At 39.7% G+C, this 72,089-nt stretch overlaps 1 protein-coding gene and 2 long non-coding RNA genes across 4 annotated transcripts; 1 reads left to right on the top strand and 2 right to left on the bottom strand.

The window, feature by feature from the left end:
• Window positions 1-5,523: 5,523 nt before the first annotated feature.
• Window positions 5,524-6,657, bottom strand: LOC135094419 (KRAB-A domain-containing protein 2-like). The gene has a single exon (XM_063994495.1). It carries the CDS (start codon window positions 6,655-6,657, stop codon window positions 5,524-5,526), a length of 1,134 nt encoding a protein of 377 aa, XP_063850565.1.
• A 24,194-nt stretch (window positions 6,658-30,851) lies between these two features.
• LOC135094379 (uncharacterized) lies at window positions 30,852-52,038 on the top strand. Its single transcript, XR_010263773.1, has 5 exons — window positions 30,852-31,244; window positions 31,360-31,457; window positions 44,627-44,903; window positions 47,121-47,321; window positions 50,851-52,038. It is a non-coding gene; the product is annotated as an uncharacterized LOC135094379 (long non-coding RNA).
• LOC135094380 (uncharacterized) lies at window positions 47,151-61,170 on the bottom strand. 2 transcript variants are annotated; one of them, XR_010263774.1, is made up of 3 exons: window positions 60,894-61,170; window positions 59,642-59,834; window positions 47,151-47,284 (listed from the first exon to the last, which is right to left on the bottom strand). It is a non-coding gene; the product is annotated as an uncharacterized LOC135094380 (long non-coding RNA). The 2 variants fall into 2 exon arrangements; XR_010263775.1 differs by having other exon boundaries at window positions 60,898-61,170.
• Window positions 61,171-72,089: the final 10,919 nt, after the last annotated feature.

Genomic DNA, 72,089 nt, shown 5'->3' with positions numbered 1-72,089 from the left:
TTGGACGATTCTGGGCTTGTTCCTCTCTCTCCTCCACCCTCTGACTACTTCATGCCACGTATTAAAATTCTTCGCAATGATGTGCCCTCGCTGGCCTAAACCCTCGGAATGCTTATGGACCTGATGGGTTCCCTCCTATTGTTCTCCGAAACTGTGCCTCCGTGCTTGCACCTTGCCTAGTCAAACTCTTTCAGCTCTGTCTGTCAACATCTACCTTTCCTTCTTAATGGAAGTTTGCCTACATTCAACTAGTTCCTAAAAATGGTGACCGTTCTAATCCCTCAAACTACCGTCCTATTGCTTTAATTTCCTGTCTATCTAAAGTTTTTGAATCTATCCTCAACAGGAAGATTCTTGAACATCTATCACTTCACAACCTTCTATCTGATTGCCAGTATGGGTTCCGTCAAGGCCACTCTACTGGTGATCCTCTGGCTTTCCTTACTGAGTCTTGGTCATCCTTTTTTAGAGATTTTGGTGAAACTTTTGCTGTTGCCTTGGACATATCAAAAGCTTTTGATAGAGTCTGGCACAAAGCTTTGATTTCCAAACTACCCTCCTACGGTTTCTATCCTTCTCTTTGTAACTTCATCTCAAGTTTCCTTTCTGACCGTTCTATTGCTGCTGTGGTAGACGGTCACTGTTCTTCTCCTAAATCTATTAACAGTGGTGTTCCTCAGGGTTCTATCCTGTCACCCACTCTTCTTATCATTCATTAATGATCTTCTAAACCAAAGTTCTTGTCCTATCCACTCCTACGCTGATGATACCACCCTGCACTTTTCCACGTCTTTTCATAGACGTCCAACCCTTCAGGAGGTAAACATATCATGCAGGGAAGCCACAGAACGCTTGAATTCTGATCTTTCTATAATTTCTGATTGGGGCAAAGCAAATTTGGTATTGTTCAATGCCTCAAAAACTCAATTCCTCCATCTATCAACTCAACACAACCTTCCAGACAACTATCCCCTCTTCTTCAATGACACTCAACTGTCCCCCTCTTCTACACTGAACATCCTCGGTCTGTCCTTTACTTATAATCTGAATTGGAAACTTCACATCTCATCTCTAGCTAAAACAGCTTCTATGAAGTTAGGTGTTCTGAGACATCTCCGCCAGTTTTTCTCACCCCCGCAGCTGCCAACTCTGTACAAGGGCCTTATTTGTCCATGTATGGAGTATGCTTCACATGTCTGTGGGGGTTCCACTCATACTGCTCTTCTAGACAGGGTGGAATCAAAAGCTTTTCGTCTCATCAACTCTTCTCCTCTAACTGACTGTCTTCAGCCTCTCTCTCACTGCCGCAATGTTGCATATCTTGCTGTCTTCTACCGCTATTTTCATGCTAACTGCTCCTCTGATATTGCTAACTGCATGCCTCTCCTCCTTCCGCGGCCTCGCTGCACAAGACTTTCTTCTTTCTCTCACCCCTATTCTGTCCACCTCTCTAACGCAAGAGTTAACCAGTATTCTCAATCATTCATCCCTTTCTCTGGTAAACTCTGGAACTCCCTGCCTGCTTCTGTATTTCCACCTCCCTATGACTTGAATTCCTTCAAGAGGGAGGTTTCAAGACACTTATTCATTAATTTTTGACCACTGCTTTGACCCTTTTATGGGACTGGCATTTCAGTGGGCATTTTTTTATTCTGGAACTCCCTGCCTGCTTCTGTATTTCCACCTCCCTATGACTTGAATTCCTTCAAGAGGGAGGTTTCAAGACACTTATTCATTAATTTTTGACCACTGCTTTGACCCTTTTATGGGACTGGCATTTCAGTGGGCATTTTTTTATTAGATTTTTGTTGCCCTTGGCCAGTATCCTTCCTACATAAAAAAAAATAAAAATTAAGTAATCAACATCAGAAGAGTAGTTGCCATAACAGTGGTAGAAGATAGGAAGGCATGCAACACTGCGGCGATGAGAAAGAGCCTGAAGACAGTCATTTAAATGAGAGGAGTTGATAAGGCAAAAAACTTTTGATTCCATCCTGTCTAAAAGAGCGGTATTAGTGGAGCTTCCCATACATGTAAAAGCATACTCCATACATGGATGGATAAGGCCCTTGTACAGAGTTTGCAGCTTTGGGAGGGGGAATGAAATAACTGGCGGAAATGACTCAGAACGCCTAATTTCATAAAAGGAGTTATAGCATGAGATGAGATTTGAAATCTTAAGTTTAGATCATAAGTAAAGGACAGACTGTGGATGTTCATTGTAGGCACGCTTGACATTCTAGACCTTTTCTTAACCTGTAATCCACTTGCTTATGCTGTTTGTTACCCTATCTTCTCCATGGAGTTCCTCTGATCACAATCACATATCTGTATCTTATCCTAGCTCTCAGTCCTTTTTCAGGATCCCCCAAAACGGAGGTGCCTCTGGCGTTTTGCGTCTCGTAACTGGGGTGACCTGAGGAGGTATTATTTTCATTTTTCTTGAAATGACTACTGCTTCCATGTCAGAGACCCGTCTCCACTTGCTGAGGGCATAACAGAGGTGATAGCTTCTGTCATGGAGGCGTACATTCCTCACTCTTTCTCTCGACCTAAACCATCCAAATTTTTGTTTAACACAGCCTCTTCTCGTGTTATATATATAATAGAGAGGTAGCCAACGAAAGGTACTTGAGCCTTCCATCACCTGAATCTGAAGCTTTATATTTCTGCCCGGTATCATGCCAAGTCTGTTCTCCAATTAGCCAAAACTTAATAGAAATTGCCAAAATCTTTCAAAATCTAATTTCCCTCATGATTTCTAGCAACTAGCGAAAACATCTCCAATAACTTTATTTCTTCATCTTTCCCTTTTTTTTACCAACCTGTTGGCATCACTGTCATACCATCTATTTTCAAAGCTGAACTCTTCGCTCAAACCTTTGCTAAAATCTCTGTCTTGGATGATTCAGGTTTTGTTCCTCCCTCTCCACCACCTTCTGACTACTTCATGCTGCCCATTAAGACCCTTCGAAGTGATGGTTTCCATGCCCTTGCTGCCCTAAATTCTCGGAAGGCATATGGACCTGAAACTGTGCCTCCGTGCTTGCACCTTGCCTAGTCGGAGTCTTTCAACTCTTATTATCAACATCTACCTCTCTTTCTTGGTGGAAGTTTGCCTACATTCAGCTTGTTCCCAAATAGGGTGACTTCTAATCCCTTAAACTACCGTCCTTTTGCTTTAATTTTTTGCCTATCTTGAGTTTTTAATCTAATTTTCAACAGGAAGATTGATAAACATCTATCACTTCACAACCTCTATCTGATCGCCAATATGGATTCCATCAAGGCCGCTCTACTGGTGATCTTCTGAGTTTCGTTACTGAGTCTTGGTCTTCTTTTAGAGACTTCGGTGAAAGTTTTGATGTTGCCTTAGACATATCAAAAGCTTTTGATAGAGTCCGACACAAAGCTATGATTTCTAAACTACCCTATTATAGCTTCTATCCTTATCTTTGTAATTTCATCTCAGGTTTCCTTTCTGACCGTTGTATTGCTGCTGTGGTAGTCGGCCACTGTTCTCCTAAATCTATTGATAGTGGTGTTCCTCAGGGTTCTGTCCTGTCATTCACTCTCTTCCGATTATTCATCAATGATCTCCTAAACCAAATTCCTTGTCCTATTCACTCCTACACTGATGATAGCACCCTGCACTTTTCAACGTCTTTTCGTTGACGTGCTACACTTCAGGATGTAAACAGTTCACGCAGAGAAGCCAGAACACTCCTGACCTCGGGTGTTTCTAAAATTTGGGTGTTTCTAAAATTCTAAAGATTGGGGCAGAGCAACCTTAGTATTGTTCAATGCTTCAAAAACTTATTTCCTGCATGTATCAACTCAACGGAACCTTCCAGACAACTGTACCCTTTTATTTAAATCGGTGCGTAGAGGATAGGAAGGAACAAGCCATGAATCATCCAAGGTGGAGTTTTCAGGAAAAGTTTGAGCGAGGAATTCAGCTTTAGAAATAGATGAGATGGCAGTTTAAAAAAGGCAGGGAAAGTTGAAGAAGTAAAGATATTGGAGATTTTTTTGGCTAGGTGTTAGAAATAGTGCGAGAACAGGCTGTGTTAAAGCAGTGTTTGGAAGGTTTGGGTCAAGAGAAAGAGTGAGGAATGTACGCCTCCATGCCAGACACTATCACTTCTGTTATGCGCTCGGCACACAGAGACGGGTCTCTGACACGGAAGCAGTAATCCATGGAAAATCAGCGTAATACCTCCTCAAATCCCCCAATTAGCAGAGGCAGAACGCAAGAGATCTGCTCAGACCTCCTCAGAACCACACAATAATACTCCCAATTAAGTGTATTTTCCTTATGGAATTAGTTTACAAGTCACCCTACTGACTTTCTGGCAGACAAACATAATCATATTCTCCACGATCCACCATTCGTATCGAACTAACCTTGGTTAAGAAACAGTGCATCGAGATTAGCTCTTGAAGATGACCATCGTCCCACACGCTGGACTCCTGCATTTCCCTGCTTGCAGTACAGACATCGGCGATGGATCGTCACTCGATGCTTCCACCCTAAAAATGTAATAACTGTAAGATAAGAGTGTTAAGATGGAAAGAGTAGACAACCAAGACATGGCAAACACAAACGAGCGGAGTTAAAGTCCCTCTCACTCATTCACAGTTACAGTCATAATCACCCTGATCACTCCCGATATACGAGATAGCCAAATCACCAACAAGATCGACGATGATTTTAAAATCGGCGGCACCTATGGTGTAGCCCAGCGTTTAACGGTTGGTGAGCTGACGTTAAACCGACGACCATGTACAATTCTATTTCTATGACCGTCAGCTGATGTATGACTTTCATGATTCAGCCGCTGGTAGACACTCGGTAGAACGGCTGTAGACCGGTAGGTTACCGTTGTACATTGTGGGACATAATACGTAAACACCAACCCATCTGTTTTTGATATTTTTTTTTTGTATTTGATACCACCATTGCTTTCTCCAGTCTTCAATGTCAGGTAGAAATGCTGAGCTTAAACGTGGAGAGATAACCAATTTTGTTAATGCTTTTGTACCTTTTTGAAAAAGAATATATTGATTGAATGACCAAAAACTGTAAACGTCACAACATCGTGGGCATAATTAAAACTGTAGGTTAAGATATTCATATTCAAAAACAAAATTGTGGTATGGTATATATATATATATATATATATATATATATATATATATATATATATATATATATATATATATATATATATATATATATATTATATATATATTATATATATATATATAATTATATATACTCGTATATATATTATATATATATTATATATATATATATATATATATATATATATATATATATATATATATATATATATATATATATATATATATATATATATATATATATATATATATATATATATATATATATATATATATATATATATATATATATATATATATATATATATATATATATATATATATATATATATATATATATATATATATATATATATATATATATAATACAAATCACTAAAAATGCGAGTTGACATCAATTTCTTGCTCATCCTCGTTAATTTCGGCTGCGATTGGTTCTTGGTCTGTACTTTCTGTTTCAGGATTGTTGGTATCAGTTTCTCTTTCTTGAAGCAAGGTTACAAGGTCTTGTTCAGACTGCAGGGAACTAATGATTTCTTGTGGAAGTGATGTTGATGTCAGTCCGACTCTGGCATTCACACCAAACATTGCAGCATATGGACTTCTCTTGATCCCTGCGTGATAGGCAGAATTCTTGGAGAATTGAACAAATTTTATGCCCGTTGCCCAGTCAATTGAGTTGTTGTCAGCCATCCAAGCAACATGCATGTCCTTTATGTCACCATTTGCTCTCTCCACAGAGCCTTGACTCTGTGGGTGTCTTGGCTTACCATGAACGATGGATAATTCAGGCCACATGGAACACACTTCAGTAATGATCTGAGCAGTAAACTCAGAACCATTGTCTGATTGAAGAATTACAGGAGCCCCCAAGATAAGAAAAATATCAGCTAGTTGGAATGCTACTTCAGCTGCACGCTTTGATTTGAGTGGACGCAGAACGCAAAACTTTGTTAAGTGGTCTTGGTAAACCATAATCCATTTGTAAGTTCTACACGACATAGACTGCATGCCAATAAGATCTACCTGCCCACGTGATGAAAATTCACTACTCAGAATAGGTTTAACCACAACTCCCTTTGTCATTGGTCGCTTTCTCTTTTTCTGGCATTCCTGACACAACGATGTGAATAGTTCAACTGTATCCCGCTGAATATTGGCGTATTTCACTTGGAGTTCTTTAGTCATTCTATCTCGACCACCGTGCCCAGTTGCAACATGGGCCCTCTTAACAATGTCATAAGTGTCTTCAATGGAGACATAGTACACCGGTGTTTCATCTGGGGTTTGTCGTTTCTTAATAAGTTTCTCAACATCACCACACTGTAGCACTTCATATTTACTCAGAAGGTAGTATTGACGGCGACTCTTAGTGTTCTTCCTTTCACTAGTTGTACGAATGTCCTCAATAATTTGGAAATATTCTTCTTTCGGAATGAGATATTTGCGACACTTCTCATACCTAGAATATAATTCTTCACGAAATTTTAACTCTATGCTTTCAGACATCTTGTGAAGGAACTGGCTTCAACTGGAATGAGCAAAGAGACTCGGAGCTGAGTGTTTAGTGTGTGCTCTCAATGTGGCTGAACTGAACTGACTGATTAGTATTGGTGGGTGTATCACTGTCAATGACGTCATGGCTGTCAATGGACGTCAAACCGCTAGTTCACATCGTCAAACCACTAGTTCACATTTTGCCTAATTCAAAACAGCCATATAGTGTAACAAGCATGACAATAATTCAGTCGTTTCATGAAATGGCTATAATTTTCAGTCATTTCGTGAACTGACTGGCCTTCACAGGCAATACATGTAATGACTAAGAATTTCAGTCATTTCGCGAAATGACTGATTTCACAGTTTGACTGTAACATATATATATATATATATATATATATATATATATATATATATATATATATATATATATATATATATATATATATATATATATATATATATATATATATATATATATATACCTTTTTTTTCGGTAACGTATTTCACCGAAAGATGGAGGCAGTGTTTTAGTATTGCATTATACTGTTCCTCTGCTCCTGCGTCTTCCAGAAGTTGGTCCCACTTTGTGGCACGTAAGTTACGTTGTAGGGACTGCCAACATACTTTATCACAAAATAAGTTTAAACGATTAAAGGTTATAGTGTCAGGCTGAACCTTTTCGTGTTTACGTTTATCATCAGGTTCCTAGACAATGGTTGTAGTTATTGTTATGATTTTGTGCTTATAATTTTTCGCTGGTAACATGGTATTCATGGATTAGGTGGTTATCATTTGTAAGGAGCAAATCAAGAATGTTGTTTTCTCTTGTAGGAATTCTGTTATATTGTGTTTAGTAGTATTCCTCTGGGAATGAGAGCAAGGCTTTTACCTAACTTCTTATTTCAGTTGAGCCATCTGAGACGATCTCGACATCCTAGTTTATCAATGGGAAATTAAAGTCCCCTGTCACTATTATGGTGAGAGGAGTTGGTAATTTTTCTATCAACGCTATTATCTCCATGAAGGGTTCCATAAAGTTTTCAGTACAGCATCCTGTTGGACGATATATAGTGATAAACATAAGATCCAGGGTCCCAACATGAAGTATTTGAACATCAATGAAGGAGTTTGATATTGACAGGCGTTCTCATAAAAGGACCAATTGACTTATTAATATAAGTAATAATTCTTCCCTTTGGTTTATTTCGTCCTCTATCAGTACGAATGGATGTGTATTTTATTTGAATTTCAAAAGCCTTGATATTTTCCTTGAGGTGGGATCCCGTGAGGGCAAATTTGAGGGCATCTTCGTGATGTGCGCGTTCTGAAAGTAGTGTTAATTTAGACGGGATTAATCTATACGGGATTAGGCCCTCTCTGTTACCAATGATTATTTTGTTTAGTAATTTAGAGGGACCACGAGTTGTGTTACTCCGCGCAGTGGTGAGAAGCGCCACATTTGGGTATGGTCTCTTTGCCACAGAATCATTCGAGCTAACTGGCTCATCTGAAGCTGTAATTGTTGTATCTGAGCAAGAACAGAATTTTTATTTTCCTGTTTTAAGATGTTTATTCACTGCGGTTGAGGCTACTGGGGTGATATATCTGGCGGGATGGGTTGGCTGTTACCCATATTATGTGTCGTATTGTGCGCCATATGGCGTGAATAGCGGGTTCAGGTTTCGAATGGGGAACGAGACATCGATAAACCGTGGTCCAGTCTCCGTTTGGTAGCATCAAGTGCCCTTCATATGGAATCGGTTGCACTTCAGGTTTAGAGGTTCTCTTTTCCTTTCAGAGCCTCTACATAACTGCGGGTGAAAATATTTACACTCACTACTATGTGTACAGCCCTTCTGTGGATCCCTTCATTACGTCTTAAATTTGATATAAACCGTAGGGTGGGCGAAGCGACAATGTCGACCTCTGCAGCCATATTTATATCTGCTTTGTCTATAGAAGTAGGATACCTTGTTTTTTTTGTTTTTTTCATCACCCTTTCCTCCCCGTGTTGTCAAAGTTGTTTCGATGATTTCGTCGTGGGTGTTTCCAACTGGCTCGTTTGTGTGCTCTCGCTCGTCATCATCCTTAGGTGTTTGAAGCAATGATTGATTGTGTTCAGCAATGATTTGATTGTGTTCAGCGTTCCATGGAGCTTGAGTACCAATTTCATGTTCATTTTCTCTGCCAAAAAGATCAAACACTTTATCATATTTCTCATCAAAATCGTCACCGAAAAATTCACAAAAGCAAGCGGAGACTGGCCACTGGAGTCTCTGAGCAGCGTTCCTGCACATGGGCATATGCCCACGGAAGAACAGCAAAACATATTATCGTGTATTGACTTCTCGTAGTGAAAAGGTTCAGTATGTAATACTTCGGTAGGCCTGAGCATGTGACATGAGGATGACCCTTACACTTTGAGCACTTCAGATATTCGAAAAGAAATTCGAAAAGAGTTTGGAACACACGACACATTTCCGGTGGTGGAAAATCTCCATTTCCCATTTCAATTTTGCTTCCTAAGGTCGGCTACTGACTTCTCTTTTTTTTTTTTTTTTGTTAATGTTTTCTCACAACGATCCACTGTCTTTCATCAGCAAACCGTTTTAAGTTATTTTATTATTTTAGGTGTTCACCGATAGAGATTTGCGGAGCGACGAGGAGCACTTCCACTTTCCACTGCGGTCAACCACACACGGTCATGGTATTACCATCGATCAGGCCAATTGTCTGCTATCAGATCGGTAATGACCGTGACCAAAACTATGAATGCTTGAGAGTAGCTTGAAAGTGCAAATAACCGAAGTATTCAGAAGGGAAAATAGATAAATACTGATAGATAAATAGACTGACTTGATTTAAGGCGACGCAATATCGCTGTCATATGTATGGCGCCACAGCAAAATGTTAAAAGCAACTCAGATGGTAGGTTAAAATATTCATATTAAAAATAAAATTGTAGTATGATAAAAACATATTAAAAATTTGAATGCGTAAAAGGAAATTGGATTAAGCAGCGAAAATTTACGTGCTACAAAAGAGAGTGTATTAATTAAAGCAAGGGATGCTGACCCGACTGGTCCAGAACAGCACCCCTGGCGTTGTTAGTTTCGTACTCAAGGCCCTTACCTTCCCGGATATCTGGCATTGTTTGTTATATGCCCAAGACACTGACACCACTGACACAGGCCTAGGACACGCGTTGTTTGTTATATCTTTCCCACTTGCCTCCTGTTTACATCGGTGCAAGAGTAAAGCTCTACCTAATTCTGTTACTAATAATATAATTTGGATTGATAATATTTAAAAGGAAGTTTTTATTTAATCAAAAGACCAGCTTTCTCCACAAACACAAGTCCCCTCATGTCCCGGTGAGCGAAATCGGGAAAATTCCATCTTCACCGCAACGCTGGAAGAGGTATCACTCCCGCAGCCCCACCAGACTGGGATATTCCACTAGAAAGTGTCGCATTGTAAAGGGGAACTTCTCAGTCATCACAGTATGGTTGTTTTTTTTCCCTGGACACAAGGTAACCATGTATGAAACGCGTGTGACCGATCCGGAGACTGGGTACTGCAGTCTCTGAGCGGCGTTCAGTCATCTTGTTATATTTTCGGATATCAATTGTTTTATTGTTTACATTTTATTTATTTATTTATTTTTTATTCAGGGAGTTTATTAGTTTATCTCTTTTGTCTCTTGAAAATTTTCATCATCATTCTTATGTTATTTTATGAGATCCTTGGTGGCTTGAAAGTTTAGCGCTTTCTTGGATACCTTCCCTTCTGCTTTTCGTGATGGTTCGAAAGCTATTGTGGTTAATGCTAATCTAAACTTGCTGTGTCTTTCTCATCTACTGCCTTAGAGTGTTTGCCCTGCATTTTATTCATAAATTCATTCGAATATTATTTCAGTGTTGAAATATATTGCTTTTTTTATTCTAAATTCTAAGGAATATCTCGTTCAAACACTTACGTGCACAAATACCATGCTGTTCCATTAATCTTCATTACTTGTGTCTCCCCTGATTACTGATATTGCCTTTACATACACCCCATTATAATCAAGTGTGTGTAATTTCTTCCCACTCTTTACTGTGGAGCAGTACTCTGACAACAGCCTAGAGACAATCACCTCAGGAAGTGACATATATAAATCAAGACAAATTATCTTTGGACAGAATCGACCGCTGACACTCAAGCGAGGCGAAACACCTGTGAGCTTCCCGCACTGATAACCCGATGGTGAATTATTGCTTCCTGTGAAGATTTGTGACGCTGCTGCATGTGAAGTAACGTCACACATTCCTTCCCTGAATGTAGAACAACGACACACATATTCCTCACTTGAATGTGGAGTAACACATACGTTCCTTAGTTAAATGTGAAACAACGACGTCTATATATTCGACATTTACATGCGTAGCAGCGACACGCACAAGTTCCTTACTTAAATGTGGAGTTGACACACGCAGCACTGGCAAATCCATCCTTATATCGTCTGGTTTCATGAAATATTATACTGTGTGTACTTCAGTAGTAAATGTAATTAAGAAAAAAAAACATTGATAACATGTTTCCGAGCCAAATAACATCAGGATTGCCTCAAAGCCCACATACTTTGATTGCAAAGTGAAAAAAATACTGATAAATAAATAGATAAAACATAGAGAAAGAAAAAAACCTATCGAACGTGTATGAGATTATTGTTATTTACGAGTTTTCTACAACTCAGGTAAACATTCTCTCCTGCTTATGATGGCACTCTGTCTTTTCCTTTTCCGTTGGGCTCCTCCGATCACAATCTCGCATTTGTATTTTGTCCTATCGCTGCAGTTCTTCCCAAGAATCTTCAAAACGGAGGTTCCTCTGGTGATTTACCTCTGCTAATTGGGGGGACCTGAGGAGGTATTATTCTGATTTTCCATGGAATGACAACTGCTTCCGTGTCAGACACTCGTCTCTGTGTCCTGAGGTGATAGTATCTGCATGGAGACGCACATTCCTCTTTTTCTCTCGTCCTAAACCTCCTGAACCTTGGTTTAGCACAGCCTGCTCTCGTGCTATACATCAATGATAGTCAACGAGGTTGGTTGACACATGGTTCACACAAGGGTGCATGAATTTCTTTTCAAATGGTCCCCGGAAATAATGGATACATGGAGGATTACATGACTTAGCCAGTGTGTGTGTTCAAATGGTCCCCGGAAATAATGGATACATGGAGGTTACATGACTTAGCCAGTGTGTTCAAATGGTCCCCGGAAATAATGCGCTGTACAAAAAGAAAAAAAAAAAAAGAGAAGAAAAAAAAAGATAAGAAAGAAAGAAACTGGCGTGTCATGTTAAAACTTAATTTAAATTGAGATTAAAATATTACAAATTCATATGTTACATTACTTACATTATTATTGTCACGCAACTCGCGCCTCACGTGCTTGATATGAAGAATTTTGTTTCGCTATGTACTTGTCACCTATATGACAACTATTTAGGACCGATTAGCTGTTTTTTTATTTTTATAATTAAGATTTTAATCACATTTCTCTATTTTCAGTCTTAAAAATACATAAAAACGTGAAATATTATTATTATTATTGTTATTATTATTATTATTTTCTTTCTTTTTGTAATTGATCGTCCTACGCGCGAGGGTACATGAATTTCTATAAAGGGTGCATGAAGTTAGTCTATACATGATAGAGAGGCGGTACCAAACGATAACTCAGCCTTCCATTATATGAATATCATGCGGTTATATTAATGCCTCCAAATTGCGAAAAACTCCGTCATCAATAGAAAATGTCAAAATCTATAACTAACTCCCCATGTAATTTGTGGGACCTCACCAAAAACAAATCCAACAATTTTCATCTTTTCCTCCTGTATTTCAACCTGATGACATTACTGTCATCTCGTCTATCTCCACAGCTTAACGTATTGGCCAAACCTTTGCTAAAAACTCAATCTTGGATGATTCAGGGCTTGTTTTTTCCTCAGAACAACCCTCCTATTATTTCATGCTTCCTATTAAGATCTTTCGGAATGTTGTATATTCATGCCCTCGTTGACCTTAACCTTTGGAAGACTTATACACGTAATGGGGTCCCTCTTCTTGTTCTCCGAAAGTATGCCTCCGTGCTTGCACTCTACCGGCTCTGACTGCTAACATCAACCTTTCCTTCATGCTGGAGGTTTGCCTACAATTCAACTTGCCCCTAAAGTGGATGACCGCTCTAGTCCCTCATACTACCGTCATATTGCTTTAATTTCTTGCCTGTTTAAAGATTTTGAATATATTGTTAACATGAAAATTCTTAAACATGTCACTTCACAGTCTCTGATCGGCAGTATGTGTTCAGTCGTGACCACTCTACTGGTGACCTTTTGGGTTTTACTACAGAGATTTGATCATCCTTTTTTTAGGGAATTTGGTGAAATTTTTGCGGTTGCCTTAGACATTATCAAAAGCATTTGATAAAGGCAATAACATAACGCTTTACTTTCCAAACTATCCTCCTACGGCTTCTATCCTTCTCTCTTGTAACTTTATCTCAAATATCCTTTCTGACCATTTTATTGTGCTTGTGGTAAATAGTCACTTTTTCTCGTATTATCTCGTATTAAAGATCTTCTAACCCAAACATCCTATTCTGATGATACTACTCTGCACTTTACCACGTCTTTTCGTAAACGTCCAACCCTTCAGGAATCAAACAATTCACGCACGGAAGCCACAGAACGCCTGGTTTATGATATCTAATTTCTTATGTGGATAGCTGTGTTGAGTTGATATTGAATATATATATATATATATATATATATATATATATATATATATATATATATATATATATATATATATATATATATATATATATATATATATATATATATATATATATATATATATATATATATATATATATATATATATATTCAATATCAACTCAACACAGCTATCCACATAAGTGCTTCTTCTTCCTCAACGACATTTAGCAGTTCCCTTCTATCCTATTGAAGATCCATGGGATCTCTTATACTATATACATCTCTCCTATACTAAAAATCTAAACTGAAAGCTTCACATTTCATCTGTAGCTAAAACATTTTTTATTAAGTTATGCGTTCTCAGTCGTCTCCACCAGTTTTCTCACCTCTCAAGCTGCTAACTCTGTACTGGGACCTTATCCGTGCATGTATGGAGTACAATTCAGATATATTGGGAGGGGTCAGGTTGGCTTTCACTTAAACAGCTCTTCTAGAAAGGGTCGAATCAAAAGCCTTTCATCTTATCAACTCTTCTTTAACTGACTGTCTTCAGTCTCTCTCTTACTGCCGCAGTGATGCATCTCCTTACTAACTACATGTCTCTCCTGCTTCGGCGGCCTCGCGGCACAAAATATTTCACTTACTTTCAACCTTATTCTGTCCACTTCTCTAATGCAAGAATTAAGCAGTATTATCAGCTATTCGTGCCTTTTTCTATTAAAGTCTGGAACTCCCTGCCTGCTTCTCTATTTCCTTCTTCCCATGACTTGAATTCTTTTAAGGAGGTTTCAATTCACTAATCCTTCAATTTTGCGTAATACTTTTAATTATTTTTGGGAGATTGGCGTATCAGTGGAACTTTTATTCGTTATGTATATATATATATATATATATATATATATATATATATATATATATATATATATATATATATATATATATATATATATATATATATATATATATATATATATATATATATATATATATATAAATATTATATATTTATTTATTTATTATATATTTATTTATTTATTTATTTATTTATTTATATATATATATATATATATATATATATATATATATATATATATATATATATATATATATATATATATATATATATATATATATATATATATATATATATATATATATATATATATATATATATATATATATATATATATATATATATATATATATATATATATATATATATATATATATATATATATATATATATATATATTATATATTTATTTATTTATTATATATTTATTTATTTATTATATATATATAATATATATATATATATATATATATATATATATATATATATATATATATATATATATATATATATATATATATATATATATATATATATATATATATATATATATATATATATATACATATATATATATATATATATATATATATATATATATATATATATATATATATATATATATATATATATATATATATATATATATATATATATATATATATACCACCTGCAGTTAATAAGCCCCAAGTTATTTATGTGGTGACTTGGGGAGGCGAGCAGAGATAAAGGCAACCGTGAGAGGGGGCAGGATTTGTGGTAGTAACACCACATTCACAGTTTTAGAATCATATTTTCCATTAATGCTCCCTGTGGAGGTTAAGAAGCATACTAGTGCACCCAATGAATTAACGCTGGACAGGAAACGTAATGTGTGGTGCATGTGGCCTCACTCATACTTTATTTTTTCTTAAGTATTCCTTCTTTCCTGTGATGTTCGATATTGCTGATTTGCTGCCCATGTGGGTCCTTGTGCGGAATGACTGATTATGTCCATTGTTAACAGACGTGCAATTATGAAATCAATTCTGAATTGCTGGAGCTTTTTAGAGTAATCCCACGGTTGTTTTATTCCAAATTCCATGATTGTTGTTGTGCATGCATTGTCATCACGTACATCCGGATAATTGCAATGTTTTATGTATTTATTTTTTCTCACTTCTCCGCACAACACTCAGGCAACTTATAGTCAGGACTGAACGAACATTAAAAACACCTTTTAGCTTGTGTTATTATTAGAGCTCAAATGGTGCATGGCTCTTACTCAGTACTGGCGACTGTTCACACTAAAACCTTTTGGCTTTCATAGTTTGTTTATTATTAATAGCCTTTTTTTTTTCCTTAATCAAGTATACGTATAGCAATATTTTACTTTTCGAAATATTGGAGAAACGTTATAGTTGCAAGACACCTCTCACACTAATGTTGTTAGTAACAGGTTCTAATGATGATCACTATTTATTGGGATTGGCAATGGTCTAATCAACATTTGTAAAACTCAAAAGTGTTTCAAAGTTTGGTTTAACACAAAAGACAAGGAATTTATGCCGACTATAAATGATTTTTTTACAGATGTTTATGCCACTTTATACCACGAGTAAGATGTATAAAGCAAGTACAAAGTGGCAAACATTTAAACCAAAGAAGAAAATCGTTTAGGAGGGAATTGACGCATTGCACTTTCTTTAGTTTAAAAGATGGCTGCTTTGTGCACCCTTCTGCAGCACCTTGTTTTCGAAATTTTTTATGATGGAATCTGGCTCTACTTGCACAAATCTACAACCAGCTTTCGTGTGAAGATGTTGCTTGTAAACTATCCCTTTTCCGATCTCCCACATCAGCAATCTCACGTTTTAAAGCATGCATTCATTTCTAGCTCATCACGTCTCCATTTCCTCAGGTAACGTTCATACTTGCAGTCTAGGTTCTTATTTCCTCCTGTGCCAATCCGATTGTATTTTTTTTCTCAGAAGTATTGGAGAAGAATTTAAGGTTATTTTTTCTTCTTTTTTGACTTAATGGTTTGCGACATAATAGAACAATGATGTTGCAGGAACACCACCAGGATCGTGCTAAGTAATCCTACACTACAATAAGCTTTTCTTCTTTAACGAAAGCTGTATCGTAACTTAAAAAAAAACGAAACGTATTTAACTTTTTTTTTCAGCACAGATCCTGCCTTTTGGTCTCTTGTGTATGGAAATATTTTTTACGAGAGATAATGGAATGCGCTGAAAAGGAGTCCATATGCCTATTACCAGTACACCTTACCGGGTGCTTAACTCACTAGCCAGAATATTTCATAAGAAAAGTTCGCTAAACTCCGTGTTACGTGATGGCTTACAATGTTTGAACAAAATTGATGGCCATATCTTTTGGGTGCATTCTTTGAATGAACGGCAACAATGTTTGAATATACGTAATGACTGTAGTATTTGAATAAATAACTACTCTTCAAGCAGGCCAAATGGCAATATTTATATATATATATATATATATATATATATATATATATATATATATATATATATATATATATATATATATATATATATATATATATATATATATATATATATATAAGAAGGACACTGGCCAAGGGCAACAAAAATAAAATAAAAAAAAATGCCCACTGAAATGCCAGTGCCATAAAAGGGTCAAAGCAGTGGTCAAAAATTGATGCATAAGTGTCTTGAAACCTCCCTCTTGAAGGAATTCAAGTCATAGGAAGGTGGAAATACAGAAGCAGAGAGGGAGTTCCAGAGTTTACCAGAGAAAGGGATGAATGATTGAGAATACTGTTTAACTCTTGAGTTAGAGAGGTGGACAGAATAGGGGTGAGAGAAAGAAGAAAGTCTTGTGCAGCGAGGCCGCGGAAGGAGGAGAGGCATGCAGTTAGCAAGATCAGAAGAACAGTTATCATGAAAATAGCGGTAGAAGACAGCTAGAGATGCAACATTGTGGCGGTGAGAGAGAGGCTGAAGACAGTCAGTTAGAGGAGAGGGATTGATGAGACGAAAAGCTTTTGATTCCACCCAGTCTAGAAGAGCAGTACGAGTAGAACCCCCCCAGACATGTGAAGCATACTTCATACATGGACGGATAAGGCCCTTGTACAGAGTTAGCATCTTGGGGGTCACCTAACTTCATAGAAGCTGTTTTAGCTGGACACCTAACTTCATAGAAGCTGTTTTAGCTAGAGATGAGATGTGAAGTTTCCAGTTCAGATTATAAGTAAAGGACAGACCAAGAATGTTCAGTGTAGAAGAGTGTAGTTGAGTGTCACTGAAGAAGAGGGGATAGTTGTCTGAAAGGTTGTGTCGAGTTGATAGATGGAGGAATTGAGTTTTTGAGGCATTGAACAATACCAAGTTTGCTCAACCCCAATCAGAAATTTTAGACTCCTCAGAAGTCAAGCGTTCTGTGGCTTCCCTGCGTGAAATGTTTACCTCCTGAAGGGTTGGACGTCTATGAAAAGACGTGGAAAAGTGCAGGGTGGTATCATCAGCGTAGGAGTGGATAGGACAAGAAGTTTGGTTTAGAAGATCATTAATAAATAATAAGAAAAGAGTGGGTGACAGGACAGAACCCTGAGGAACACCACTTAATAGATTTAGGAGAACAGTGACCGTCTACTACAGCAGCAATAGAACGGTCAGAAAGGAAACTTGAGATGAAGTTGCAAAGAGAAGGATAGAAACCGTAGGAGGGTAGTTTGGAAATCAAAGCTTTGTGCCAGACTCTATCAAAAGCTTTTGATATGTCCAAGGCGACAGGAAAAGTTTCACCAAAATCTCTAAAAAAGGATGACCAAGACTCAGTAAGGAAAGCCAGAAGATCACCAGTAGAGCGGCCTTGACGGAACCCATACTGGCGATCAGATAGAAAGTTCTTAAGTGATAGATGTGTAATAATCTTCCTGTTGAGGATAGATTCAAAAACTTTAGATAGGCAGGAAATTAAAGCAATAGGACGGTAGTTTGAGGGATTAGAACGGTCACCCTTTTTGGGAACAGGTTGAACGTAGGCAGATTTCTACCAAGAAGAAAAGGTAGATGTTGACAGACAGAGCTGAAAGAGTTTGACTAGGCAAGGTGCAAGCACGGAGGCACAGTTTCAGAGAACAATAGGAGGGACCCCATCAGTTCCATAAGCCTTCCGAGGGTTTAGGTCAGAGAGGGCATGGAAAACATCATTGCGAAGAATTTTAATACGTGGCATGAAGTAGTCAGAGGGTGGAGGAGAGGGAGGAACAAGCCCAGAATCGTCCAAGGTAGAGTTTTCAGCAAAGGTATGAGCGAAGAGTTCAGCTTTAGAAATAGATGTAATAGCAGTGGTGCCATCTGGTTGAAATAAAGGAGGGAAAGAAGAAGAAGCAAAGTTATTGGAGATATTTTTGGCTAGATGTCAGAAGTCACGAGGGGAGTTAGATCTTGAAAGGTTTTGACATTTTCTGTTAATGAAGGAGTTTTTGGCTACTTGGAGAACAGACTTGCCATGGTTCAGAAATATAAAGTGCACGAGATTCTGGTGATGGAAAGCTTAAGTACTCTTTGTGGGCCACCTCTCTATCATGTATAGCACGAGAACAAGCTGTGTTAAACTAAAGTTTAGAAGGTTTAGGACGAGAAAAAGAGTGAGGAATGTACGCCAGACACTATCACCTCTGTTATGCGCTCAGCACACAAAGACGGGACTCTGACACGGAAGCAGTAGTCATTCCAAGGGAAATCAGCAAAATACCTCCTCAGGTCCCCCCAACTAGCAGAGGCAAAACACCAGAGGCACCTTCACTTAGGGGGATCCTGAGGAGGGATTGGAGCGACAGGACAAGATAAAGATATGAGAATGTGATCGGAGGAGCCCAACGGAGAAGAAAGGATGACAGCATAAGCAGAAAGATGAGATGCCTGTTTTAAGTTTTCATGATCTTGAGACCTATTATAAACGTTTTATCAAACAATACCAGAACAACAGAGAATTTGTCCACCTGCGGTACGAAAGATATGCAATTTTTATGCTATATGGCTATCTATAAATAATTATATATAATTAACTTACTTTTCATATCAAAACACCTCTGCAGATACTCATGATATGGAAATGTTTGTGTCTATTATGATTTTCTTCATTCATTAAACACGAAAATAAGATCCGAGTGGTAAGAAGGTTGGGCGACACGCACACTGCAAGAATAAAGGAGATAATGGTCACGGCTATGCTCTCTCGATTAAACACCCGTGACTTATGACGATCACATATAACACTACTAGCTACCCTTGGGACGCTTTATATACATCTGGCACGTGGCTGTCCAGTGATGGCACGTGGCTGTATGTCCAGTGATGTTTGGTTATACTGTGCACCACCTTCGAGTCAAATGTTGCAGACCTGCGTGGATGATAATATCTGGCGCGCTGACGGGAGGAAGACATTATTCTGTCTCCGTGATATATATATATATATATATATATATATATATATATATATATATATATATATATATATATATATATATATATATATATATATATATATATATATATATATATATATATATATATATATATATATATATATATATATATATATATATATATATATATATATATATATATATATATATATATATATATATATATATATATATATATATATATATATATATATATATATATATATATATATATATATATATATATATATATATATATATATATATATATATATATATATATATATATATATATATATATATATATATATATATATATATATATATATAAGTGCTGTGAACTTATCATTAAACCCAGCTGTGACCTCACTGAACGTTTCCCTTTGTGTCTCACAACACAAGGGGGTAGTCACAGCCTGCCCTCTAAAGACAACTCTCTTCCTCCACACAAAACTACAAGCACCTAATAACACACACACCCTTCACTCCAAAAATTTTAAAATCATGGCGACTCCTACACCAGCCTCGGAGTCCCCATCTGGGGAGGGGACCATAAATGTCCCCAGGTCGGACTGCCTTTCCGTCGACGACCCTAAGTGTCTTGACACCCCCCTCAACTTTTTCTTCATTAACTTCTGCAACATTCGCGGTCTAAGATCTAATTTTCAATCTGTAGAACACCACCTCTCCTCTTCTAAACCTCATCTTCTTTTCCTCACTGAAACTCAGGTGTCTGAGGCAACTGACAGTAGCCCCTTTTCTGTTCCCTCCTACTTTCTCTATCCTCATTTTCGATCCAAAGCTGGATGCTGCGTTTATGTGCGCAATGACTTAACCTGCTCTCGTGCCCACGCTCTTGAATCTTCCGAGTTTTCCACCATCTGGCTACGACTACAGAGTCATTCTCATACTAAATTTATCTGTGCTGTATACCTCTCTCCTAACTCCTCTGACTATAAGAAATTCTTTGACTACTTAACTTCCAAAGTGGAGCACATTCTGACCCTCTTCCCTTTTGCAGAGATCTCCATTCTAGGAGACTTCAATGTTCACCACCAGCTTTGGCTTTCCTCTCCCTTCACTGACCATCCTGGTGAACTAGCCTACAACTTTGCTATCCTCCATGACCTAGAGCAATTGGTGCAACACCCTACTCGTATTCCTGACCGTCTTGGAGATACGCCCAACATTCTTGACCTTTTCCTGACCTCTAATCCTTCTGCTTATGCTGTCACCCTTTCTTCTCCGTTGGGCTCCTCCGATCACAATCTCATATCTTTATCTTGTCCTATCACTCCAATCCCTCCTCAGGATCCCCCTAAGCGAAGGTGCCTCTGGCGTTTTGCCTCTGCTAGTTGGGGGGACCTGAGGCGGTATTTTGCTGATTTTCCTTGGAATGACTACTGCTTCCGTGTCAGAGACCCGTCTTTGTGTGCTGAGCGCATAACAGAGGTGATAGTGTCTGGCATGGAGGCGTACATTCCTCACTCTTTTTCTCGTCCTAAACCTTCTAAACCTTGGTTTAACACAGCTTGTTCTCGTGCTATACATGATAGAGAGGTGGCCCACAAAAGGTACTTAAGCCTTCCTTCACCAGAATCTCATGCACTTTATATTTCTGCCCGGAACCATGCCAAGTCTGTTCTCCAACTAGCCAAAAACTCCTTCATTAACAGAAAATGTCAAAACCTTTCAAGATCTAACTCCCCTCGTGATTTCTGGCATCTAGCCAAAAATATCTCCAATAACTTTGCTTCTTCTTCTTTCCCTCCTCTACTTCAACCAGATGGCACCACTGCTATCACATCTATTTCTAAAGCTGAACTCTTTGCTCAAACCTTTGCTAAAAACTCTACCTTGGACGATTCTGGGCTTGTTCCTCCCTCTCCTCCACCCTCTGACTACTTCATGCCTCGTATTAAAATTCTTCGTAATGATGTTTTCCATGCCCTCGCTGGCCTAAACCCTCAGAAGGCTTATGGACCTGATGGGGTCCCTCCTATTGTTCTCCGAAACTGTGCCTTCGTGCTTGCACCTTGCCTAGTCAAACTCTTTCAGCTCTGTCTGTCAACATCTACCTTTCCTTCTTGCTGGAAGTTTGCCTACATTCAACCTGTTCCTAAAAAGGGTGACCGCTCTAATCCCTCAAACTACCGTCCTATTGCTTTAATTTCCTGCTTATCTAAAGTTTTTGAATCTATCCTCAACAGGAAGATTCTTAAACATCTATCACTTCACAACCTTCTATCTGATCGCCAGTATGGGTTCCGTCAAGGCCGCTCGACTGGTGATCTTCTGGCTTTCCTTACTGAGTCTTGGTCATCCTCTTTTAGAGACTTTGGTGAAACTTTTGCTGTTGCCTTGGACATATCAAAAGCCTTTGATAGAGTCTGGCACAAAGCTTTGATTTCCAAACTACCCTCCTACGGTTTCTATCCTTCTCTCTGTAACTTCATCTCAAGTTTCCTTTCTGACCGTTCTATTGCTGCTGTGGTAGACGGTCACTGTTCTTCTCCTAAATCTATTAACAGTGGTGTTCCTCAGGGTTCTGTCCTGTCACCCACTCTCTTCTTATTATTCATTAATGATCTTCTAAAACAAACTTCTTGTCCTATCCACTCCTATGCTGATGATACCACCCTGCACTTTTCCACGTCTTTTCATAGACGTCCAACCCTTCAGGAGGTAAACATATCACGCAGGGAAGCCACAGAACGCCTGACTTCTGATCTTTCTAAAATTTCTGATTGGGGCAGAGCAAACTTGGTATTGTTCAATGCCTCAAAAACTCAATTCCTCCATCTATCAACTCGACACAATCTTCCAGACAACTATCCCCTCTTCTTCAATGACACTCAACTATCCCCCTCTTCTACACTGAACATCCTCGGTCTGTCCTTTACTTATAATCTGAACTGGAAACTTCACATCTCATCTCTAGCTAAAACAGCTTCCATGAAGTTAGGTGTTCTGAGACGTCTCCGCCAGTTTTTCTCACCCCCGCAGCTGCTAACTCTGTACAAGGGCCTTATCCGTCCATGTATGGAGTATGCTTCACATGTCTGGGGGGGTTCCACTCATACTGCTGTTCTAGACAGGGTGGAATCAAAAGCTTTTCGTCTCATCAACTCCTCTCCTCTAACTGACTGTCTTCAGCCTCTCTCTCACCGCCGCAATGTTGCATCTCTAGCTGTCTTCTACCGCTATTTTCATGCTAACTGCTCTTCTGATCTTGCTAACTGCATGCCTCCCCTCCTTCCGCGGCCTCGCTGCACAAGACTTTCTTCTTTCTCTCACTCCTATTCTGTCCACCTCTCTAACGCAAGAGTTAACCAGTATTCTCAATCATTCATCCCTTTCTCTGGTAAACTCTGGAACTCCTTGCCTGCTTCTGTATTTCCACCTTCCTATGACTTGAATTCCTTCAAGAGGGAGGTTTCAAGACACTTATCCACCAATTTTTGACCACTGCTTTGACCCTTTTAGGGACTGGCATTTCAGTGGGCATTTTTTTTTATTAGATTTTTGTTGCCCTTGGCCAGTATCCTTCCTACATAAAAAAAAAAAAAAAAAAAAAAAAATATATATATATATATATATATATATATATATATATATATATATATATATATATATATATATATATATATATATATATATATATATATATATATATATATATATATATAATATAATATAATATTATATATATATATATATATATATATATATATATATATATATATATATATATATATATATATATATATATATATATATATATATATATATATATATATATATATATATATATATATATATATATATATATATATATATATATATATATATATATATATATATATATATATATATATATATATATATATATATATATATATATATATATATATATATATATATATATATATATATATATATATATATATATATATATATATATATATATATATATATATATATATATATATATATATATATATATATATATATATATATATATATATATATATATATATATATATATATATATATATATATATATATATATATATATATATATATATATATATATATATATATATATATATATATATATATATATATATATATATATATATATATATATATATATATATATATATATATATATATATATATATATATATATATATATATATATATATATATATATATATATATATATATATATATATATATATATTATACATATATATGTAGCAGTCAATTCAGCTACATTATTATTATTACCTACCTTGGAGATTCCTTCTTATTGCAATTTAAATTTTAATATTTTATAGAAGGCGGTAAATGACTTAGGGTTGTGGTCCCAGACATTTTATTGAAATAATAAATCTTTTCCTGCCTGCGTGTGTTTTATGCTAAGAATTTGGACCGAATTTTCCTTTTCCCTCTTTAACAGTTTCTTTTTTTTTTTTTATTATCTTATCCAGCATTAATGAACAAACGTTTTCCTCGGGTATTTTTGGCATTATGAAGTGTTCCTACTTACGTCTGCAGTATGTGTAGAGAAGGGATTTAATTATGTATTTAAACTTCATGCTTCTTGTTATTTCACTTAGAGTTAACCAGTCTTGCGTACCAGAGGCCCAGGCAATGCGAAGCGTGATACGACGGCCAGGGAGCGTGGTGTTGGCACGGCGGTAATGGCGCTGGTGCAGGGCAAGATACAGACCGTTTATTGTGTTGCGTAAACTGTGGTGGAGGAGAACCGTCTTTACCCCTTTTCTGCCACCCAGGACCACCAGCCACGTCTCCGGTACATGCCATAGCTCGGCCCGCTCCAAGAGCCTGGATGATACAATAAGGTTTAGATCAGTGATTCTCAAACTGTGCACCGCGTAATTTTCATGGATAGGTATACATTACACTGACTGTAGATTGGTGCGCTGTGAAAGTCCAAGATATATCATTAGTGTGCCATTAAGAAGTAAAATTTGAGAACCTTTGGGACTGATATGTCTTCCCTTCAAGCTCAATAAAATGCGTTTTACGATTACATTGGTGGGAGAAATGATGGAATAGTTCGCACCTTTTAATGTGTTTGCAGTAAGTCTACCTGGTCAACAAAATCGTTTATGGTTAACACAGTGCCACACTGTCATTAAGAATCAAAGATTTAACATGAATTCGAGACTTTGTCCCCGGGATATGAAAACCAACCGCTAGTGTGATAATAATGTGCATGAGAAAAATAACCCTAAACGGGATTGAATAAAATTACCTAAGTATTGTGGTAGTAGTGTTGGGTGGGGAGGCATCAAGGTGAATTATAAGTCCTCGGCATGTAGTGGTGGAGTCGCCAGCCAAGGCGCGGCGCAGACTGTGCAGCTTCACTGATGCTGTCACCATTATGAAGCTTCTCTTGACCTGGCTGCAACATACAGACACGAGCCGTACTATTCTTTCTAAAGAATCAGGCCGTTGTGAAGTGGTGTCGCAATACATTTACCAAAATCAGAAGAACAATTCGCATGAAACTAGCGATAGAAAATAACTAGAGATGCAACCTTGTGGTGGAGAGAGAGAGAGAGAGAGAGAGAGAGAGAGAAAGAGAGAGAGAGAGAGAGAGAGAGAGAGATGCTTAAGACAACTGTTAAAGGAGAAGAGTTCATGAGGCGAAGTGCTCTTGATTTTACCCTCTTCAATAGAGCAGTATAAGAAAAACGCGAACTCCATACATGAGTAGAGAAGGCTCCTGTACAAAGTTAGTAGCTTAGGGTGGGGGGGAATAAACTGACGAAGACTGCTCAGAATAACAGACTTCTTTTAGATATACATGAAATGTGAGCTTTTCAGGTCAAATTATTAGTAAAAGACTAGCCGAGGATGTTTAGTGTAGAAGAGCGGGACAATTGAGCGTCATTGAAGAAGAGGGAATCGTTCTCAGGAAGATTGTTTTGAACTGATAAATGGAGGGATCAGGTTTTGAGGCAACGAACAACTCGTAAGTTTGCTCTCCCCCTATCAGGAAACCGGACGTTTGGGTATCTGTGGTTTCCCTGCTTGAATTGTTTAAATCCTGGAGAAGGTGGACGTATAAGAAAATATATAGAAAAGTTAAGAGTGATACTAACAGCGTAGAAATTGATAGGATCATTGAAAAACAAGATAGCAAGAGTGGGTGGCAGGACAGAACCCTAAGGAAGACCGCATTTGATACACTGAAGGACAGTAACCATCTACCACATTACCAGTAGAATTGTCAGAAAGGAAACCTAAGATGAAGTTAGAGAGAAAGAACCTGTTAGTTTGAAAATTAAAACTTTGTACCAGATTACCAAATCCTTTAGATGAATCCTTAGGGCAATAGGGAAAATTTTCCCCAAATTACCTAAAGCAGGATGCGTTTGGTAAACTGAAGGGAAAGGCAGGATTACCTGCCTCACTCGTCAGCTGTTGATAACTCACCAGCCACCGTGTGATCTGGTTTAGACTGGTGCAGGCCATTCTTGTACAATTGTGACTGCTGCGGTTCAATATCCCTCGACTGTATTGCGTGATACGGCGGCTCAGCAGCCTTTGTGTCGGAATGTTACTGGGAGGCGAGTTGCCTGCGATGATGATGTGCTGTGCCGTGGGATTGGCGCAGTAGAGAAGTTCGCCACTGTTGTGGTACTGGCGGGGAACCTGCCTGTGTCAGGTGTCGATTTCCTCCTAGAAAATGACGTGGTAAGCGGAAGACAACGGTTCACGGATAGTATTAATCATCAGACCAGAGTGGCTTCTATGTGGCATCTTGTCCACCAAGTGGTAAGGAAGAAGCCCTCCACTGCCCGCCATCACACACCCGCCGAATACGCCCAACAGATTGTCGATGCGTGGTAGGAGCAGTCCACACCAGCCAGCTTTCCTGTCTATATACAAGATGCTCTCTCTTTCGGCGCTCTTGCCCGTCGGCTTCGTCTGGTGTCTGCCTTGTTACAAGAGGAGGACGAGGATTCTGTGCCGATCAGCGAGAGTGAGTTGCGGCGTGCTCTCTCCAGGGGCAAAGCCTCATCCCCTGGTGACGACGGTATCACCTATGCTGTGCTACGTCTGCTGCAACAAGTTCCTGGCAACCCTCTCCTTTGCCTTTATAATATGTGTCTTCGTGACGGTTGTGTGCCGCGGGCCTGGACTACCAGCACCATCATACCCATTCCGAAGCCAGGTAACGCGAAGTTCAGGCCCATTTCCCTTCTTGTGTCTGTAAGGTGCTGGAGAGAATCTTACTGAACCGTCTGATGTACCGGCTTCAAGACCGCCTCTCTCCACGTCTCTTTGGCTTTCTTCCCCAGCGCAGCACATACCACTGCCTTGTTGATTTATATTCTCGCCTCTCCCGTGACAGTGTCGTGGCTTTCATCGACCTCAAGAGCGCGTTTGATGTTGCCAATAGGGAGATCATACTGGATCAGCTTGTTGACTTCGGGGTTAAGGACAGTTAATTGCGGTGGATTCGGGGCTATCTTAGCAACAGGACCTCCCGTGTGTTTTTCAGTGGGGCCTACAGTTCTTCGTGAAGTTTTCTTCTTGGTACGCCTCAAGGGGGGGTACTGAATCCATTCCTATTTAATGTTCTGATGCATCGTCTACTTACGTCTCTGCCTGACGCTCCTGAGGTTACAGTTACTTGCTACGCTGATGATTTGTGTGTCCACTCTACGTCACCGAGACATCTTCAGTTATTTCTTGCTTCTTTCTCTTTGGCTTCCTCTAATTGTGGTCTTATTGTTTATCCAGAAAAAAACAGAATCTTCTCTTGCCGCCCTCCTGTTGCACTCCCAGACTTCACCATTGATGGCAGCGTCATCCCCCTATGCTCTCAGTACCGTTACCTCGGAGCTCCAGTCAAGATCTCAGCATTCCTCCCTCCACGGCGCCAACCCCATCCCATCGTTAGTGACCTATTGGATCGTCTCCAGCGACGACTTCGCCCTCTTCAGTGGCTCATCAACAACTCCTCCGGCATCTCCATTCCTGTGGCCAGGAATATCTATGTCACTTTCATTCGCTCTGTCGTTGATTATCTCTCTCCTCTGCCTTGATTCAACTTCCTCGGGCTGCTTTAGAGCCTCTGGAAATTTTTCAGACTACAGCGATGAGAATTATTCTTGGTACTATGTGACCACCAGGATTGTAAACATGCAGCGTGAATTGAGGCTCCCGCCCTTAGTTGATAGAATATATTCAAATGTTACTTGCCTCACAGTGAAGTGTCTTCACTTTCCACTTCTCTCGCCACACTGCACGCAGCTGATCAGGACCTCTCCTGGCCACACTCCACCAGTCCTTCCTATTCTGCTCACTGGTCGCCGACTTATTGTGTCTGTTTCCTCTCTGCTTAGGAGCCTTAATTTGGAAGTTCCTGCCGCTGCTGTACCTCCAGGCCCACCCCCGTGGATTGTACCAGCGCCTGAGGTGAACTTTACCCCTACAACCAAGTTGAATCCGTCTCTTCTCCAGCTGCAACTGGCCTTGGAACACGTGGCGACAGTGACGTCCTCCATCACAGCTCCTCATCGCCTTTACACTGACGGGTCTCTCCAATCGGATGGAGCGGCTGGTGGTGAGGTGTTCTCACCTGACTTGGAACCACTTGGCTGGATCGGCCGTCGCCTCGGAGACCACTCCAGCTCAACGTTGTGTCAGCTCTATGCTATCCTGGATGCTGTTAGCCTCGCATGTCAAAGGGGAGTAAATGCAGTTGTTATTTGTGACTCAAAGCCGGCCCTTCAGTCCCTTTCTGCTACCCGTCCCACCCACCAGATTCTTTCCTTTTTAGCATCAATGACTGCTCGTAATGTGTGTGTTAAGTTTATATGGGTACCATCTCATGTTGGTTTACGCTACAATGCTACAGCTGACCCCCTAGCGAAGGATGCCTGCCGCCTACCTCCGCGAGGTGATGGTCGTCCTCTCTCCCTGCCATGCCATCTCTCCAGGGTCCGCTCCGCCGCTCTCCTACCTATGTGGCGTCGCAGGGATACTGAGAGGCCCCACAGTATCACCATCAATCACTATGAGTCCGTCTGCCGCCACAAGTATAAATACCGTTGTCGGGGTCTTATGGTTCGGCGGCACAACATGGTCTCAGCGCGTCTGCGGCTGGGCTACCATCCGCCGTGGCAGATTGCCGGGGTACAGGGAGAGCCTCACTTCACAGAGTGTCGCCTGTGCCGCGCACCACTTGCTAACACCATCGAGCACTACTGCCTAGCGAGCCCTACGGTTCAGCACCTCCTGCCCCAAGGTCTGCCGCTGAATGCTGTCTGTCGCCATATTCTGGTGCCCGATTTTCTCGATGAGGTTCTTGTACGTTACCCTAGATTTGGTAGCTTTTCCTGATGCCCTGTGCCCTGCGTGGCATCGGTTGCTTTTGTGTGAATGTTGTTTGGTGGGTGGGGTGCGCGAATGGGTGAATGTACCATTTGCTTTAGCTGACAACTGTAAATAAGTTTCTCTATCTTAAGGTGTCTGACGCTATTTGTGTAGTAAATTAATCAAATCAATCAAATCAATCAAATCAATCAAATTTCTCTCTCTCTCTCTCTCTCTCTCTCTCTCTCTCTCTCTCTCTCTCTCTCTCTCTCTCTCTCTCTCTCTCTCTCTCTGTGTGTGTGTGTGTGTGTGTGTGTGTGTGTGTGTGTGTGTTAAATAAATAATAATAATAACAATAATAATAATAATAATAATAATAATAATAATAATAATAATAATAATAATAATAATAATAATAACCGCGATAAATAAAAATGCAAATTCTAGAAATTGTATAATTATTTGTTGAAGTATATATGCATAATAAATAAACTTATTTTGTTGATCGGTGAAGTATCCACTATACATCACATCCTTGGAATGCAATCATCTTAAGATGGACTTATACAAGTCCAAGGAAAGGATAAGCATGTCTTACTACACCATTCACATTTATCCATATACTTACAAGTGAAACAAGTGTATCAAATAACACGAGTTTCTCTCAGCCTCAGTAAGGATGCGGGAAGAAAACGCTACAGGTCTTTCGGTTCCGTCCGGGAATTTATGCAAGAGCACAACCCCCAGGCCACGGGGACTGATAACACGAGTTTCTCTCAGTCTTAGTAAGGATGCGGGAAGAAAACTCTACAGGTCTTTTGGTTCCGTCCGGGAATTTATGCAAGAGCACAACCCCCAGGCCACGAGGACTGGCGTCACACTCAAGCAACAAGGGATGCTCAGGGTTGTAGTGAATCAGCACTTGTAAGTGCTGATCAACCAGACGGCTCGCTGGAAAGCTACACGCATGGCTTTTTCCCATCTCCATGCAACATTCTTCTTAGTCAGTTGATACAGTGGAGAGAGAATGTTAGATAAGTCAGGCAGGAATTTTGCATAATAATTAATGAGACCAAGAAATGACCTTAGCTCCGTCTTGTTTAATGGATTAGGGGCATCCTTCACAGCCCGGACCTTTTCGTTCGTGGGATGAAGTCCTTCAACATCAATGCGATGACCCAAGTATTCCACAGAAGCTTGCAGAAATGAACACTTCTTTTTCTTTGCTTGTAGCCCTGCAAGCTTGAGACGCATCAGTACTTGCTCGAGGTTGTGAAGGTGTTCCTCGTCATTCTTGCCAGTTATCAAAATATCATCAAGGTAAACACTAACACCATCCAGACCTCTCAATACATTGCTGATGATACGCTGAAAAATCCCAACAGCGACACTGACACCAAACGGTAAACATTTAACCCTTAAGAGTCCCAAATGAGAGGCCCAAATGAGTGTTCACAGGCAGGTATTTTTTCATGAACAGGAATCTGAGAATAAGCAGAATGCAAGTCAATTTTGGAAAATTTCTTACCTCCTCGAAGCTCTACAAATATATCTTCAATCATGGGAAGCGGGTGGGGATCCACTCTGCGTACTTGTTTTATAGTGATTTTGTAGTCCTCGCATAGCCTTAATGAACTATCACTCTTCACAATGGGAACTAGGGGTGCTGCCCAGTCAGAATAATCAACCGGCTGCCATATGCCACGCTGCACATTCTTCTCGATGGCTGTATCATTAAAATGATATGTTAACCATCTATTATTTATTTATACAATATATTTTTGTTATCTGTGTTAAAGAAAATGTAAGTTGTGTTCTGTTGGAATGGGAGAAGTTTGGTACGCTTCTTTGTGGTGTTTTGTTTCACCCACTACCTGTGAACATGGTCGGCCTGGCGGGTTGTCTAAGCCGGCCCACCAATGTACTGTGGGTTGTTGTGTTGGGTGGTCCTCTGTGCTACAGGTTAGTTGTGTTTATTTATATACCTTGTGCTGTGAATTAGTATACTGTGGTGAAGGTTACAAGCAAAGGATGTGTTTAGTAGCTAAGGTAATACAAGTGATATTATTGTTTGCCAGACGGAGAATGTAGGGACGCCCTGGACTTCATGTCGGTTGGTGTGTTGGTTGGTCCTCCGTGCTACAGGTTAGTTGTGTTTATTTACCCGCCATGTGCTGTGATTAGTATAATTTGGTGAAGGTTACAAATAGAGGATGTATTAGTAAGATAGGGTAATGTACAAGGGATACATTGTTGCCAGACAGAGTTGTGAGGACGCCCTGGACTGGATGATAGTTGGGGTGGTGACATGTCAGGTGTGCTACGAGGATTCGAAGAGCGTCAGTGTGGGCCACTGAAGTGAGTACATTATGGGAATTTATTGAGTATTATGAGTGATATACAAGTGAAGTTTAGTTGGATTTTGTATACTGATTGTTGCTTTATTTTTATATTTGAGATATGATTGTAACGGATGTCAGAATCTCTACATGAAGTGTTATTTTCTTGGTACCATTGTGAGGGATTGAACTGGGTGTACTATGATATGTGGATGTGTATTGATTAGCCCATGTTTGCAGGTCGAAACACTTCAAGCAATAAACACCTGTTACGATTTGTGGTTTATTACACATTTGGAATCCCCAACAATGGCCTCTTGTACTTTCCTTTTGATTGCGTATGGCACAGGTCTTGCTTTGGAGAATAAAGGTTTAGCATCAACATCGATGAAAAATTTCACTGATGGTCCCCTGTACTCTCCGAGGCTGCATCTAAACATTTCAGGGTATTTTACCAGGATGTCTTCCACGTTGTCTTGCATCACACTGCATATATTTGACCAGTCCAAATGAATGCGTGACAGCCAATTACGGCCCAGCAGCGATGGGTCGTCCCGCTCCACAACAACAAGCGATAAGTCGTTTACGTGCTGATCACTGTACTGAGCACCCCAGCCACTTCAGCACATCCATGAACTTTCACAACTTGTTTCACAACAACGTATATGTAGACAATCTGTTTCTAAAGAGTTCGTGTGGAATGTCACTAAACAGGTTTTCATATGTGGATTTCGAAACAAGTGAATTGGCAGCACCATTATCTACTTGCATCGTGAGGTTTCTACATTGCACTTGAACAGGTATTTCAATAGCAGAACCCTTCAGCGCATCCATACTGTTAATAATGTAACACTCCACATCACTATCTTCAGAAGAAACCGTGTCTTGTTTTATCGGAGGAGTAAAACGGGTGGTTTTCCTCTTCTGGTTGTTTTTCCTCGCTGGCGACGAGTTCCTCGAGAGTTCCTGGTGAACCGAGGTCCGACACATCCTGCTAATATGTCCTTTTCGGCTGCAAGCGGGACACACTGCATCCTTAATTAAACTTGCAGAAACGGCGGTAAGTGCATGTAACAGCCGTGGCATGCACTCTTCGCGGCTTGAACGCACATACCGCACCTCGCAAATACCCGAGGCACCACTTACACTAGCGTTCGAAGCTGCAGCCGCCGCTTTGATGTTCTCTGAATTTGATTGAGCAGATGCCATCGCCAGAGCTTCTTGCAGGGCGTTGGCGAATGTCACATCATCAGACAGAGAGCAACCTTGTTTGGAATTTGTCATCTCCAATTGCCACAATAAATCGGTCTCTCAAATGTTCGTTCAAGTTTGGGAACTTACAATCTTGAGCTGCTTGCCGTAATCTCACAACAAAGGATGAAACAGACTCTTCCACCCCCCCGGCACAGAGTATAAAACTTGATCTGGACACAATCTTGCTTGATGGTGGCTTCACATGATCCTGAACTATCTTCACTATTTCTTCAAAAGACTTTACCTCTGGCTCCAGCGGTGACACCAGCGTGCAGATGAGGTCGTAAGTCTCTAGACCTACGGATGCGAGGAAGATTTGCCTATTCTTCTCACCGTCGGTTATTCCACTGGCTCCAAAATAATTCTTCAGAACTGCAATATACTTTCCCCAGTCTTTTTTGGAACTTCTCAAGACCTCCGTACACAGACATGGTAGTGATTAGTAGCGTTAACCAAACATCCTCGTCGCCAATGTTGTGACGGGAACCAAGAAGAAGGCAAGGGGATGAAGAGACGGTGTAGCAGTTGCCAGGTTTACTGTTGCAAGGCCGAGAGCCGCTCTTTGTTTGCCGCCAGGCTGTTCACTAACCACCATTACAGATTCGAAAGAACGATACTATAATCGAGCAGGTACAAAGAATGCTTCGTACTAACGAAACTTAATAAGTCATTACATATAGAACAATAGTTATTTAGTCCGTCTGGCAGTGGCAGTATGTGGTGGGGTTGGAAAGGGCTGCAGCTAGTGGCGCTGCACCCAGCCAGCACATGACAAGCGCCAAGCAGTCAGACATGTCTTGGTTGGGGTCACGGCAGAACATCTGCATAGACAGACTGGTTGGCCATACGTTTGTAGTAATTGATAACAAACCACGTAGCTGAACCTCCTCAGCCATGTTGGTTCCCTTCCACCTTGTATGAACATGACGACAACAACAATAATAACAATAGTGTGTGTGTGTGTGTGTGTGTGTGTGTGTGTGTGTGTGTGTGTGTGTGTGTGTGTGTCATCGGTGCGCGGAGTAGGCTATCAGCAAAACATTTGACATTTGAAAAGTTTTCTCAACGGCATTTTACAAATCATCTAATGATGCTCTTTTCTTTCTCAAACTTATTTTCTTACAGAAAATAAATACATAAGTAAATATCCTAAAGGAATACGATTACAACAAAACCTACATCAAAATGTATTTATAGTTTAGCTGTAATGTGTGTGGAATATATATATATATATATATATATATATATATATATATATATATATATATATATATATATATATATATATATATATATATATATATATATATATATATATATATATATATATATTTACTTTTTTTTTATGTTGGAAGGACACTGGCCAAGGGCAACAAAAATCCAATAAAAAAAATATGCCCACTGAAATGCCAGTGCCATAAAAGGGTCAAAGCAGTAGTAAAAAATTGATGAATAAGTGTCTTGAAACCTCCCTCTTGAAGGAATTCAAGTCATAGGAAGGTGGAAATACGGAAGCAGGCAGGGAGTTCCAGAGTTTACCAGAGAAAGGGATGAATGATTGAGAATACTGGTTAACTCTTGCGTTAGAGAGGTGGACAGAATAGGGGTGAGAGAAAGAAGTCTTGTACAGCGAGGCCGCGGAAGGGGGGGAGGCATGCAGTTAGCAAGATCAGAAGAGCGGTTAGCATGAAAATAGCGGTAGAAGACAGCTAGATATGCAACATTGCGGCGGTGAGAGAGAGGCTGAAGACAGTCAGTTAGAGGAGAGGAGTTGATGAGACGAAAAGCTTTTGATTCCACCCTGTCTAGAAGAGCAGTATGAGTGGAATCCCCCAAGACATGTGAAGCATACTCCATACTCGTACATGGACGGATAAGGCCCTTGTACAGAGTTAGCAGCTGGGGGGGTGAGAAAAACTGGCGGAGACGTCTCAGAACGACTAACTTCATAGAAGCTGTTTTAGCTAGAGATGAGATGGGAATTTTCCAGTTCAGATTATAAGTAAAGGACAGATCAAGGATGTTCAGTGTAGAAGAGGGGGACAATTGAGTGTCATTGAAGAAGAGGGGATAGTTGTCTGGAAGGTTGTGTCGAGTTGATAGATGGAGGAATTGAGTTTTTGAGGCATTGAACAATACCAAGTTTGCTCTGCCCCAATCAGAAATTTTAGAAAGATCAGAAGTCAAGCTTTCTGTGGCTTCTCTGCGTGATATGTTTACCTCCTGAAGGGTTGGACGTCTATGAAAAGACATGGAAAAGTGCAGGGTGGTATCATCAGCGTAGGAGTGGATAGGACAATATATATATATATATATATATATATATATATATATATATATATATATATATATATATATATATATATATATATATATATATATATATATATATATATATATATATATATATATATATATATATATATATATATATATATATATATATATATATATATATATATATATATATATATATATATCACTGCCTGAGATTGTAGATGTAAAGAAAAAAAATTGTCTTGTCTTCAGCATATGCCATCCCCATTTGACAGTTGCACGGCGACTAATCACAAGAGTGGGCGTGGCTTATGTCGGCGGTGCCCGAGTTGTCAATTTACAATAATTACAACGTTCATCGACAACTGGGACCTCTCCTATGGTAGGGACACCTTGTACGCCCGCGGTGGAGTGCATTTATCACGCCACGGTGTTCCGGTTTTGGCCGGAACATTTGAGCGGGAGGTAACTGCACTCCAGCGCTTTTTTTCGTTAGTTAGGATCGAGGAAGGACTTGGGAGGATGAAATGAAGGATCAAATTAGATCAATTTAGAAAGGTAACTAGCTCAGCGAAGGCGAGGAATAGCTTAAACGTGTTTACTACACGAATCGTAGAACTATTTTCAATAAAAACAGACTTGCTTACATGAATGGCGTGTGTAGAGAACCTTGATATCATTGTTTTAACAAAAACTTGGTTAGATATGTCTATAAAGACGGAAAACAGGAGAGGAGGCGTCGTGATATACGTTAGGGACACATTACAGTGTTGTATTAACAGTAGAATTAAAACTGATAGCAAAACAGAGTCGATATGGGTAGATATTAAGGAAGGATCACAGTCAGTAATACTGGGATTAGTGTACAGATCACCGAACAATACATAGGAAATTAACGCATCACTACGGCAGGAAATAAATAGAGCAGGCAGGTACAGTCAGGTATGTGTGGTACGAGATTTTAATTTCAGGAATATTGATTGGAGCCTGATGGTGGGTAACAGGAAAAGAGGAATTTCTTAAGGTAGTTCAGGACATTATATATATTTTTTTTTTTAACAGGTAGTCGTAAAACACACAAGAAGGAACAATATTCTAGATTTAATTCTAACAAACAGGGAGGAAGCAGTCACTTTTAGAAGGAAAAACACTAGTAAAATACCTGACTTTAGGAGAGCAGATTTTGAGTGATTAAAAAGGTACCTCCAAGGAGTTGACTGGCAACGGACGCAGGGTGAGATTAGGTCCAGGACGGAAATGAGAGAGATAAGGCAGGATGAGGGAGGTGAGGCGAGGTGTGAGGGTGTAGGGAGAGAGGAGAGAAGAAGTGTCTGGAAGGGTCGAAGGGAGAGGGTGAGATATGTGTGAGTATGCTGGAGAGTCACGTCATGGTGAGATGGGAGAGGTGAGATCAAGGCGAATAGATGAGGGAGTGGAAAGGATGGAAGGGACCGAGATGAGAGGATTAGGTAAAGTAAATGTAGAAGAGTTGTATAAATATTTCGTAGATAAATTGCATATAGGATAGTTGGCAAACATCCCGTTTAGAGCAATAAGATCACAAAAAAATTATCCTAAATGGATGACTGTTAAGTTAAAACACTAAGTAGGACGTATATATAAAAGATTAAAGGCAAGGGAAGAGGTTTTAAGACCAAAATATAATTAATTAGTTAGAACAGTCAGGAGGTTAACGGGGAAAGCTAAAACCAGTTATGAATTAAAGGTAGCCAGGCGAAGACGGACCACAAGGGATTTTATCAGGTATATAGGACGACAAATAAGGAAACAATAGCTCCATTAATGGCAGCTGATGGGGAGCTTGTTAGTTCTGGGGAGGAGCTTAGTAAAATTCTGAATGAATACTTTTTAACTGTTTTCACCCAGGAAAACATGCAGGATATACCGAACAGTGAAGAGATGTTTAGAGCAGATGAGAATGAGAAGCTAACAGATATTACCATAACTAAGGAGATAGTGGAACAGGAGACAGATAGGCTAAAAACTTCAAGGCACCAGGACCAGATGAAATATATCCCAGAATACTTAAGGAATACAAAAAGATTATTAATGAGCCATTAGATTCTGTCTTTAGAAATCATATGAGTCAGGTGAGGTATCAGTAACGTGGAGGCAGGCTAATGTAGTACCAATCTTTAAGAAAGGAGATAAAACTTTAACGTCTAATTATAGACCTGTCAGCTTCACTTCTGTTGTAGGTAAAATTATGGAGTCAATAATAGCAAAGAACATTAGGAAGTCTGTAGACAAACATAACTTGATGAATCAGTCACAGCATGGCTTCACGAAGGGGGAGTCTTGCCTGACGAGCCTGTTAAGTTTTTACAGTAAAATTGTACGAGGCAGCGGATAATGGTGATAGTTTTGACATCCTATATCTGGACTTTGGTAAAGCATTTGACAGGGTACCCCATCAGAGGCTCCTGAGAAAGGTTAAGGCACACGGGATAGATGGGAAGGTGTTTGGCCGGATAAGGTCATGGCTAAGCGACAGCCGATAGAATTACAATAAACAGCTGTAAATTCGAGTGGGGTCATGTAATTAGTGGGGTGCGACAGGGATCGGTATTAGGGCCACTGTTGTCAATGACTTAGATAGTGGAATTAGTAGTGATGTTAGTAAATTTGCGGATGAAACGAAGATAGGTAGATTAATTAGGTCAGAATCGGATGCCATCGCGTTGCAGGCAGATTTAGATAAGTTGAACGAATGGACGGACGGATGACACATGCAGTTTAATATCAATAAATGCAAAGTACTTAGCTTAGGTAGAGGAAACTCACACAGTAGGTACACAATAACCAAAGAAACTCTGGTAGGTTCAGGATACGAAAAAGATTTAGCTCTGAACTCCGTCTAAGAAAGCAATGCATAGAGGCCAGAAACAGGGCAAATAGGGTATTAGGATTAATTTTTTAGGAGTGTTAAATGCTGAAGGCCCAAAGTAATATTAAGTTATATTTGGCGCTGGTAGGACGTCACCTAGACTACGCTCTGCAGTTCTGTTCCTCACATTACAGGAAGGATATAGGTCTATTAGAATCAGTACAAAGAAGAATGATTAAAAGGTTACAGGGGATGAAGAGTATTCCTTACGAGGCGAGATTAAAACTGTTAAATTTACATTCTTTAAAGAGACATATGTTAAGAGGGGACTTGATTGAAGTCTTTAAGCGGTACAAGGGGGACGTAAACAAAATTCTTAGGATCAATAACCAGAACAGAACAAGAAATAACGGTTTCAAGCTTGAAAAATTTAGGTTTAAAAAAGAGATAGGAAGAAATTGGTTCTCAAATAGAGTGGTGGATGAATGTAACGGACTCAGTAATCAAGTTATTAGTGGTAAGACATTAAGGAGCTTTAAGAGAAGATTAGATATAAGAGAAGATAGATATTTCATACAGGGATTGCCATGTGTAAGCCTGATGGCTTCTTGCAGCTTCCCTTATTTCTTATATTCTTATGTTCTAATCCCTCTCTCTAGATTATTAATATAAAGAAAATAATAATGGACCTAAAACTGCACTCTGTGGCAGCCTACTCTGATCTAGGGTCATTAATTATGATTCTCTGTCACCTAAACATGATCTTATCCAGCCTTTCTATCTATCCCATACGCTCTAACCTTTATCAAGAGCCTCTGATGGCATACCTTGTCGAACGCCTTAATAAAATCCAGGATATCATGACAATCCCCATTATTTGCCACCTCATAAACTTTACTATAAAAACTTAACAAATTCGTAATGTAAATACTATCTTTGAAGTCATCGTTCAGCCCCGCTCATTCTGACTGGTCCCAATTTCCCCTTCGTTTATACTCTTCCAGAACATGGAATTAAGCACCCTGGTCATGTCCACCTCCCTTACTTATAATAGTTTAATTTTTCATTGTTTCATAATGGAGAACGCTGCTACCAATTTAATGACTGGATGAACAATTACGTTTTCCAATGTGAAACACCGAGAAATTAAGCTATTAAAAATAATGGTCACGGTCGTGCCCGGGGTTTGAAACATGGTGTGACGGGCGGGAAGTACAAGCCTTGGCTGACTGGACCACAAGGTACCTCACTTTCAAATTTGCTTTGCCTTGCGTTTGCGCTTCCGATCACATGACACATAGTGCAGTATTAGGCGTTTTTACCAGCGCATCAGAATATCAAACACTGTTTGATGTTTCGGCTGTGCTTTTGGTAAACACGACTACTGTGCTACCAGACGACTCGCTCGCACCGTCTCGGAAAAGCTGTCGTACGGATCATAACACAGACAGCAGCCGTGGTGGGAAGTTTGAGTATCAACAAAGCCAGGCTACGAGAAGTGAGTCAAGGGACGAGATAATGGACAGCAGCACCGACTCTGATACTTATCTGGAAGATGAGGAAAACCAGTCTCTTCTATCAGGACCTATGATGCCTCTATTGGCAGTTGCAAGCGTGGCAGAGATGCAGCCAGAGGCAGATATGGGTGCTGTAGCAGTAGCAGCAGCAGTAGCTTGTGACTTCATGGAAAGGTAATTATTGTCGACCAATACTAATTTTAACTATTTGTATACTAAGGGTTCTCTGGAGATTTGCAAAAAAAATATGTTAAATTTACGCTGCTTTGATGCATTAACATTGCAGTCACTGACAATAATGAAAAAACATTATTATTAAATGATTCCTTTGCACGAGTGATTCTGTCGTCATATAAAGACGTTTTTACCACCGCATCAGAATATCAAACGCTATCAAACAGTGTTTGATGTTCTTGTTTGGTTTTACCAAACAAGATGATCCGTACGACAGCTTTTCCGAGACGGTGCGAGCGAGAGTCGTCTGGTAGCACAGTAGTCGTGTTTACCAAAAGCCCAGCCGAAACATCAAACAGTGTTTGATATTCTGATGCGCCGGTAAAAACGCCTTAAGTGGTACCGTTAAACTGCTGTGAGTTGCCAGAGCATGGGACGACACTGCACGGAGGGAACCGCCACCCCATGTCTTCGCCTTCCCTTTCTCTGACACCGACAGCTTCTCTAGAATTATCACCATTTTTTTTTTTTTTTTTATCAGATAAGCCTTTTTTTCCAGTTTATTGTTACTTTTATCATTTTAATACTAGCATCAACTTATGTGTGTGTGTGTGTGACAACTGGGACCCCTCTTCTATGGTAGGGACACCTTGTACGCCAGAGATGGAGTGCATTTACCACGCCAGGGTGTTCGGGTTTTGATCGGAACACTCGAGCGGGAGGTAACCACACTCCAGTTAGTCAGGAGCGAGGAAAGACTTACGAGGACGAAATAAAGGGCAAATTAGATCAATCTAGAAAGGTAATTAGCTGAGCGAAAGCGACAAATAGCGCAGGTACTTACTACACGAACTGTTGAAGTATTTTGAATAAAATACACTTGCTTAGAGAAATGGCGTGTGTAGAGAACCTTGATGCCATTGCTTTGACAGAAACTTGGTTAGATATGTCAGGAAAAAAAATACTTAATCCAGAGATTACGAAAGATGGTTATACACCACTTTATAAAGACGGAAAACAGTAGAGGAGGCTTCGTGATATACGTTAGGGACACATTACAGTGTTGTATTAACAGTAGAATTAAAACTGATAGCAAAACAGAGTCGATATGGTTAGAAATTAAGGAAGGATCAGTCAGTAGTACTGGGATTAGTGTACAGATCACCGAACAATACATAGGAAATTAACGCATCACTACGGCAGGAAATAAATAGAGCAGGCAGATACAGTCAGGTATGTGTGGTAGGAGATTTTAATTTCAGGAATATTGATTGGAGCCTGATGGTGGGTAACAGGAAAAGAGGAATTTCTTAAGGTAGTTCAGGATATTTTTTTTTTTTTTTTTAATAAAAACCCACAAGAAGGAACAATATTCTAGATTTAATTCTAACTAACAGGGAGGAAGCAGCCACGCAGGTAGAGGTCGGAGGATAACTGGGTAACAGTGACCATTGTGAAATTAGGTACAAATTGAAATGGGAGGAAACTTTTAGAAGCAAAAACACTAGTAAAATACCTGACTTTAGGAGAGCAGATTTTGGGTGATTAAAAAAGTATCTCCAAGGAGTTGACTGCCAGCGGAAGCAGGGGCAGGTAAAGTCCAGGGCAGAGTTGAGAGAGATAAGGCAGGATGAGGGAGGTCAGGTGAGGTGTCAGGGTGTAGGGAGAGAGGAGGGAAGGTGTCTGGAAGGGTCGAAGGAGGGAGAGGGGGAGATATGTGTGAGCTGGAGGCTAGGTCATGCTGAGATGGGCTAGGTGAGGTCGAGGCGAGTAAAAAATGGAGTGGAGAGGATGGATGGGGCCGAGATGAGAAAATTAGGGGAAGTAAATGTTGATGAGTTGTATAAATATTTCGTTGATATATTACTTACATGATAGTTAACAAACATCCCTTATAGAACCTTATAGTACCTAAATGGATGACTGTTAGATTAAAACACTATTTAGGGCGGAAGAGAAGTATATATAAGAGATTAAAGGCAGGGGAAAAGGTTTTAAGACCACAATATAATGAATTAGATGGAACAGTCGGGAGGTTAACGAGGAAAGCTAAAAACAATTATGAATTAAAGGTACCCAGCCAGGCGAAGACGAACCCAAAGGGTTTTTTATCAGGTATATAGGACGAATAACAGGAAAACAATAGGTCTATTAAAGGCAGCAGATTAGGGAGCCGGTTAGTTTTGGAGAGGAGATTAGTAAAATTCTGAATGAGTATTTTTTAACATTCTTCACCCAGAAAAACATGTAGGAAATGCCGAATAGTGAGCAGATATTTACAGCAGAAGAGAATGAAAAGTTGACAGATATTACCAGAATTAAGGAGATAGCGGAACAGGAGATAGGCTAAAAATGTTCAAGACACCAGGAGCACATGAAATACATCCCAGAGTACTTAAGGAATGCAAAGACGCTATTAGTGAACCGTTAGTATCTGGCTTTAGGAAATCACTTGTCAGGTGAGGTACCAGTAATGTGGAGGCAGGCTAATGTAGTATCCATCTTCAAGAAAGGAGATAAAACTTTAACTTCTAATTATATACCTGTCAGCTTCACTTCTGTTCCAGGTAAAATAATGGAGTCAATAATACGAAGAGCATTAGGGAACATTTAGTCAAACATTACTTGATAAATCAGTCACAGAATGGCTTCATGAAGGGAAAATCTTGCCTGACAAACTTGTTAAGTTTTTACAGTATAGTGTACGAGGCCGCAGATGATGGTGATAGTTATGACATCCTATATCTGGACTTTAGTAAAGCATTTGGCAAGGTACCCCGTCTGAGGCTCCTGAGAAAGATTAGGGCCCACGGGATAGATGGGAAGGCAGGATAAGGTCATGGCTAAGTGACAGGCGACAGAAAGTTGTAATAAACGGCTCTAAATCCGAGCGGGGTCATGCAATTAGTGGTGTGCTACAGAGATCAGTATTAGGACCATTGTTATCTTTTATATATATCTATGACTTCTATAGTGGAATTAGTAGTGATGTTAGTAAATTTGCGGATGACACGAAGATAGGCAGGTTAAGAATCAGATAGCATCTCCTTGTAGGCAGATTTAGATAAGATGAACAAATGGAAAGACAAATGGCAAATGCAGTTTAATATCAACAAATGCAAAGTGCTTAGCATATGTAGAGAAAACCCACACATTAGGTATACAATAAACAACAAAGCTCTGGTAGGTTCACGGTATGAAAAAGATTTAGGAGTTATAGTTAGCTCTGAACACTGTCTAAGAAAACAATGCATAGAGGACAAAAACAGGGCAAATAGGGTATTAGTATTAATTTTTAGGAGTGTTAAAAGTAGAAAGCCCGAAGTAATATTAAAGTTATATTTGGCGCTGGTCAGACCTCATCTAGACTACGCTGTGAAGTTCAGTTCCCTATATTACAGGAAGGATAAAGTTCTATTTGAATCAGTACAAAGGAGAATGACCAAAAGGATACAGGGGATGAAGAGTATTCCTTACGAAGCGAGAATGAAGCTGTTAAATTTCCATTCTTTAGAGACGTAGGATAAAAGGGGACCTGAAGGACATCTTTAAGTGGTATAAGGGTTATAAGAAATGGGACGTAAGCAAAATTCTTAGGATCAATAAGCAGGACAGAATAAGAAATAACGGGTCCAAGCTTGAAAAAAAAAACGGGTTTAATGAATTGGAAAGAATTGGTTCTCAAATAGAGTGTTTGATTAATTGAACAGAGTCAGTAATGAAGTTGTTAGTGCTGGGTCATTGGGGGAATTTTAAGAGAAGATTAGACAGATTTATGGATGAGGATGATTGATGGAAATGGGTAGGCATATTTCTTGTAGGGATTGCCACGTGTACACCTGATGGCTTCTTACAGTTTTTATGTTATGTTCTTAAAATGGCCGCCTTGAACTTTGCTTGAAGTAGTGTATGAGAAAATGCATACTTTACCATGCCAGTTTCATTCAGTTGATTGATAGGACAAACACATTTCCTTAGCTTTTTGTCATTTGCTAGCTGTTTCATAACAATGGTAACCTGAATGAGTAATATGGTGAAGCCTACATTCCTACTCTTTAATTAGACGATGGCAAAATATTTGTGTTGTGGCTATTTTACCATGCTTATTTATGCCAATTTATTGCCAGTGTTAGAGTGTGAAAAGTTTTCTTTCTTGTTTCTTCTTTTCTCACGTACAGCATGATAGCCAGGTTAAAGTCAACTTGGTTCTTCTATAATTTTTCATATCTTTTCCTTCTCCCATAGCTGCTCCGTGAGAACCACGCTAAGTTCAGCATCGTTCTCACTGATCAGTATGGGAAACGAGTTGTTGCCATACATATACGCATATTACTCTAGCTAAATTACTGTGACACCTATATATGTATATTGTACCATAATACGCTCTATTTAGTACTATCATGTATTATGTAATTTTCTAACATATATAACAGTTGCATTGAGAAGAGTTCCTGTATTGGATAGCTAGTCACCATGTAAACAACCAGAAGCTGGCGGCCAAAGTGCCAGTGGGTGAGGCGAGCAGAGAAGGCTCACGAGTATTCCAACCCAGGCGTGGCGTCTCTGTATGTCCTTTTATCTAAGGAACTAATAGAGCATTAAAGCCACAATGTGTTTGTCATAACTCCCTTGCGGAGCTCATGATCCTTAACGGAGAGAGAGAGAGAGAGAGAGAGAGAGAGAGAGAGAGAGAGAGAGAGAGAGAGAGAGAGAGAGAGACCAGAGCAAGAATCACACATAGGTAAGTAACATTACACTATCACATTGGTGATAGTGGTGTGATGAATTGCGCGACCAGTGACTGAAATATTATAAACTATTCAAACTCATCATACAGTAATAACATCATACAGTATAACGCTAGCGTGTAACCATTGTTGCATATAAAACACTCACATAGTAGTCACGCACGAACGCCCAGTGAGTGACAGCTGGGCTGATAGTGCAGACGTCTGAAAATTCAAGACGCAAACAGCCTCGCACTACCATTTCGCTCAGATAAGTCGGGGTACATATCTTCACTACTACAATTAACCAGTCTCTAAGGTAAAAATAGTGATATTATTGACTCTGGTGTGTTATCCTTTGAGTTGACCCGGAATTACAAACTCCTAACAGGAATATCTCGACGAGTTTTCGTCGAGAACAAGCCTTGATATCGAGGAAGATCAGCGAGGACAGTCTTCGAGGATGAGCACGACTTGAGAGGACGATCTTCGAGGACAAGGACGACCTGCAAGCACATTTCAGCGGACGAGGACAAGCTTCGAAAACGATCTTGGGAAGAAGCCTTGACAGAGAGGATGACCTGAGAGGATGATCTTCGAAGACGAGAACGATTTGCGGGGACGAGCTTCAAGGGCCAACGGAAGTCACTTCATGCTGTTAGCCGGCAGTGAGTACACACATAAGCTGAACTTACAATTATACTTTTCTTAAAATTACATGAAATAACATCACATAATTCATGTGTGGGAAGCTATTTTCTCTCTCTCTCTCTCTCTCTCTCTCTCTCTCTCTCTCTCTCTCTCTCTCTCTCTCTCTCTCTCTCTCTCTCTCTCTCTCCTTTCTCATTACTACATTCAATATAGCATACCATTTTTTTTTTTTTATCACGTCTACATTTCGTGTAGTGTACATATAATTGTATATAATCCAGTGACTGCATGCTATAATATTATTATCTTTGAGTGTGTTCTTCTCTTCCTTTCTTTTATCACTTCCTTCATTGTTAAATAACTTCTAAGTGTCAGTAATTGCTAATGACAGAGAAACCCAACTAACTTGAGGATTTTAAAGACCTCTATGAGAAACAAATCTTAGCTGAAGAGGCTAAACTCCGGCAGCAACTGGAGAGTGAAACCCGAACAACAGGCGATGTGAATATTAGTGGTTTAACTGGTCCAGTGTCGTTTGAGTCTATCGGTGCAGCTGATGAGTTCATCGATTCATTTTCAGCGCGGGTGCCAGAATCCTGCGATGATATTCGAACTTTGAGGAGGGGTAAATCGTATGCCATACGGGAGAAGCCTGCACGCACAATGGCGACTAAAGATGCCATTTATATTGAAGAAAAAGGTTTTTGATGCTGCCGTGACGTCAGCCTTACTGTACAGTTGTGAGTCGTGGCTGACAAACAAGACTAAGAACTTAGAAAGACAATACAACAGTTTAGTAAAGTGTTTATTAGGTGTGAGAAAAAATACCAGCATAAATTTATGTATGGTTGAAAGCGGCATTTTACCTGTAATAGAATTAGTAAAGCGAAGGAGGAAAAACTTCTTAAAATCTAAGTTGGAGGTCATAGATATGGAACAACCTTTTTATATTGTGTATGACCTTTTCAGGAGAGAAAACACACCTGGATATAGATTCCTTAATAGAGAAATATCCCTGATATCAGATAATGACCCCATGGAAAAATTGAGAAATATTTTGAGGAACACACCGAACAGTGCCACTAAGATCCGGACATATGTGAATGACTTTAACCCGACACTGACAGTTCACAATATTTATAAGACTGATAAGTATGTGCCCGATTACCAGCGAGAGGCATTCACAAGACTGAGATTAATGTCACACAATCTAAGAATTGAAACAGGCAGGTGGAGTCGAACGCCAACTGAGCAGAGAGTATGTTTGTGCGACGGTGTTCATGTTCAAACCGAAAAACATGTGTTGTTAGAGTGCACAATGACTGCTGATCTACGTAATAGTTATCAAATGCTCAGATTTGGCGATATAAATGACATAATGGAAGAGAATATCTATATACAGGAAGTGTGTAGCTATATTTTTGAAGTACTGAGTACATACGTATAATATGTAAGAATCACCTCTACATCAAATGCATGTTTGTTACTTTTCATGGACAAAAGTACTTGTACAATTATTTGTTCTTCGTTTATTTTGTAAAAGGATTCTTTTGTCAATAAACAACTAACTACTACTAGGTTTACAACTTCCTGCTAAAACACTGAAACTTCTCCCAACAGAGACTTTTAAGCCTTTCACGGGGCAGGATGAGGACTACTCAGTTCGTACATCTCTTAGCATGTGCGAGGATGTTGATAGGATTGTTTTTGTAAGGTCAAGATTGGCACCCAGATCAGGGGTTGAAAATTATGCAGATTGTACCCTTTCTCGTTCGGAATCTTGGATCGGACTATTAAGTTTTCAAAGAAAAACTGTTGCGACTCTTTGACTTTGACGTTGAGTGCTGCTGACCACGACGTTAACTTTAGTGTGGTGTAAAATTTTTCCAAGGGCCTCGACTAAGTCAGACCCAGGGATGACCAATTGTTGCCTCGTTGTCTGCTTTCCATTCTTCTCCTTATGACATTATCTGCTGTTATCCTCAGCTCGACCAGGAGACCCTTGATGAATGATTTCATTATATAGTTGACTTTCTCGTCCAAGTATTGTTTACCGCAAATCCTGAAAGCATGTTTACATGACGTGTGAGATGTGAGATAATGAATGTGAAATAATGAATGCAGCCATTTTTTGTTGGAGGGATTTCTGTACACTTTACATAACGCACTGCTACATTCTCTGATTAAGGAAACGTCTAGGAATAGTAACGGGGCTTCGTTTTCTTCTTCCACAGTAAGATGGATGTTATAGAGCTGGTTCTATTTTTCAAGGCAGTCACAGCGCGTCAGTCGTGGTGTGAATATGGATGTGGAACTCCTTATCAGCTTAGTTCGAGAGCGCCCTGCTGTATAAGATTCCACAGACCGCAGCCACCGAGATCGTGATGCCGTTGCTAGACTGTGGAGAGAGATTGCTGATGAAATGAAATATCCAGGTAAGACAACAGTTTTTATCCACCATACAACCAACCATATGCCCTACTGTATAGCTACTGTATTATGAACTAAATAACAGGCTATGAAATACAATATTAACTAACATATAAAACTATGAAATGTAACATGAACAATGCAATAGGCTATGACCTAAAGTATACTATGAACTAAACATTGGCTATGAAATAAAATATGTACTATACAGTAAGCTATGAACTAGTCTGTGAATTAAACATTAGCCTGTATCACTCGGTCTTGCTACTCAAGAGCTCCACCAGGGGAAACAAAATATTCTTTCAAAATATCCCGAACTCCCATAACCACTGCTGTGGTCCTATTGCTTCTTGTTACTGTCAGGCTAGATATTGAATAATTGGAATGAAGTGCATCACGAGCATCATCATTTACAGAGTAGCGGAAATTGTTTTCATACTGAATGAAATTGTGAAGAACACAAATGCTTTTCACCAATCCTTCCGATACTTCAACACTGGTCTCCATTGATGTTTGCAGCAAACCAAATTTTTTTGTTAACAATCCAAAGGCGCACTCTACTGTTCTTCTAGCCCTGCTTATCCGGTAGTTAAATACCCTTTTGGAGTAGTCCAAATTCTTTATAGGATATGGCCTCATGATGTTAGGCTTCAGTGGAAACGCTTCATCTCCCACAAGAAAGTGTGTTATTTTGGTTTCAGTTCCTGGTATTTCACGTGGTTATGGAATACCTAATCCCCTAGAATTAAATGACTTACCCAATGCAACTCCTGATGAAGCTGCAAGTAACATCGAAATCTGTAAGGATAGCAGTACTGTCAAGCCTATGCTTTCCATATTAAAGAAGCCTACTGCCACAAAAAAAAAAAAAAAAAACGCAAGAAGCACTGAAGAGGAGATGGATATGCGTTTCTTAAACGAACTAAGACTACTGAGAGAACAAACGTTGCCACAAGATAATAATAATGCAGATCGCCAATTTCTGTTAAGCCTACTTCCCAAGGTGAAGCAACTGTCACCAATGGACAACTTGAATTTTAGAACTGAAATGCAGGAAGCTTTCCGTAAGAAGATCTATAAGCCTGAATCCTGTCCAGTATGGCTACTGGACTCAGCAAAATCAGTCACATACACCAACATCATCACCATCACCAGGTACATCCAGTGGAAGTGACAATAACATTAATTATTTTCACCTCTGAGAAGCAACTTAGAAATTAATTATTTTGTCTAATGTGTTTTATGTGTCTAATGTGTTTTACCACTTTCCAGCAGGAAAGCATTACTGTCTTCATATTTATCCAATATCTTAGTTAGTTTACTACTGTTCTACTTGTAGAAATTAGTGTAATGTACAATAAAATAGTTCCTACCTTAAAAAGATTGCCATTCTTTCTTCTACTCCAAGAGCACGTCTGTAGTTAGTGTTGAGTTTTCTAATGAAAGGTCCAGCTAAGTCTATTAGCTTCTTGAAGTTCTCAAGAAATCATAGAATTTTTCTGGATGGTCAATCAGGGCTGGGAACAAATGACTGAAACTCCCAAAATCTGGCCTCTTGATGTTCAGTGGATGTACCCAGAGTCGAGTTCTCTTTCTACGTCTATGGCGACAACGCCATAATAAAACAGCTACTTCAGCGAGCGTAGATGTATCCATTCTCCTTGAGATCTGGCAGGTCACTGACTGAAACGCATCAACAGACCTGACTCGACGTGACGTGACGTGACGCGCTTGGTGTAAACGCAGCTGAATCACGTGACGTGACGTGACGTGACATGACATGACGCGACGCGCTTGGTATAAACGCAATCTTAGGGTGACCTTTGCTAAATTTTTCTTTAGGACTCGTCCTCTTGTCCGTGACCAGCACGTCGTTCATATATCTGTACCACTTCGTCGCTTTTGTCACCACTCGTGAATAATGGTAATTTTCCAGGACTTTCATGAATAGGGAGGCCATAACTACACTTAGTGGTCAGCCTGTCGCAAGGCCCTCGTGCTGACAATATTCCTCATTCTCAAAAGTAAATAATCTAGACTTCACAGACATGATCATTAATTTCATGTAATTCATTTTTCACACTGGTAGTTGACTTTTATTAACATGTGCTAGAGCTTTTACCACAGCTTTGAATGCTCCATCCAGAGAGACGTTGGTGAACAAAGATTTGACGTCAGCACTAGTCTCTTATTACGCATGTTAACACTGTTTAATTTTGCAAGGGAATCATCAAAATTATTGAGATGGGCGTGTCAAATTTCAATCCCAATCTCAAAAACTATGTTAAAGCTTCCCCTCCAATCAGCGACAAGCACAGTCGCACGAGCGCTCGTTTCTCGTCAAGGTTAATGATACCTTTCTCCAGACAAGTACAGCAGCTGCACAGGTATACTACATCGATGGCTTTGTCGACTTAAACACAGGTAAGACAGTCGCAGCATTTATGTGGGGCGAGGAGAGACATGGTTGAAGAACGTCTGACCACTGCTCCACGCTGCAAACAGAGGTTGTGGTATAACATCCGCTCTCCTACACGCCAGACAACATGACGACAAAGCCAATCATTTACACTGATTCTATGACAGTGCTGGAACCCTTGAGACACACTCCCCCCAGGGATAACACCAGGCTTACTACCATGACCAGACTCCTACTCTCCTACCCTCCAGCAATTAATGTCCCTCTTTATTTTCAACAAATTTAAAAAAACGGCAAGGTCGGCGACTATATAAACGACAAGAGAGTTGCGGACAGATGCTGAGGCATATTCACAGTCGCACGAGCGCTCGTGCGACTGTGTTTAAATTCACACTTGAGTGTGAATATGCCACTCAAGTGTGAATATGCCACTCAAGTGTGAATATATGTGAATATTCACACTTGAGTGTGAATATGCCTCAGCATCTGTCCGCAACTCTCTTGTCGTTTATATAGTCGCCGACCTTGCCGTTTTTTAAAATTTGTTGAAAATAAAGAGGGACATTAATTGCTGGAGGGTAGGAGAGTAGGAGTCTGGTCATGGTAGTAAGCCTGGTGTTATCCCTGGGGGGAGTGTGTCTCAAGGGTTCCAGCACTGTCATAGAATCAGTGTAAATGATTGGCTTTGTCGTCATGTTGTCTGGCGTGTAGGAGAGCGGATGTTATACTACAACCTCTGTTTGCAGCGTGGAGCAGTGGTCAGACGTTCTTCAACCATGTCTCTCCTCGCCCCACATAAATGCTGCGACTGTCTTACCTGTGTTTAAGTCGACAAAGCCATCGATGTAGTATACCTGTGCAGCTGCTGTACTTGTCTGGAGAAAGGTATCATTAACCTTGACGAGAAACGAGCGCTCGTGCGACTGTGTTTAAAAAACGGCAAGGTCGGCGACTATATAAACGACAAGAGAGTTGCGGACAGATGCTGAGGCATATTCACACTCAAGTGGCAGGCACTAGCAACGAACGGTGAGCCACTGTCAATACCAAGCTCCGTCACAAGGAATGACAAAGTAAGCATTCATCGATCACACTAAGGTTTCCCCCACAATCAGGTCGCTGGGCGAAGACTACGATGGGGAACCCTGCATGCACTGCGAGGTCTCCACGGAGGAACTCCTCGTCCATTATCTACTGGACTGCGAAGCAACGGACCCACTAAGGACGCTGGCAGAGAGGAACGGCTACAAAGACAGTAGCAACAGACGGACATCCACAGCGAGACTATCGAGGTATGTAACCAATGACTACGAGACACTACTGAAATACACACATAGGTACGAACCCCCCAGGTAGTGTTCACAGACACAGACAGGGCACAGAGTTAACTCACACTACTGCTTTCGATCTGTGACGGTCTGTTATTAGCTGGGGCCCCAATAGTGTGCGACCAACATCGGGAATTAATTACCAGGGATCACTGCTGCGGGGTGTAATACAATTGTGTGTGGCACATTGCAAAGTGAAGTACATAACTGCAGTGGTGTGATCGGAGCTGGGACCTGACTGACTGATGTCTCCCTCGAAAGCGCCAGGGAAGGCTGCCGTCCCACAGCCGTAATAATGTTTTTTTTTTTTTCTATCTATTTATTTTGTTTGTTCTATTTTGTTTATTATTATATTATTTTATTTTTCTTATTTTATCTATTCATTTTTTTCCTTCTTTTCCACAACCTAAAACTTTCCTTCTATGATTTGGAGGAGGCAACGATAACTCAATGACCCCTTTGCTTTACAGAGGCCTCCTTCCTTTCTCACTCCTACAGTCGCCTCCGTTCCCCTCTCCCTCCCACACCAGCTACACTCTTCGCCGTGGTTCGGATAAGGCCAATATATAAACAAGGCAGACAAGCCAGGGCAAGGCAGACAGTATTTTGGCCAGCCATCGACTCTCATATCAAGTCCACCATAGATGCCTGTGAGTCATGAAGTACTACAGCCTAGCTAGCAACAGGAACCTCTTCTCTGAGACGACCACCCAATGAGACCCTTTGAGTCCGTCTCCGCTGACTTCTTCCACGTTGCAGGGAAGTCATTCCTCGTCATAGCGGACAGACAGTCTGGCTGGCCTATGGTCGTGCCCTGTGGCCCTGACACTACGGCTATAAGAGTCATCAAGATGTTCTGCAGGTACTTCCGCAAAGTTGGCGTTCCCCTCCACCATTGCACAGATGAGGAGGCCACCGTTCAACAGCGGCAACTTCCGCAGCTTTATGGTAGGCTGTGGTGTTCACCACGTGGTTTCTTTACCACATCATCCTCAGTCAAATGGCTATGCCAAGGCAGCGGTCAAAGCCATTAAGTACCTGATTCTCAAGATGGCTCCCTCCGTGAATATCGATTGTAAAGAGTTCGACAGGGATATCCTGGAACTGCGCAACACCCCTACTCCTGCAGGTCGTTTCCCTGCCAAGGTGCTCTAAGGCCGCGCCCTCCGTTCCTGCATCTGGCTTCCCCTGAGCCTCTTTCTGCAGAGTGACAATTCTTGACCAAGGACTGTTATCACCGAGCAGCCATCTGTATTGACCATATCCAACATCAGTAGAATGAACCCGCTCGTCCTCTTTTTAAGTTGAGTGTCGGACAACATGTCAGGATTGAAAACCTGACATAACACCGCTGGGACAAAGTTGGGATGGCTATGGGTCGTAGCAGATCCAGGGACTATGAGATTCATCTTCCAAATGGCATAGTCTGGTGGGGCAATCGTCGGTACCTGTGGCTAATGCCCCCTCCAGGTGGTAACCCTCTTTCCCATATCCCTGAGGTCTCTTGCTTTGGTGTGCAAAGTCCTGTACACTCTCCCCCAAATGTCCCACGACGTTCAGGGAAAAGGAGTCCGCTCGGAATTAATTACGAGCGGCTGGGGGAGGGGGTGGAGTAAGGTGTGGATATGTGAGTGAACACAGCCAATGTTCCTTAATTTTTGTATCCATATGTACTCTGTATCTCTCACTCATGTATCCTCAACGTTATTGTAAGGCGGCACACATTCAATTTGCATTGTCACATAATATTAGCTAGTAACCACGCCTAGCAGCATCAGTAGCCGACGGGACGCCATCTCTTTATGCACCAGTCTTGCTCTTCTGGTGACTCTTGTGCTACCTCCTGCTCTCCTTCAATATATTTCCAGCCATACCCATGGACTCTTATTAGGAACCTACAGATAACAAAACTATTAACTTACGTGTCTCTGAGGAATGTAAATTTAATAGCTTCAGTCTCGTTTCGTAAAGAATACCCTTCATCTCCCTGTATCTTTTTAGTCATTCTCCTTTATAATTATTATAATAGACCTATGTCCTCCTCTAATATGGGACCAGAATTGCACAGCATAGTCTAAATGAGGTCTGCCCAGCGTCAAATATAAATTTAATAGTACTTCGGGACTTTAACATTCCTAAGAATACGGAAAAAAAATAATTTTCCTAAAGACAGAAACTAACGATTCACTAATAATCTCTTTGGATTCTTTAAGTACTCTGGGATATATTTCATCTGGTGACTTGAATTTTTAAGCCCATCTATCTCCCGTTCCATTATCTCCTTAGTTATTGAAATATCTATCATCTCATTCTCTTCTGCTCTAAAAATCTGTTTACTATAGGCATTTCCTACATGTTTTCCTGGGTGAAATCTCTTAAAAAATACTCGTTCAGAATTTTACTCATCTCTTGCCCAAAACTAACTCCCCATCAGTTGCCTTTAGTGAACCTATTATTTATGTGTCTCTCGTCCTGTTCCTGATAGAATCACTTTGGGTCGGTCTTCGCTTGGCGAGCTACCTTTAATTCGTACTTGGTTTTAGCCTTCTTCGTTGACTTTCTGACAGTTCTAACTAATTCATTACCTGTATTGAGACCTTAAATCCTCTTCCCCTGCCTTTAATCTCTTATATATACTTCTCTTCTGTCCTGTGCAGTGTTTCCTCCTAGCAATCATCCATTTAGGGTCATTCTTCTGTTATCTTATTGTTCTATAAAAAATGTTTGCTGACTGGCTTGCAGGTAATATATCAACAAAATATTTATACAACTCATCAACATTTACCTCCCCTAATCTCCTCCATGTCGGTCCCCTCCATCGTCTCCATTTCATCTCCCACCCGCCTTGACCTCGCCTAACTCATCTCAGCATGACCTGAGCTCCCAACGCCTTACTCGCAGCTCAACATAGCACCCCCTCTCTCACCCCCACTAATCATCCAGCAATTTCTCACCTTCTTCTGTCCTCTATCCTCATACTTTACTTCACTTCCCTCACCTTGCCTTATCTCCCTCACCTGTGTCCTGAATCTTGCCTGCCTGCCCATCCCCCTCCTTCCGTTGCCAGTCGTCTCATTGGAGATACCTTCTTAATCCCTCAAAAACTTGCTCTCCTAAAGTCAGGTATCTTATTAGTGTTTTCGCTAATAGAAGATTCCTCCTATTTTAATATGAACCTAATTTCACAATGGTTACTTTACCTAGCTGTCCTCCAACCTCCACCTGTGTGATCCTTTGTGGGTTCTAAGATTATCTGTTTAAAAAATATCCTGAATTACATTAAGAAAATTTCTATGGTTCACCGTTACCTACCATCAGGCTCCAGTCAATATTCCTAAAATTAAAATCTCCTATCATACGTATCTGACTGTATCTGTTTGCTCTATATATGTTGCCATAATGAGATACTAGCTTCCTTTGTAAAATTCGGTGGCATGTCACTAATCCCATTACTACTGATTGTGATCCTTATCAAAAACATATATACTCTATTTTTCTATCTGTTTTTATGTTAATGTTAATACAACATTGTAATGTGTCCCTAACATACAGCGCGACGCCTCCTCCTCTCCTATTTCCTTGTCTTTATAGAAAAGTGTATATCCATCTATCTTAACCTCTGGAATAAATACTCTTCCTGACATATCTAACCAAATTTCTGTTAAAGCAATGATATCAAAGTTTTCTCTACATGCCATTCCTCTAAGGAAGTCTGTTTTATTCAAAATACTTCTACATTTCGTGTAATAAGCACTTAAGGTATCCCTCGCCTTTGCTGAGCTTGTTATATACCTTCCTAGGTTTAACTAAATTGTCCTTCCTTTCGTCGTCACAAGCCCTTCCTACCCCTGACTAACGTAAAAAGCCTTGGGGTGAAGTAACCTCCCGCTCAAGTGCTTCTGTCAAAACCCGAATATCCTTGCGTGATAAGTACACTACATCCCAGACATACAAGCTGTCTTTACCAAAGAAGCGGTCCCAGTCGTCGATGAATGTTCGTCCATTACTTTTACAATGATTCGCGAGCCTGCGACCAACTCCCCTTCTCGGCAAGACACCACATACCACAGGAATCCCTCCCTTGTCCCTAATCTTATTACTGGTTAAGGTAACAGTGCGGTCCGACCCTCCCTCACAGAACTCAGCCTGCAGGTCTGAGATCATCTTACGAAACGCAGCCTGCGTCTCCGAGATATTTCGATGAAATTTTGCCTCCACCTAGACCTTTGCAACGAAAGCCTCGAGAACAGAACTAACACAACTAGACGACTCGGCAACATAAAGGTTAAATTCGCTAAACACAAACACGTCCATTCACCAGGAACTCTGACCTGGGTCAGGGATGTCAAACTTTTGTCAAGTGAGCTAAACGTGGCCCGCGTGATGATCTTAAAGTAGTCCACGAGGTGACATGTGATTTTTCAACATGATACCATATTGTTACCGTTAAAGAGACTATTATACTTTCAAGGTGAAACATATTGTTGTTGTGTGCTTTGGCTGGAAGTGATGTAGGCTGCTTTGTGGCTAGATGTGGATTTTTTTTTTCTTTTTTGAGGGGCGATTATGGCTGTCATATCGGTGCATATCGGTGCAGTTTGATAGTTTCATGTGGTTTTGTATGTTACGAGTCTGTAATATGGGATGTTGTGTGGATCTTGTGGCACAAGTGATGTGGTGTGGATGGGAGTGTTACGGATTGTTGAGTGATTGGGTGTGTGGTATGGACTGTTGTGTGGCCCGTGTGATGTGTGGCATGCCCCTAATGCACGTAACATACTGGATTGTTCAGTGTTTCACAACTTAGACAATGGCGGAAAATTAATGCTCTGAGAAAACACGGCATTTGTTTTAACTTTTTTAGAGGTGAATACATGGCAAAAGTTTCTAATAAGTTGTGTAATGTTAAAGACCATAATGATATTCAGTATGGTAGGTCTCACCAAAATATATTACACAATGTTCACATACAAGGCATGTTGTTTGACAACGCATACTGTAGTAAACAACACACACATGAGGAAAGATTACACTATTAATCGCGAGCAGCATGCACACCAATGGCTAACCTAGTATAATTATGTTGTGGGATCCTGGGTCAGACATAACCGTTATCACACACAGACTAGCTCGTAAACTTTGCTTGAAAGACAGGAACATTGAAGAGCCAATAATAAAGATAGGAAACACAACTGACAGACACAGTAGTCAAGAATACATATTGCCTATCACTGACACCGGAAAGTAAAAGCTGTCGGTATGGATGAAATATTGCCTAACCTATACGCATCAGATGTTTCAGCAATGCATGAGTTGTTTGAAAATATATCACGTAAAGACGTAATAGTGCATGCCCACTCGGATCAAACGACGCGCACTCTTGCACCCGGTGGGTGGAGCTTCGAGTCCCTCCGGATGACGTGGAGGGAGCCCCTTCTTTTACCTTGCCTTTCACCTCTACCCCTACTCCCTCTCCTTTTATTTCGCGCGCCCAATGTGTTCTCTAAATTACATTTAGGAAGAGACTAACCTCTCTCCTGTGTAGGCCTTGGGAGTAAGCGTATCTGTCTTTACCTGCCACGTAAATATATTGGTAAAGAAAAAAAAAAGGCATACTTCATAGTCGGCTCCTGAAAAATGCAAATTGCACAGTCTTGCTGCAGTGGGATTTATAACGCTTGTAAAACTGAATTCATAATTTCAGCGTCGCTGCATTTGTTGGCAATCTGTGGAAAAAGCGTATTTCGTTTCCTGCGTTCCAGTGCCCGGCACCCTTAAACACTTCAAACATGCACCATTGCTGATGTGGCAGGGGCAAATCTCGCAAAACTCCCTGCGGGGTCAGTGCAGGCAGTCAGTCCTCCATGTTGCCCGGTACTCACTGGCTGAAGTGCTAGCCGCTCTGTTACCCCGAGCCAGTCCCTCCGCGTGACATGCCCGTGATGTGAGTTCACCTCAGTATTATATGGGCAATGACCAAGTGGAAATGTTTATTTACGTGTAGGAACAGATTACAGTGAGTTATTACCTGTTGTTATCAAGACGAATGGAAAACTACAACTAATGAAGAATCAGTTTGGCTTTTGCTTAGGGGAGTCCATGCATTAAGGCCAGTATCCCAGCAAGTGTACGAATAAACCACATTGCCATCCTAGTCAGTGTTAATGTTAATTGTACATTTTTTGTTGATGTCACCTGCAAATAAGTGAAGCCGAATTAAGAGCGAATTAAAGAATAGACTACTTTTTCAGTGTAGACAGTTTAGGGACACACTGTACTCCCAAAGTGTGGTGGTTGTAGGTATGAAAAGTGTAATGCTATATGTAGTTATGCTATACAGGAAGAACAGGAACTATTTTTATTGAAAAAGGACTTAACTATAACGAGCGTGCATCACCTCCCTTCGCATAAAAAGTCCCAAAGAACTACCTAACAATGTTTCAGCAGCCACTGCTAAAAATGAGAAAAGACTCGTTAAGTTAGGACCAACATACATAAAAAATATCGAGAGCAAATGAAAGACATAGTTAAGAGGAGTGTGTGTGGAAAATTATTCAAGGAGGAGGTAGATAAATATAATGCGTACACTATATGCATCATCACGATATTTTCAAGGAGTCCGCTTCAACATCCTTAAGGATAGTATTCAACAAACACATGATAAATAACTACTGGTGTAAATGACCAAATGTGCTAAACAATTTAATGTCCGTTCTTCCTAAATTTTGTCAAAAAAAGGTAGCTGTTGCAGGTGACATCAACAAAATATGTACTATTCAATCAAGCTGAGTGAACTAAGTCAGCAAGCACACAGATTTGTCTGGAGAGATATGATTTGGAATAATGAATCTGACCTTTATATCCTTACAGTGATGCCCTTTGGCGACAGACCAACAATGATTATCGCCATGTCCCCAAGGCTGCCATTTTAAGGATATAAGAACATAAGAAAATAAGGGAAGCTGCAAGAAGCCATCAGACCTACACGTGAGTCCCTGTGCCTACATATTTCCACCTATCATCTCCATTCATAAGTATGTCCAATCTTTTAAACCTCCCTAATGACTCTGCACTAACAATCTGATTATTGAGTCCGTTTAATTCATCTACCACTCTGTTTGAGAACCAGTTCCTCCCGATCTTTTCTGAAATGTAAATTTTTCAAGCTTGAACCCGTTATTTCTTGTTCTATCCTGAGTACTAATCCTGAGAATTTTGTTTACGTCTCCGTGTCATAACCCCTATGCCACTTAAAGACTTCTATCAGGTCCCTTTTTAACCTACGTCTCTCTAAGGAATGTAAATTTACTAGCTTCAGTCTCGTTTCATAAGGAATATCCCTCATCCCATGTATCCTTTTAGTCATTCTCCTTTGTACTGATTCTGACAGATCTATATCCTTCCCGTAATATGGGGACCAGAACTGCACAGCATAGTTTGCATAATTTGAATATTACTTCGGGATTTCTGTTTTTAACATTCCTCAAATTAAATCCTAATATCGGATTTGCCCTATTTCTGATCCCTACCCATTGTTTTCTTAGACGGAGATAAGAACTACGTATAAGTCCTAAAACTTTTTCGTTCCATGAACCTAATAAAGCTTCATTGTTTACTGTGTACCTATTTTGTGGATTTCCTCTATATATACTAAGTGCTTTGGATTTGTTAATGTTAAACTGCATATACCACCTCTCTGTTCATTCGTTCATCCTACGCAAATCTACCTGCAAGGCGATGACAAAAGGCAAGAAGAGGTTTTTGTCAGTGGCGTCAAGCAGATGTATTTTTGTGAGGAAAAGATTGTTGTGGGAAATTGTTGTGGGAGGAGTAAAAATAACATGGGTAGATATCGGAAGGGAGATCCAACCCAGAGACATTTCAAGTCTGGGACTGGATTGGGACTCCTGAGGCTGAACATTTTTTGCGGCACTTTTAATTTTGAATGAAAAGTGTATATGTGAAACGTACATGTACTGCAGTGTGAGAAGTTAGAGTTGTCTTTGCAGAGCAAGGTGTGACTTCCCTCTTTCTGCAGTGAAATACAAAGGTTCACGGACGTCACAATTGAATCATGCAATTTACTCACTCATATTTTATTTTAGTGCGTTTGGGACCTCTTTGTAATAACCGTAATAACCGCTAGTGTCTATAATCTCCATCGATTATTACAAATAACAAGGACATTATTGGTATATTTGAAAATGTATGGCAAATCAGTTGTTTTCGTCAATTTAAGAGTACCCAGAAAATATTTTACCATTACTTTTATTTTTTTTTATACGATGGCACAGAGTAAATTGTATCCGGTGTGAGTAATGAACGTTTCGTTGGTTAGTAAGCACGCTAAAAGTAGTGACTTCAACTGGCTCCTGGCCTTCTTTCTTTGGTGTTTGTGATAAACCCCTCATAACACAACACAGTACAAGCTGTAGGAGTGTAAGAAACAATGAGGTAGTGACTTTTGTTGTTGATTTATTTATTGTCTAAAAAAAAATTTGTTACTAATTATATGAATTGTGATATGATATTATATAGTATTTATCTATCTATCTATTATTATTTGCTACATTTTTACCTGTCGAGAGAGACGAGCAGCGGCGAGCGTGGCGTGGAGACCATCAGCACCAGGTGACAAGTGGCAAGGGAGTCCTTGGCCGCCTCGTGGACCAGCAATCGCTCGGGCAGGTCTGCACTACACCACCGACTCAAGGCAATGACAGACGCCACCATGACAAGACATCTTGACGCCTCCATTACCATCTCCCTGTCTATGTGCACACATTCTCCTCATTCATATTTAAGGAGACAGCGCATTTATAATTAAATAATTATCTAGATACAAAGCGATTCATCTATTTATGAACTTTCTTAAATCAATCATTTGCTAGTTTATTTATATTTAATTACAAATATACTCACATACTTAAAATGAATTTTCTCTATTATTTGAACAGAATTGACATATTCATTTATATTATCAACAATTAATTTGTATATTCACATGTATTTGAACCAATGGGGGCCACTCTTTTTCAACAAGGTAATCCCTAATGATTCGAAAGTTTGTCCATGACAGAGGTAAGATCTCTACCCAACACATCCCAACCATCCAACAGTGGACGACCTCAGGTGATCCCCACTGGCAGGCGTCACCACTGACCAGTGCTGGCAGCCTAACTCCGCTGGTATGGGTAACCCTCTACTAAGTAGGTAAAGTAGGGACCTAGGCCCCATATAACTTCGCTCAACAAGTCATGGTGAAACAAGACACCACGACAAGGCGCCTCCCACTAAGGAGGTCGCCGTGCTAGAGTTATGGATTGATATGGATATTTGTCGTCGAAACTATAGGAATTTCAAGGTAAATCATGTGCGATTTAAGGTTACGATGACAGGTAATTTTGATAATTTAATTGTGCAGGTGTTAGGCGTGCATGCAGCATAATGTGAATGAAAGAATTGTCTTTAAAAGCCAGGTTATAACTAACTTGTAATACTTGTTATAACTCTTGTAATAGTGAGTCACAGAGAGAGAGAGAGAGAGAGAGAGAGAGAGAGAGAGAGAGAGAGAGAGAGAGAGAGAGAGAGAGAGAGAGAGAGAGAGAGAGAGAGAGAGAGAGAGAGACGGGAAACCGGTGTTTTCTTTCATGCCTTAATAACACAAAAAGCTGGTGAGGAAATCCTATTTAACTACATAACAGTATGAAATAGTATTAATACTATTTAAATTTTGTCAGGTCACATACTGGGCAGGAATAAACTGCTGTGGCTGTAAAGTCGAGCCTTCCTTTCTCTTCCTGCGCACAAAACTACCAAGTGAGACTTACGTACTTCTCGTGGCTGTGGAAGCAAGATGTTCTCCTTTCCTTTCGCGTCACACTACCAGCACCAACTGACGCTCGTGAGTCGTGACTTGCGATTGTGAGGCGGAAGGCGAGAGGGCGGAGCGATATACCCGCTAGGCTGCCAGTGGAAGGATAAGACGTTAGTCGCGTTACCGCAACCATTATTGACATTATGTTCCATACTTTGGTCATTTTCAAAATGACGGCCATCTTATTCTTATGTGCGCAACATCATTCACTTCACTGTACGTCATTATTGCTGCAAAATTTTATGTGGTAATTTGCTACATTAGATTAGAAATTGTGATAATAACGGCATATATGACAGTCAGGCCCAATTATCTTTTTATTTATTATTGATTAATGTCGTCCCCCCAGACTGAAGTAGCTGTGCTTCTAAGATAACACTCTTTGTTAACCGTCGCCAGTGAAAAGGCGGAGCACTCAGGCAGCAGTGCTACGCCATCACATGTGCAACTTCGTCTTCGGATAATTTGCAACTCATGTAATACGTCTTTGTCGTCATTTTTGTTTTATTTTTGGTGACGTGCCCACACACACACACACACACACACACACACACACACACTTTCTCTTTTGGATTAAAATTAGGTCGAAAATGAAGTCGTCTATGACTTTGTAGGTTATGTTGTGTTCTATTGCAATAGCTGTTCTGTCAGAGTTGATTTTTTTTTTTTTTCTGTGGACTGTGTAACTGTACATTTTAAGGAATTCACTGTCATTTACTTTAACATCTTAGAGATAACACTGATGTGATCGTATCTATTGTGCGTGAAGCTAACTTTCATTAATCATGGCAGTGTATACCTCATCAACCATGCTATCGCCTCACTGTCTCTTTCGGTAAATATCAGATATTTCAAGAGGCAGCTCTTGATAATGATGGTTAATTCTAACGCAAAACATTAAAATATTAGTTACACACATGAAAGTTTCCATAAATAACAATAAAAAACTTCATTGTGGGGCCACATAAGTTTTCTACATCAACAGGTGCCACACCACCCAGCCCAAACTGTCGTACGGCATTGTTAATGTCAATATCCTTATGTTTTGTGTCAAGTTATTACAGGATGCTATGTTATTGAGGTACAATTGTTACTTAGCTATTGCTGAGAGAGAGAGAGAGAGAGAGAGAGAGAGAGAGAGAGAGAGAGAGAGAGAGAGAAAGTGCACTATTACAACGGCGCGTTGCCTTGGTGATAGTGCACTTAAATTTCTCTCTCTCTCTCTCTCTCTCTCTCTCTCTCTCTCTCTCTCTCTCTCTCTCTCTCTCTCTCATGTGATATTGAAAAAGGAAGGCAGATCACTTGCGAATTTTTAGAATAGAAAATAAAAATGTTGAGAATACACAACAGATTATCACTGTAAACAGTCTCACTGTCCGTAGACGTTTTGTAGTGAGAGAGAGAGAGAGAGAGAGAGAGAGAGAGAGAGAGAGAGAGAGAGAGAGAGACGAAGGGGAAATAGTAGAAATATAGTTTGGCAGCGTCGTCCATCTCTCTCTCTCTCTCTCTCTCTCTCTCTCTCTCTCTCTCTCTCTCTCTCTCTCTCTCTCTCTCCTATAGAAGTGGCACCAAGACAGCGCAACTGAGCCAGCAGGAAGCACTAAAACTATTGTCATGGAGTGTTTTAGTTATGAATCTGAGTCTGTTCTTAATGAATTGATGCTGCATGTTAATATTTTGTTGTTGTTGTTTGTTGTTGTTCAAAGGTTTACTGAACCACGTGAAAGTTTCAAATTATGAAAATGTTTCCTGCTTAACACACCGTTTTGTTCCTCATTTTATGACTCTTTATTATTCAGCGTAACGAAATCAGAAGTATATCACGTAAAAGCCAAGAAAATGTAGTCTATAACGAGATATAACACACAATTGCATACACTCGGTATAGGACATACTAGACAGGTAAAGCGATGGTGAACGATCGACGCATACACTGTGCTTATCTTTAAATACAATTTACTCGTTTGTTTACTTTTGGCGCGTGGCGCCTTGTCGCAGCCAGCTACTCATATACGTTCATATTTTCGCTTCATTTATCGCCTATTTCCATTGTTGCTGTTACTACTACTACTACTACTACTTCTGCGACTGCTAGTACTACAACAACACCAACACCAACTACAACAACAACAGCAACAACAACAATTACTACTACTACTACTACTACTACTACTACATTTATTTTACTGTTTCTAGTTTTGTTACCACATTACTATTATGCTACCAGTTGAAGTTTAAATGTAGGGTCTTCACTGCTATCATGGCGCATTTTCCTTTTCATAATCTTGATGATGTTTTTTTTTTAGAATGGTGGTTAATTAATATGACTCCAATATTATGACCATTCTGAACCAATGTAACGTACATCCTCTTGATTTTCCTCTTGATTTTCAATATGATAAATATTATAACACTGGTGTTGACTCTTTTCTAAGTAATGTAAGCGAGTTAAGTATTCCTAATTCACAATATCTGATAATGTATGATAATTTTTCTCAGTGTTAAATCTACGTTTACAATATTAGCAACATTTCGTCGAATCATCTTATATATATATATATATATATATATATATATATATATATATATATATATATATATATATATATATATATATATATATATATATATATATATATATATATATATATATATATATATATAAGTATGCACCGCAACAGACACAGCGTTGGAATGGCCCCTTATTTACGTGAGGCTTATACCTCACTGCTGCTACAGGATATGTATATATGTAAGCCGTCTTTGGAGTGTGTATGTGTAGAGGCTGAGTGTAGAGATTACAGTCATGTACTTTTTAACGTGTTTGTCGACCACCCAATAGTAATATTCCTGACTTTATTGATAAAATTAATTAGATTTTTTATTTTATTTTTTTTTAGCAGTAATACTAGCTATAAAGCTATCATATTTGGGGGGATGATTGGAATATTACTCTGCTTAATCAAAATAATGCTCACGTTAATGATTTTATAAATTTAATGTTCAGCTTTTCTCCACTGCCAACACCTACTAAACCCTCAAAGGTAACTAATAATTTTGCTTCTCTTATTGTCCATATTTGGTCCAGTCAAACTAAGTCGAACATAGAAAATCATATACACTGATATTTCTGATCACTTTCCAGTTGCTTCACGCTTTCGAGCGTGCACCACCCCTGCACTGCCTGAATGCCGTGTGTTCAGGAGGGTGTTCAGCCCCGGAAATATGAGGACCTTTGTGGACGGCGTGGCGCGGCTGGGTTAGGATGATGTACTCCGAAGTGGCTGCCCTAATACTGTATTTAACAATTTTTCTAACAAATTTAATGAACCTTTTCAAATTAATCTCCTACTTAAATGTATCAAGCAAAGGACATCATCAAATACTGCTTCTTTTTAACACCTGCTGAAAAACATAGACTCGCTAGACTATCTAACAAATGGCCCCTTACTTATAAAGATGATATAAAAAGTATAGAAATATCTTAACAACATTACTACAAAATGCTAAAAATTAGTATTATTAAAATCAACTTAAAAACATCCAGACATTCAGACAAATTAGGGGAGGAGGTGAGAGAAACACAGGTGTGTGTTTATTTCTCGACCGCTTTCGCCCAAGGCTTCTTCAGGGGAACTGAGGAAGCTGGAGTATAGTATAGTATAGTATAGTATAGTATAGTATAGTACTGTATTGTATAATAGCGGTGAAGGAAAAAGAAAAAGATAGAGAGAGAGAAAGGTTGAGTTAAGCAGTTGGGTTAAGTACAATGGAAGGGAGAAAGAGTGTGGGCTTAACCAAATAGGTGATTTTTTTTCTTTTTTTTATTATTGATTGATTAGTAATAACTGGTCTAGACGCATAAAGCCCTTTGTACATATATTTATTTTATTGTATTTAAAGTACTGCTCTCATTTATAATATATATATATATATATATATATATATATATATATATATATATATATATATATATATATATATATATATATATATATATATATATATATATTTTTTTTTTTTTTTTTTTTTAGGTCTACTCAGGAAGCGGCCTTTGGAGCAGACAAATATCAGCATGAACTAAACTGCTGGTAAGTATATTGCAGGCAAGTAAGTAATAACGGTGCTTGTCCCAGGTTCGTAGTGGATAATGGCAGGAACGCGGCTAGCCTAACAGACCACCTCTTAGCCCTAACCACAAAACTGCCATCACATACTAAAAATGAAACCAAAGAACACACGAAGACCCCAAAAACAACAAGGTAAGTGACAATATCTCCCGCAAGAACAGCAGCAAACATAAGATCAGTAAATATACAACAGGCAAGTTTAAAGATGGTGCTTTTTCCATGGGTAATTAAGGTTAATGGCAGGAACACAACTAACCTCTCGAACAACAACTAGGCCCTAAAACTAAACTAAAACTAAAAACGGATAGTGGTAGTTTTTGTCAAGGCGTAATTTATCATCAGAATATTTTTAAAATCTACTTCGCAACAGGTAGGTGTGGTTGCGTCATACAAGTACACTAGGAACTGTATACAAGCTATGTGTGAACAAAAACGAGCAAAAAAAAAAAAAAAAAAAACCCGCACACCAGTATCAATATATATATATATATATATATATATATATATATATATATATATATATATATATATATATATATATATATATATATATATATATATATATATATATATATATATATATATATATATATATATATATATATATATTTAACAGGTAAGTATAGAACAGGTAAGTATAATATTGACACTGCTTATCCCATGTGCAATAGTAGGTAATGGCAGGACCACAGCTAACCTAACAAACAGCAAACTAAGTCTTAACATTGTCATCCCATTAATAACTACTAAATAAATGTTAGTACTCTCACAGGTATAACTAGGTATAATATTCATTCCTTCCAAAAACTATTTAGTAACAAGGTAATTGAGTCTGCGTTAAAGTAGTACCCCTGGAACAGCAAGATAAGTGTGGATAATGTAAGTATAAATATCTCTGTGAAATATTAGGTTAGTGTGATAACTTAGTGTACATATACTGTAATGTAGTATAATATAGAGTATCTCCATGTGGTGGCACGAGCAGTCTTCAGGTTCCCTGCTACACCATGGAGCGAGCTGGGTATGAACCCAACCCCCTCTTCCCCTCTCAGACAGTTCGTCGTCTCATTTTTCCAAACTAGAAGAGTAACTGATGTCCTCGACTCAGGACGACATGTAGCTATCTACCACCCCCGCTCCTGGAGGACTGCAATCCAGAGGTTAATCCCAACGACAAGAGCTGCACTTAACTAAGTGAGGGAGGGAATAACTCAACCTCCCACTCCCTGCCGACTCAAGGCACGGGTGTATGGTACACACAAGGTCCATCTAGACCAGTGGTTCCCAAACTTTTTTCTGGTCGTTACCCACTTTTCATACATGATCCTTGTCCATGCCCACCCCCCCACAACCATAACCCGTGACTACCGTGACTGTGTACGGTCCTACACTCATTAGGTTCATATAAAAAACCACTCTAGCAAATCCTGTAATTTTATTGATTCCATTTGTTATTTTTTTTCTTTTGTTAATTATTAATAAAGAAATTTGTATTTTGCCTTTGCTGAATCTCATATAATTATCGAAATGGTACTAAAGAATTAATATAATGTACATTAAAAAAATCATACGTAGAGTAATTAAAAACCGCATTATTGTGAAAAGCTGTTTCAGCAATAAGCAAAAAAAAAAAAAAAATTAAACAGAAATTCCACTGGATTGAAAAAGTGTATTAATCCCACGCAATGTGATCTGATCTGATTATGGCTCCCTACATTCTGCTATATGGCCCTCCAGGAGGCCATGGCCCCCTAGTTTGGGAACCACTGATCTAGACGGACCTTGGGTACACAGGAGCCAGGCTCAGATCTAGCCCGTGTGAAGCAGCTGTTAGCAGCAATGCAGAGTAAGCATTGTTTGGCTTAAACAATAGTACTTAATAATACTTTGGTGTTTAGTTAGTGTAAATGGGCTCAGGAAGTGGATTATTAATAACACTGCATGAGCAGGGAAACCAACTGTGTGATGTACCGTCTATCGTTGTTGCTCATATTGATCAGGATCGGTTGTTACTATTGTTTCCCGTACTTTATTACCTTTCATATGTAGTGATTGGTTTATTGGCGTTATGTTTGTTATTTGGTGCATTTCTTCCAAGGATACAGTGTTATCTACATTCTTGAAGATAGTGATGATTAGTGATTTATTCATGATTCTTTGCATGTAAAGTTTTTGAGTCTTTGACGCTGAACAGAGTGGAATAGGAGGATATTCAAGTACCGGTATGTTAAGTGTCTTAATGACGGTGGTTTTTTAGCTTAGGCGTGAGATTCTTAAAACGTTGAAATTTAGATAAATCTGCTTTTTGTCTTATTGATTCTTCCCTTTATATGACTTGTATTTCCTGTTGCTGTCAATTAAGTCCCAACATGACGCTCTGGTTGTTTTTAGTAGTTATTTTGCTATTAACTGTTAAGTCCTGTATTTTCTTTTTGTGCAGCTGGAATTATCTTGAATTTATCTTCACTGGTTCTGATTTTCCAATGGCGTTCATATTTACAAATCCTTTCTATCTCTCTTTCTACCTTGATTCTCACCATACCCTTGGATTTAGATGGTGATGTTATAATTTGTGAAATATCATCTGCATATAGGATGTCGTAACAACCGGGTCCTGCATCAGATAAGTTATTAGTAAATATTGTGTATAAAGTCGGACTGATCACGCTTCCTTGTGGTACCCCGGTTAAAAGGTTGATTGGCTTACTGTTTTATGTACCTATTGTGATTGTGGCCTTCCTATTGTCTAAGAAGTTGGATAATATTCTATGTAGTACTTCTAGAAGCTCGAGGTGGAGTAATTTATATTTCAGACCAGAGTGCCAAACTTTATCAAATGCTTTTGCCACGTCTCTTAGAATTATAAATACTTGATTTATGTTAGCTAGAGCTGAAGCTATTTTTTTTTTTTTTTTTTTCATAGAGTATGGTAATTCCAGTATTTGTTCCTTTGAGTGGGCGGAAACCATGTTGTCTATTTCTGAGTATATTGTTTGTAATCAAATGTGAAAAACCTATTAATGATTATCTTTTTAAAGATTTTGTCAGGGGCCTCTAGAAGGGAAATGGGCCAATAGTTGAGGGAAATCGCCTGGAAATCGAAGTGGTCCTTGACGACATTCAGCAGCTCGAGAAGAAAGGAAAGAATACAACATCACCTGATTTGCAGCCTTCCCTCCTTAATGAGGCCGCCAAGAACCGTCGATCCTACCAAGGCAGAAATATAAAAAAGAACCACATTCTGGCAGCTAAACACCTGAGGGAAAACAAAGACATCGTCATTAGCCGAGCGGACAAAGCTTTTGTCCTGCTTAAAAAAAGACGAATACATGACACTTCCAAATTCAAAAGGGTTACAGGGAACCCGACCAACTCTCTGAAAAAACTAGTGAATGGCACCATCGGTTCAATCAACACAGCAAACAACAACAGTCCCCAACTTCAGGATATAAGTAGAGAATTCTCACCAGAAAACGGAAACGTGAAGACACACAAGCCCAGCAACTTACTGCGCCCGATCATATCCCAGATTCCTAGGACCACCTACACTATAGCCAAGAAGCTCAACCAACTCCTGACCCTATATATACCCAACACGTACGGCCTCATCTCTGTGATTGACTTCCTCGAGATCCTGCGCGACGCTCCTCCTGAAGAAAACGCCATAATTGCCTCCCTTGACGTTGAGAGCATTTTCACTAAGGCCCCAAGCCACCAGCTTTGTTGTTTACCGTGTTTACTGCTGTGTAGAGACCAAACCATTCGGCATCCCCAAAGAAAAAGTCAAGACCCTGCTGGAGATCTGAACTGAAGAATCCTCCCTTCACCTGTCCTAGTGGCAAGCTATACCAGCAAATAGATGGTGTAGGTATGGGCAGTCCCCTCGGTGTCTTATTCGCCAACTTCTTCATGGAAACATTCGAATACACACTTCTAACTACAAACCGCCGCTCCATATACTGCCGGTACGCAGACGAGATTTTTGTTTGTGTTCGAAACCTGAAAGAGCTCTAAGACCTTCGACAACGCTTCATCTCTGCTTCTGGGCTCAGTTTCACTTACCAAGAAGTAAATAATGGACGCCTGGCCTTCCTAGGTATCCTCGTCACGGCAAGCATCTCCGGTTTCAAGACCAAGCTTACTAATAATGGACTCTGCCTAAACGGAAACAGCGAGTGCCCCAGGGGCTACCTAAAATCCACCATCAGCTGTTACCCTCTCTTCTCCGTTGGGCTCCTTCGATCACAATCTCATATCCGCATCTTTTCCTATCGCTCCAATTCCTTTTCAGGATCCCCCTAAGCGGAGGTACCTCTGCCGTTTTGCCTCTGCTAGCTGGAGGTCCTGAGGAAGTATTTTGCTGATTTTTCTTGAAATGACTACTGCTTCAGTGTTAAAGACCCGTCTCTGTGTGCTGAGCGCATAACAGGGGTGATAGTGTCTGGCATGGAGGCGTACATTCCCCCACTCCTTTTCTCGACATAAATCTTCCAGACCTTGGTTTAACACAGACTCCCCTCGTGCAATACATGATAGAGAGGTGGAACACAAAAGATACGTGAGCCTTCTATCTCCAGAATCTCATGCACCTTATATTTCTGCCCGGAACCATGCCAAATCTGTTCTCTAACTAGCCAAAAATTCCTTCATTAATAGAAAGTGTCAAAATCTTTCAAGATCTAGCTCCCCTCGTGACTTCTGGCATCTAGCTAAAAACATCTCCAGTAACTTTGGTTCTTCCTCTTTCCATCCTTTATTTCAACCAGATGGCACTGCTATCACATCAATCACTCAAGCTGAACTCTTCGCTCAAACCTTTGCTAAAAACTCTACATTGGACTGTTCAGGGCTTTTTCCTCCCTCTGCTCCACCCTCTGACTACTTCATGCTACCTATTAAAATTTTTCGCAATGACGTTTTCCATGCTCTCGCTGTCCTAAACCCTTAGAAGGCTTATGGACCTGATGGGGTCCCTCCTATTGTTCTCCGAAACGGCGCCTCCGTGGTTGCACCTTAACTAGTCAAATTTTTTCAACTCTGTCTGTCAACATCTACCTTTCCTTCTTACTGGAAGTTTGCCTACATTTCGCCTGTTCCTAAAAACGGTGTCCATTATAATCCCTCAAACTATCGTCCTATTACTTATAGTCGGACTCACCTTAGAGTCATTGTGCGCAGAACCACTGCAGAAAGCACCTGACTTTAGTGAGTGTTGCTGAGGGTAAGGCTGGAGTAATGAGTTAGGGTTATTTGTTTGATGGCTTACCTCATCCTACAGAGCGTCTCGGAGGAGACACTCAGGCGGAGTCGTCACCTGGTGTTGAAGCTGTGGGTGCCGGTGTTCGGTCCGGTCCCCGGTTAGGCTGCGTTTACACCAAGCAAATCGAATCGATTCAATCCATGAAGAATAATTTGACTCGAGTCATTTTGAATCAGCATAGTTCCAACTGACTGTGTCTGATCAACACATCATTCAGTACCAAGGTAGCCTTCGAGGAGTATGGACATCTTGGCTGTTGCAGAAATAGCAGTGTTACTGTGGTTGAGGAAGCGAAGGCGTAGGCGTCAGCAACGAATATGGGTGCATGCAATTAATTCTAGAAGACCTGAATTTAATAATTCGGAGAAGTTTTTTTTATTTCCTTAGGATAAACACAGAACAATTTAAGATGTTGGTGGAGTTGATTGGGTCCTCCATTAGGAAGCAAATACCAATTACCGACTTGCAGTTCGACCTGAAGAAAGGCTGGCCATTTTCCTATTCCTATTTTCCATTCATTGAAAAAAAAAAAAAAAACTTACTAGTAGATTGGTCTAGTGTTTCAGGCAGCTGTAAATAATACAAAAAAATATGTAGACATGCTTTATTTCTGGTTATGAATACAGTAACTTATGTTCTCCTACTTTAAGGATACCTTTCACAAAATAAGTGTACTTAGTTAAATAGTACAAAAAAAATGTGTAGACATGCTTTATTTCTGGTTATGAATACAATAACTGTTATGTTCTCCTACTTTACGGATACCTCTCACAAATAAGTGTACTCAGAATTACTGTCACTAGCCTACGGTGACGGTGTATGAGATGGGTGTTGGTGTTGGTCAGTCCAGTAACCGTAGCTGGAGTTTTGGTCCTTAACGAGTTTCCTACGAAAGGTCTGATGTATTTCTATTTTAATGTCAGTACTGTCGACAGGCGACAGTTGTTTCATAAGAGGTAGAAGGCTTAACAGGAACTGGCGATCTGGGTCAAGTTCATTTTCATAATTACAAACTGCTTGTTCTCGAAACTTTTGCATCTCCCCCAAGATTTGCTCATCTACTTCACTTGGAATCTCGCAGCGACGTCTTTTGTTGGCGTTAGGCTTTGCTACATAGATGATGGCTTGTTGATAGCAGGTGTAGGCCTATTTCCCCCTTCACAGACGTCTATAATTATAGGCTGCTGTTTCTTGAGAACGCGCAATATCAGGTGCATCCGTGATATTAGTGGCTGATGAATTATCATCAGGTGCAGCATCATCTATATCATAACTGTTGTCCTCATCAGGCGATGGTGGTACATTAGATGTTGCTCGTGGTGTCACATGGAGTATGAGGAATTCCATAGCATCATAGAATAACCATTCCTTTGTTTTGATGTTAGCTGATCCAGATGGTTGAGTAGTAATCTTCCTCGTTTTTCTCATAAAGCTCATAAAGCTCCTTGATTGATGCCACTTGTCCTTGCAACCGGATTCTGTGAAAAAAAAATCAAAATAGTGTTGATTATAATGATAATAAATATTACTAGTAGTTATTATTACTTTAATGGCAACAGCAATGATGATAAAAAATAATATTGAAATAGAAGGCCTATTTATGGAAGGTTTCTCTTTTTGTATTCCAGACATGTTGCTACCGGAGAGTCGTTTGCTTCCCTTCGGTTCCAGTTTCGTATTGGAAAGACTACAGTGCATAGAATTGTCAAGGAAACAAATAATGCCATATGGGAAGTATTACAGCCACAGTATATGCCAG

Source organism: Scylla paramamosain, chromosome 45 (assembly GCF_035594125.1).
Source record: "Scylla paramamosain isolate STU-SP2022 chromosome 45, ASM3559412v1, whole genome shotgun sequence".
Taxonomy (NCBI): domain Eukaryota; kingdom Metazoa; phylum Arthropoda; class Malacostraca; order Decapoda; family Portunidae; genus Scylla; species Scylla paramamosain.
The sequence above is the reverse complement of the archived record's forward strand: the minus strand, read 5'-3'. Positions and strand labels throughout refer to the sequence as shown.

Bases quoted from the DNA above. Each gene is read 5' to 3' on its own strand.
- LOC135094419 (XM_063994495.1), bottom strand. From the start codon at position 6,657: ATGTCTGAAAGCATAGAGTTAAAATTTCGTGAAGAATTATATTCTAGG.